The sequence below is a fragment of the Sceloporus occidentalis genome, unplaced genomic scaffold, assembly GCF_023333645.1.
Source record: "Sceloporus occidentalis isolate IW3139 unplaced genomic scaffold, rSceOcc1.0.p SCAF_1, whole genome shotgun sequence".
Lineage (NCBI taxonomy): Eukaryota > Metazoa > Chordata > Lepidosauria > Squamata > Phrynosomatidae > Sceloporus > Sceloporus occidentalis.
The window spans coordinates 136,159,235-136,218,854 of record NW_028316981.1 but is presented as its reverse complement, the minus strand read 5'-3'; the positions used below and the strand labels follow the sequence as shown (position 1 = coordinate 136,218,854).

The window sequence follows — 59,620 nt, the reverse complement described above, 5'->3', positions numbered from 1 at the left end:
TGCAGTTTGATACCACTTTAGTTCCATCCTGCAGAATCCTGGGATTTGTAGTTTAACAAGGTCTGTCTTTAGCCGTCTCTGCCAAAGAATGCTGGTGCCTCATCAAACTATAAATTCCAGGATACTATAAGATAGAGCAATGGCAGTCAAAGTGGTGCAAACTTTCTACAATGTAGATGTATCATTAATCTGCTAGAGCCAAGCAGTGTGAGATGCCAAGATGCTAGAGCCAAGCGGTGTGAGGTACAAGACCTCGATTTATTTATGTTTTGAACATATATATATAGACAGTACCTAAGATAATGTGTCAATTCTCTTCTGCCCAAGTATTCACTCCCTCCCATTGTTTCCATAGATTTCACTGCACTACACTTATAGTGTTGTTCCATTTTTACTGCTATTCTGGGGTTTGTAGTTCAGTGAGGCCTAAGAGCTCTCTGGCTGAGAATTCTAAATGCCCCTCCCTAAACTGCAAATCCCAGAATGCCACAAGAGGCAGCCAGAGAAGTAAAAGTGGAATAGCAGCACTAATAATAAAATAATAAATAAAACTTTTATTTCTATCCCGCTTCTCTGTGACAAATAATCGAGCGGCTTACATAAAATTCCAACAACAACATCTCAAGTAAATAAACCCATAGTTCCCTCCCGCCCCTTAAAATAACAATTAAACAAGAAGTGATTAAAATAATCTGTTAAACAGACCTTAATTAAAAATATCATAAAATCAGTACCAAAATTTTCCAACTGGGAGAGGGTGAGAGCGTGAATAACTCCATTTCTATGGCCAGGGTTTTCCTATTCAGGAAAGGCCTGCCGGAAGAGATCCGTCTTGACAGCTTTTTAAAAGCTATCTAAACTGGTAATATGGCCGTTCCATAATCTGGGAGCAGCGGAAGAAAATGTCCTCTGGGAAGCAGCAGTCAATCTGGTCTTCAAAGGCTGCAGTAGATTCTTCCCAGAGGACTTGAATGTGCAGGGCAGATTTTACGGAAGAAGGTGATCTCGTAAATAGGTTAGGCCCAACCAAGCCATGCAGGCTTTAAAAGTCAAAACCAACACCTTGTACTGCACCCGGAAATCAATAGGCAGCCAGTGAAGTGATTTCAAAATTGGTGTTATATGGTCACTCTGAGTTTTTCTGGTGACCAGCCTGGCTGCCATGTTCTGTACAAGTTGGAGTTTCCGGGTTAAGCCCAAGAGTATCCCCATGTAGAGTGCATTACAGAAATCGAGTCATGAGGTTACCCGTGCATGTACCACAGTTTCCAAGTCCCCCAATTCATACCTATAGCATTTAAAGATAATGGACGTTATCAGACAAGGGAAATTGGAGGTATCATCCAATGGTAATCCGAATACAATCATGGGGTTTAATGTTATTGCATGATAGACTACCATACGCAATTTCGAGCAATGGGAAGTCAGTCCGAAAGCAATCATGGTGTTTCACGTTATTGCGTGATAGACTACCACATGCAATTTCAGGCAAAGGCAAGCTATTTTCGGGCAATGGGAAGTCAGTTCGAACACAATTCAAATTCACATAAATTTGCTGAATTAGTGAATTCACATGAAAGCGTTCTGGCCCCACTTTCTTTTCATTCGAAATTAAGAGAAATTCCTCCCATGTGATAAACTCCAATGTAAAAATAGATTTGCGCTACAGTAGGCCCTCCATATCCGTGGACTATAGGAGTGTAATGTAGTAATCCCACCCTTACCTGTTGGAAGATAGTCCCAGGTCAGATGGCACTCGGTGATCCACTGGGGTATAACAGAGGACAACTGCAAGTGGTGCTGTGGCTCATGATGCAACTGGACTCAAGCCAAAAGGACGTTCTGCTGTTGATGTGTACAACATATCACAACACATATTGTAGGAACATGAAATGTTACAAGCATGAATCAGGGGAAGCTCAACATAGTAAAATAAGATTGCAATACTTGGGGTGAGCTAAAGTACGCATGAATGGGACATGTTAAGTCTTATAATCACACAGTGTTTCACTCAGGAAATAAAAATCTAAGCTAAAATGGGGTGGCATTAACAGTGAGGAGAAATGTAGCAAAAGGAGCCAAAGTATATAATGCAAAGTCTGACAGAATCAATAAGACTTCTAGGAAAATCTGCCAATGTAACCATGAACGAAGTTTATACTACAACTACAACTTGTGGCACAGACCATAAACTGTTAACACCAAAAATTAGAGTAAAGCTAAAGAACATTAAACCAACTATTGTACTGACATACAACGTGAAGAACATCCCCATACCATTTAAAGATAATGTAAAAATAGATTTACATTACAGTAGGCCCTCCATATCCGTGGACTTGCTATCCACGGATCTCAGCATCCGCAGACGGCAAGCCCACATGGGGGATCATGGGGGAGAAAGAAGAGATGGAGAAGAAAGAAGCGACAGTAGTGGGAAGAGATGGAGGAGGAGGGGGAGGAGGCAGTGCAGGGAAAAGGAGTGGAGGAAAAAGGAGGAGGAAGAGGAGATGGGAGGAATGGAAGAGGCAGTGGAGGGAAGAGGAGGAGGAGAAAGAAGAGAAGAAGAAAGGCACTGGAGGGAGCTGAGTAAGAGGAGGCATCTCCCTGTTGCCTGCCGCCATGAAAGTGGTGAGGCGGGCTTTGGGTGGCCAGAGCAGTGAAGTCTCATTGTCTCTCATGGTTGCGCAGCATTGAGGACAATGAGACTTGAGCATCCATGGATTTTGGTATCTGCGGGGAAATCCAGAACAGATCCCCCATGGATACCGAGGGCCGACTGTATGAAACCTAATTGACCAGGAACCAGAAGAGCTCTGGCATGATGATTGGCCCTGTCTACATTAGCAGGGAATAATAATAATAATAATAATAATAATAATAATAATAATAATTTGTTTTCTTTATATACCGCTATTCCAAAGATCATAGCGGTGAACAGCAAGTAAGCTAATTAGCAAGTAATCTAATTTGCCCCCAACAGTCTGGGTACTCATTTTAGCGACCTCGGAAGGATGCAAGCCTGAGTCGAGCTTGGGCCCTTTTGCTGGTCTTGAACTCGCAACCTTGTGGTTTTGAGTGAATGGCTGCAGTACAGGCATTTAACCACTGCGCCACCAGAATGCAAAAAGATACTATCTGTACACAAAAAGAAAGAGATGCCTCAATGGATGACAGATTAAACTCTTCAGGCAGTTAAGGACAGACAAGAAGCAAACGTAGAAAGCAACATAAATAGAGTGAGAACCATCAATGCAACTGTTCAGTGACAAGGAGAACTACTATAACAATTAATTCAGAGAAATAGAAGATGACAACAAAAAAAGAAAAAATAAGATGCCTCTTCCACAAGAGCTGAGAAATGAAAGGGAAATTTAAACTTAGATTGGAAGTGCTCCTTTAATCAGAATGGAAACTGCAGTCAAGAAATCAGAAGACTTGGAAGGACAGCTATAAAGGAATTGGACAAGACCCTGAAATGGGAAGATACAGTATATCACTGAATGCTAGGGTTAGGATGGTCCATGCAATTGTGTTTCCCATTGCTATGTATGGGTGTTAAAGCTGAACAATGAAGAAAGCTGATAGGAAGAAAATCAACTAATTTGAGATGTGGTACTGAAAAAGAGTTTTGCAGACGCTGTGGACTGCTAGAAAAACAAATAAATTGGCTAAACTGAGATTGTTGTAAATTGTGTAAATTTACAGCACTTTATAAATAAAGGTTAATAATAATAATAATAATAATAATTGTACTTTGGTCATATAAGAAGATATGACTCAGTAGAAAAAGAACAATAATGATTGGTAAGGTAAAAGGCAGTAGGAAAAGAGGAAGATTACATTCCAGATGGATAGACTCAATCAGACTGCAGAATTAATGCAGCTTGATACTGCTTTAACTGCCATGGCTCAATGCTATGGAATTCTGGGATTTGTAGTTTTGTGAGAAATTTAGCCTTCTCTGTCAAAGAGCTGTGGTGCTACAGCAAATTCCAAATTCCAAGATTCCATAGGATGGAGCCATGACAGTTAAAGTGGTGTCAAACTGCATTAATTCTGCAGTGTAGATGGAGCCTCAGGAAAGCCACAGCCATGAGTCTGTAAGACCTGAGCAGAGCAGGTGACAAGGTGACTTGAAGATTTCTCATTCATAGGATCACCATAACTCAGAGTTGACTAGAAGGCAGTAAATGACAAAAACGGAGCTAAGTTTTAAAAACATTTGTCTTCCTTATCCAAAAGAAAAAAAAACTGTGATAAGGTGGAGCTAAATATGCTTTTTTCTGAGAATTCTGATGCCATTTATACTCAGTGATCTGTCTACGTGAGGCTTTGAGCAGCAGCAAGAAAGGTTTAAAAGCCTCACCCTCTCCATCAGGGAATCCCAGTGACTGACTTGCCTGTCTGGACACCATTATGACTAATTTCCTGTACTGATCATTCAAATTAACATTAATTTCAGCATTTTTTTTAATGTTACATCTACAAAGGGGAAAATATAGGTACAGTGCTTTTTAATATTGAATTAAAACGTCTGTCTTGAAGCACCCTGACAACAATATAATCAATACAGATCATTATAATTTTACGATGTAGCTTCTTATGTCACTGATAACTTTGTTTCATTATGAAAACTGGGTGTGAGGATTACAGGAAATAGGGAGTGAGATGAAAACTGAATTTTGAGAGAGTATAGCTTGCTAAAATTGAGGAGTCAGTGTAGAGAAATTAGTTTGGCTGGTGTACTTCCCAAATTTATTTTTGAAGAGGGTTGGTCTGGCCACAATTCTTTATGCTTTAATAACATCCAGATTAGATCACTGTAGCACACTGTACATACAGTATAGCTACCTAGAATCATAGAATCATAGGCGTTTATCAGATGGGGTCCCTGCTGCATGGAACTGGGGCTCTTGCGCAGTGGGCGATTCGAATTCACGTGATAACGCGAATGTACTTTCATAACTGGGCAACCTTCCGCATTGGCGGGCTGCGGAGTCAGTTCGAATCACGCGATGCGAATTCACGCAAAGTGCATTGAGTGCAGAATGTACTACCAGATCGGACCTTAACATGCAGATTGGACGATTCGTATTGGTAGCTTCGCGCATGCCCAGTGATGCTCTGCACGGGTCGCGAGCTTATACTCTTCCGGGGTGAGAAAGGAGGTCACTTCCTTTTCCTGTTTCCCATGTCTCGCGTGAATTTCCGTTACCCAGTGGGAAACATAGCGATACAATGTGCGAGTTACTGCTGCCCCAACTTCCTGCTCGATTTTACTCTCTCAATTACCTTTCCTTTTTGTAAGAAAAGAGCGATGCCCGGGACTCCCGCCATGGAGGCTCTTCAGCTCATGCTGTCAGTAATATCCATGTTGCTTTCAAGGTACCATCAGTTGCAGGATAGAAGGAGGGCAAGGCGCAGGAAAATGTATAGATTCCTGCAAATGTGGATGCGAGCCAGGGGGGTCGGTGATTTCACTACTAGACAGGTTTTTAGACTCTTGATGAGACCACAAGGGCCATCCAGTCCAACCTCCCTGCCATGCAGGAGCTCCCAATCAAAGCATCCCTAACAGATGGCCATCCAGCCTCTGTTTAAAGACCTATAACAAAGGAGTCTCCTCCTTTTAAAAAGCCATTTGGAAAATACAAGTCAATTGTTAATCAGACTCCATTCCAATGTGCTGGCCTTGGCATACAAAACACTACCAGTAAATGGCCTGGGAGCTGGATTTGTAAAGCACAATCTCCTCCCATAACATCCAAACAATGATACCTTTATTGGACCAACCAAAATGCACAATTACATGTTGCAAGTTTTCGAAGTCACATTGGCTTCTTCTTCATCAGGCAAACAGGAGAAAGGAATTGAAGATGTTAGTCATAGGCCTGCATTTTCTGTTTCTGGCCTTAGTTCAGATGGTAGGGAGTGCTATCTGCAGGCTGGCACTCCTCCTTTGGTCATGCAGTCACTGGGAGATTTTCAAAGTCAAGGAAATTTAATGTCCATTTGCAATTCAAAGAAGGTGTTTCCTTGGAATCCAGCATGTCTCCTTCCTTTGTGAAACCACAGGCTCCTGTGTAGGTAAAGAACACTGAATTTCTCAAGATGTCTTCATATTTTGCATCAGGAAATCTTTAGGTGGTCTAGAGGCAAAACATGCCAATCAGTCCCGATATTAGACCTCCCCCGCAGGCATCCCTGCAGGCAAAGTCCAAGTTGGTGCTTCTTCCCATTCAGAAGCTGACTGCCATTTAAATACAGACCATGACATTAAATACAGGCCGTCCCCACACCTGAAGACAATAGGACAGTTTAGGAGAAAAGGACATGCCACAACGCTCACAAAGCTCTGTTGTCCAACCGAGAGGAAATGTCAAGGGGCTCTAATGGTACAGCCAGGAAGATGCTATTATTGTTCCCCAGTATGTACCATTTGAAGTGGTTGCCTCTCTTTGCATTACAGGAAGGACAGCCTGTAAACCTCCCGGCTCATGTAGATATTCCTCACAGTCTCTTCTTTAGGTTAGGCGAAAATTAGGTAGATGACTACAACATACACAGCCAGAGGCTTCACTGTGCTGGTGCTGAATTTATAGAGCCCTTCTCCCTAAACAGGTTTACTTGCCATCTTCTTTGCAATCCATTTGGTACCAAGCACAGCCTATGTCATTCACTCTTCCTTTATTTATTTTTTAAATGTGTGGATCCGGTGATATATGACCCTTTTAATAGTCCATCTACTGTTTTTCTCTGAGTTTCCATTTTTATTTGGTAGCCTCACTGTCCATTCTATCAACTCTTTTTATTCCACCTTATACTGTAGTTTTAGACTTATTAGCACTATCTCTTTTTAAATCTGTGATTTATTTGATTTATACACAGGGATTACAGTATGTGTAAATTGTATGTGTGTGTGTATGTGTGTGTAAATCTGTAATATTTAAAAGGAGACTTTACATATTAAATATTTTAAATAAGTGTGTGTGCCTATTAAACAAACTATCCTCGTAGTTTAAAAATTTCTCTACTCCCCCTCCTCCATTTGAATACTACAGTGACTCCAGCATAAAATATAGGTTAGTCCTATATTATACAATAATACATTTACTGCAAAGGTATATAGAGATCTATTTATACTAATTTTTCAGGAAGATGTTTGAGGATCTATGATGGAAGACATAAACCTAGTCATACTATATTATAATTCCAAATAAGAGTTCTTCCTACAGCTTTTCATTCAATTGCATGTGGGCAGATGACTGAATATAACATGCCAGAACCAGATTAAAGAGGCCAGTTTGAATCAGTGAATCAACATTAGTATCTTGCCATATTCCAGGGGCTGCTGCATCATGGGTAACATTATACTGCCATGAATACATGTGATCTTTCTATTCTTGTCTAACACAATAACATAACTTTTTAGTATGTAGTTTGGTAAGGAATTAGAGGTCTCTAGCTGACAATTCTAAATACCTTTTCAAACTGGAATTTGCCAAATTCCATAGGATGTTGCCATGGCAGGCAAAGTGGAATCATAGCACTATATCAGGGGTCGGCAACCCCCGGCCCGTGGGCTGTATGCGGCCCGCAGAGGTGGCAGGACCAGCCCCAGGCTGGTCCTGCCACTGCCGCCGCCACCACCAAGGCCTCCTCCTCCTCCTCTGGGCCTCCAGGCTGCCCCTGTGCCTTTAAGAGCAGCGGCGGTGAGGAGGAAGACGAGGCCTGGCTTCATCCTCCTCCTCGCCACCGCCCTTAAAGGGCCAAGGGCAGCTTGGAGGCCCAGAGGCCTCCAGGCTGCCCCCGGCCCTTCTTCCATGGCGGCGGGGCAAGCAGGACGAGGGCAAGCCTCGTCCTCCTCGCCGCCGCTGCTCTTAAAGGGCCAGGGGCAGCTTGCAAGCCAAGAGGCCTCCAGGCTGCCCCTGGCCCATTAAGAGCAGCGGCGGCGAGGAGGAGGATGAGGCCTGGCTTCATCCTCCTTCTCGCCACCACCCTTAAAGGGCCAAGGGCAGCTTGGAGGCCCAGAGGCCTCCAGGCTGCCCCTGGCCCTTCATCCGTGGCGGCGGGGGCAAGCAGGACAAGGGCAAGTCTCGTCCTCCTCGCCCCCGCTGCTCTTAAAGGGCCAGGGGCAGCTTGGAAGCCAAGAGGCCTCCAGGCTTCCCCTGTCCCTTTAAGAGCAGTGGGGGCGAGGAGGAGGACGAGGCCTGGCTTCATCCTCCTCCTCGCCGCCGCCCTTAAAGGGCCAAGGGCAGCTCTTGGCTTCCAAGCTGCCCCTGGCCCTTTAAGAGCAGTGGGGGTGAGGAGGACCAGCCTGGTCCTGCCGCCGTTGCCGCCGCCACCACCAAGGCCGCCTCCTCCTCCTGGGCAGCATGCGGGGCTAGGACAGAGGAGCTCATCCCCTTTGGCCAGCCAGCCATTGGCCAGCTGGCCAAAGGGGATGGGCTCCTCTTGAACGCGCTGCCCGGGAGGAGGAGGAGAAGGAGGACTTCCGCGGGCTCCATCTCGGCCCATGTGGCCCCAGGCCTCTCCCACCAGAGGGAGGACTGGAGCCGCAAGGGCCGAGAAGGGTCCTGCGGAAGCGGCCTGCCGCCTCCTTGGGCTCCCCCCAGGGCCCTTGTGGCCCCATGCCTCTCCCTCCGGAGGGAGGACTGGAGCCGCAAGGGCCAAGAAGGGGCCCGCCGAAGCAGCCTACTGCCTCCCTGGGCTCCCCCCAGGGCCCTTGTGGCCCCAGGCCTCTCCCTCCGGAGGGAGGCCTGGGGCCGCATGGGCCGAAATGGAGCCCGCGGAAGAGGCATGCCGCCTCTTGGGCTCCTCCACGGCCCTTGGAGCCTTTTCGGCTGAAGGGAAGAGCTGAAGGGAAGGGCCTGGGACGGGTACCCAAGCCCTTCCCTTCGGCTGAAAGGGCCCCTTGGAGCCCGTTCGGCTGAAGGAAGGGACCGAGGAGGAGAGGGCGGGCACACGCCTCCTCCTCCCCACGGGGCTTCGGTGGAAGCTCCGCCCCGGCGTGTGGCTCCACCCCCGGAGAGTGGAAGCTCCACCCCCCAGCTTCGGCACCCCAGTTGTCTGAGGGACAGCAACCCGGCCCCCGGCTCAAAAAGGTTGCCTACCCCTGCACTATATAGTAAGGTGAAAGGACCCCAGTGCAGAGTAAGAAGCAGAATTAATTGAATTATTAATTTATTATGCAAAGGATCACATAGAGTGCAGAGCTACATCTTTTTATTTGGAACCACTTGACTTCTGAATACACATGTATAAGTACTGTGACTAGTTAGGGATGTGGATGAACACTCAGAAGTATCAGTGTGCTTATTCTGTTGATGCAAAACTGGAATTAGGGTGCTTTTAGGTTCTTGTCATTAATGCAGTTGCCCTTCCTCATTTTGGAGGGGCCAAAATTTGAAATCCTCCTATCTTTGTTTTCCCACGACTTTGAGTTCTATTCCCCTATAAAAATGTTTTTAAATATGTTGAAGAAATGATGGAATACCTGCACAGGTTCTCTCGATTATTTAGTGAGCAGACCCTCTTGTCTTGAAGAACCCATAGTCTGTTGTTGGGCTCTGAGCTGGGGTACTAGTTCGATATGGATGAAGAATATAGTAATTGTCTCATCAGTTCTAATCTCATGAGGATTAGATACCTACACAAAGAAGGTTACTTAAATAGCAGTTGAATACGATTAACTTGCAGCAAATCTCTTTTAATCAATTAAGTTGTGGCCTTTTGTTTATCAAATAGCTTGAGTCTTGTCTATTAATTTCTTATGCAAAGGATCACATACCTGCCAGAAGCAAAAGGACATTGTGTCCAAGCTGTTGCCCTCCGTCCACCCACAAAACCCATCAGTCAACTCAAAATTCAAGACCACACTATGTCATAAGTGCAAAGCAAATTTTCTGCCAAAAAAGAAGGGAAAAAAGAAAGAAAAAGAAAATGATACTCACAGAACATATATGTCAGGATGATTCCTATACTTGAGCTACGGTAAGTTACTCTCTGAAAATTTGCATTTGTCTTTCATACTTCCAACAAGTAGCCAAAACTGGAAAGTGTGATGTTCCCTTTGTTTTCAATGATACAATTCTGTTATGACTGTGGGATGTACTATGAGAAAATTAAATGTGAAACGTGCACTTTAAGATTCCTTCCTTGTTTTTGTATTTTTTAAACTGTAAAGTAAAAGTGTATGGCTCTGATACAGAAGAGACTGGGAGTCATATGGCCCACCAGTCACATGTTAACCCAAAGTCTCCTTTTTTAAATGCAGACTCTGGACTTCTCCCTGCCACTCCATCAGATTTTCAGCAAAAAGGAAAACAATTCTTCTTATTCTTATTATTATGATTATAGTTATTTATATCTCGCCTTCCTCCCTGCATAGGGACTCAAGACGGCTAACAAATTTAAAATAGTCCAAGTTAAAACAATATAAAACATTTAAAATACAAAGTTTAAAAAACAAACAATTTCAAAAGGTTAAAACAATTTCAGAAGGTTAAAGCATTGCATTATTAAAATTTAAAATGTTAAGAACTCTTAAAAAAAACTCATATAATATACAACATGCATGTCAATGTGAGAAGGCCTGGTGGCATAAAAATGTTTTTATCTACCTCTGAAAAGAAAGCAGAGATGGAGCCAGTCTGGCCTCTCTAAGGAGGGAGTTCCAGAGCCTGGGATCAGCCACCAAGAAGGTCCTCTCTCTTGTTCCCACCAAACGTGCCTGAGAGGGTGGCAGGACAGAGAGAAGGGCCTGTCTGTACGATCTCAGTGTTCTAGTGGGTTCTTAAAGGGAGATACGGTCATTCAAATAGCCTGAACCCAAGCTGTATAGGGTTTTATAGGTCAAAAGCAGCACTTTGAATTCTGTCTGGAAATGGACTGGCAGCCAATGGATATGTTGCAACAACGGAGTCCTGTGCTTCCTGAAGCCAGCTCCAGTTATCAACCTGGCTGCAGCTCTTTGGGCCAACTGAAATTTCTGAGCACTTTTCAAAGGCAGTCCCATGTAGAACACATTACAGTAATCCAAATGGGATGTAACCAAGGCATGTACCACCATGGCCAGATTTGACTTCCAGATTGGGCCTCCAGGATAGGCTTGCCATATCCTGATGTTTTTAACCGTTTTGAAAGTCCCGTCCTGGGTTTGGAGCCAGTCCTGGCTCCCAGCACCTATCTCCTCCTCCTCTGCCTCCTCTTTTGCTGCCGCGTTTGATGCAAGGCCTAGCTGCCTTGCTAGGCCTTGCTGGGCTCAAGGAGGGCTCGGGGGGGGGGGGGGTGAGTCCTCCACTGCTGGAGGAGCTGTGCGGGGCCTACCCGGCTGGCTGGACCCCAACCAAAGAGACCGCTGCTGGGCCCCAACTGTATCAATTTCCCCCTTTATATTGTTGTGTTGTTGTTGTTTTTACTGGTGGGGATTCCATGCTTTGAAGAGACTGAGAGCCATGCTGTGCACATGAACTAGCCCTGTCCCCAGCGTATGTGCATACAATAAAAGAGGTACTATCTGATACCAGCTCCTGAGTCATGAGCAAGAGAAAAGGATCCCTCATTTTCACCAGTAGATTTTGAGATGTAGTATCAGAGGGAGAAGCCATAGAGCTGAATTATTACAAACTGGCCAGCAAAGCCCTGCATAGAATCCTAATGTCTGTTCCACCCATCAACAACACTTGAACACGTCTCTCAGTAAAGCATAGAGGACCTTTCCTCCATGGTCAACCTTCTATGGTGATGGTTGAGTATTGTCTTTGCCCCACTTCATTAGTCTTTTCAGCTAGTTTAAGGGCAAATCTGGGTTGCTAGGCTACTAACTCTAATTCTGTCCATCTGTTTAAACTATTGTTGCTGCTGTGTGCCTTCATGTCATTTTTTTTTACTTATGACAGCCCTAAGGTGTACCTGTCTTGTAGTTTTCTTGGCAAGATTTATTCAGAGGAAGTTTGCCTGTGCCTTTGTCTGAGATTCAGTTGTATACTTCCAGTATAGATCCAGTATGGTCCAGTGGCCTGAGTCTTGGACTAGGTCTCTGCGACACCATAGTTCAAATCTCTGCTCAGTCATGGAAACCCATTGAGTGATTTTGGGCAAGTCACACTCTCTCAGTCTTAGGGTGCATTTGCACAATGGAAATAATGCAGTTTGACATCACTTTAACTGTCATAGCTCCATCCTACTGAATCATGGGATCTGTAGTTTGTGAGGCACCAGCACTCTTTGGCAAAAAGGCTAAAGGCCTTGTTAAACTACAAATTCTAGGTTTCCATAGAATGGACCTACAGAACTTAAAGTGGATTCAAACTGCATTATTTCTACAGTGTAGATGCCCTCTTAAAGAAAAGTAATGGCAAACCTCCTCTGAATAAATCCTGCCAAGAAAAATCAATTATAGGGTTGCCATAAGTCAGAGCTGACTCAAGAGAAAATGTAAAACCTTGTATATCCACCAAACTTGTCTTATGCTACCTTTAAAATAGGTGTGTTTTAAATTGTTTTACTTCTATTTATAGTTTAATTATAATTATTTTAATTATTTTAACTTTTATATATTTTGTATGTTTTTAGTGATGTGATCTTTTACATCAATCTGTTTTAACTTTTGTAAGCTACATGGAATCCAATGGCTAGAGAAAAGGTGAGATATACATTAATGTATAAATCAATAAATAATATAAAAAAAACCACATAAAGGCATCGCCACCTATCACAGGAAATTTAATTTTGAAGCTCTTAATCCTGAGATATTTTCTGGGATCTCAGTAGGAAACAGAAAGGTGAATGGTATGAAAATTACATTATCAAAAGGCAGGCCCAACTCCATCGGGCCTAGCCTGAAGAAGAAGAAGAGCCCTCCCTCCATGCCATCTGTCATCATCCGGCTTGGGAGGGAGTGAAAAGGCAGGTCCAGCTCCATCGGGCCTGGCCTAGATTATGAAGCAGAGCCCTCCCTCCGGTCCATCTGCCTTGGTCCAGGCCTCAGAGGGAGAGAAGAAATGCAGGACCTGATCCTCTTTCCCACCACCATTTCCTTTTCCTTTTGTGTCGTGTCTTTTTAGATTGTAAGCCTGAGTAGGGTTGCCATAACCCGGCTGCAACCGGGTTTTTCCCGGATTTGGCGGCACCTGCCCACTCCCGGCACGGGTGCCATCCAAAAACCGGGTAAAGCCCGGTTGCAGCGGGGTTGCGGAGCAACCTGGGGGGCCTCGCTGCCCTCCTCCTCCTCCACCACACATGGCCGCACGGAGGAAGAGGAGGGCAGCGAGGCCTGGGGCGAAGGAGGCTGCAGGGAGGTGGTGCCTCCTGCGCGCAGCTGCGCCAACCTCCCCGCCTCCCTGCAGCCTCCTCCCTCCTTCCTGGCCTCCGCGGAGGCCAGGAAGGAGACAAGGCCCCGGCGATCACCGGCAGCCTCGTGCCTTCCTCCTCGGCCTCTGCAGAGGCCAGGGAAGGAAGGGAGGCCCTGGCGATCGCCCGCAGCCTGGCCCTTCCTCCTCGGCCTCCGATCGCGGTGAGGCCCGGGGCCCAGGCGGGGAGGGAAAGCCTCCTTAAGTGGAGGCTTTCCCTCGCCGCTTGGCCTCTGCTCTCCTCCGCGGGAAAATGTAGGACAAAATTTTCAAATGTTATGGCAACCTTAAGCCTGAGGGCAGGAAACTGTCTTATTAAAAATTGTATGTACAGCGCTATGTAAATTTAGCTTAATAATAATAATAATAATAATAATAATAATAATAAGCTTTATTATTATTATTATTATTATTATTATTATTATTATTAGGAAAGTAAAAAAGGAAAGCAAAAGAGTGGTTTTGGTGGGCTGAATGAATAATGCAAGTAAGAATCATATAGGCCATGGTGATTCTATGTATGGTTGTGAAAAGTGGGCAGTGAAGAAAGCTCTCATAAAGAAAATCAGTTTGCAAAGGAATCTTGTAGCACTTTTGAGATTAACTGAACAAATGAAGTTGGTAGCATAAGGTTTCATAGACTTGTTCTACTCTTCCTCAGATGCATAGGCTGAAGCATTGCCAAGGAAGGACCTTTATAATCAGATTGTATGAACAGGTATAGAAATACTAAATGTGTAGGTATGATGATGAGGTAACAAGTTTGGTTTTAACTATGGTCTGGTCATTGAGGGATAAAGGCAGGAGAGCACATGTTTCCTAAGGCCAGGGTGGGTGGATCACCATATGAATGGTGCAGGGAGTTATGGAGTGTGGTGTGTGCAGGCTGTGGACTAGAAAGAAGACATAATAAATGAAGACATAGAATATATGTCTGGCCAAGAGTCTACTTATGAGGCTGGAGGGTGTTAGCCAGTGTTGTAACATGCATAGTGTGCCAGGAAGCCATTGTCTCTGTTCGAACCACTGTTGATGGATTGGAGTTTGTGTCTGTATTCCAATTCAGCTGTTTGTCTTTCCAATCTTCCCTTGTAGTTTTTGTTTTGTTTTGTTCAAGAACCGCTGTCCTGAGGTCAGAGATGAAATGCTCAGCAAGTCTGAAATGTTCTGCATCAGGTTTCTTTGTATTCCCATTTGAAATATCTGATTTATGTCAGTTTATCCTCTGGGGCAGAGACTGACCTATTTGGCCCATATAAAGTGCTGAAAAACATTGTTGACAGAGGATTGCATATATCACAGGGGATGAGCAAGTGAAAGTGCCTCTAATATTGTGGGTTATGTGCCTAGGTCCTGTGATGGCATTTCCTGAGTAGATGTGTGGGCAGAGTTGGCATCCAGGTTTGTGGCAAGGTCTTGTACCTGTCTCCCCATCTATGCTTTGCGTCCTCCTGTAGGTAAGTAACTACTTGAGATTGGGAGGCTGGACAATAACTGCCCTCTCAAAGGCTCTGGGTGGCAGACTTTTACTTACCTACAGACAGACTCCCAATCTCAAATAGTTACTGAAATGACTTGAACTCACACAACAAAAATCCTCACATAGACCTCCAGCATAGAATACTATATGGATTTAGTTTGTTTCCAAATTACTGTAACATAAGTAAACATGGTGTTTTTTTTTGGTGTGGAGGGATAAGAAGGTACTTAGTAAGCATATAAGAAGATAAGATAAGGATCAGGCCAAAGGTCCATTGATCAGCATCCCATTTTCCATAATGACTGATCATTGGCCTGATCTCTGGGAAGATTTCTTGTAGCTACCATGAAGAGTAATAATCGACAGGTGTCCCATGTGGTGAGAGTAATTCTGGTGGCTAGATTATGGATGCAGGCCTATGTTACTGTCCATAAGTCTCCACTAAGCCATTAAATGCACTGTGTGTTTTGGGGCAAGACAGTCTTCAGTTGTAACCATGGGACTGTTGAAAGGATATAGTTGAGTAAATTTCTATATATCTAAGAACTTGGAGGAAGAATGAGATGTACAGTACAAGTAGACAGGCAGGCAGACATTAATGTACTATATCCAAACAATGGTACTATATGCAAAAATGCAACATATGAACACAGTTTTACCAACTAGCTTTTACTGGACTCAGAAAGCTGAAAGAAAACCTCTAGCAAGCTCCTGTTTGAGCTGCAAATTAACTCTACGCAAACGAATAACTAAATAAGAAACTTTTTCACTGTTTCTTTTTCTTTAGAAGCATATAATTTCTCATGGGCTTCAAAACATTAATGATGCAGTGTATCCAAAATAAACATATGTCTGACTGCTAGTAAATGAAAGCTATAAAACACTCTTTAAAACTGTGAGAATTGCATTGTTTTCTTCTGATTAAGGATTATAAAAAGTTAGTTATGTTTTGCTGGGAAAGTCTGCTGTGGAAGTCTCTGTGTACGTAAGAGGTGTTTTGAAAGCACCTATTTTGTTACTGTAGCATGTGTAAGGTTACTATGGTTGCCTAGGTCATTGCACAACTGCCAATGTACATATTCTGGCAGAATGTACTCATTCATCAATGACTGAACCTATGTTTTCTTTTCTTCCTTTAAAATGCCACAATTGAATGGAGGCAGTAAGAGTGGCTGGACAAGATCTCCCCTTACTCTCCCACTGGATCTTATACTTACCCACTGGATTGCAATTTGTTTGATGGTTTTTAGTACCGTATGCCCTTACTATTCATGGATTTTTTTTATCCATGGATTCAACCATTCACAGCTTGAAAATATTTTTAAAAATAAAAAAAATCCAAAAAGCAAAACTTGTTTTTACCATTTTATATAAATTACATCATTTCATTGAGCCATTGTATTTAATGGGCCTTGAGCATCTACAGATTTTGGTATCCATGGGTATCTTGAAACCAAACCCTAGTGGATACCAAGGGTCCACTTCATTAAGAGGTAATAGATTGCCCTTGGTGCATTGAATTGAACATTAGCCTTGCCATCTTTAGGGTTGAAAGCAAGCAGTCTCTTTTCTGGCTGATTACGGTTGTAAGTCAAAATAAATTAGTTTATATAGATTGTTTCTCTGGGTTTCTCCAAGATTATTTGTAATTTTCAATGCATTGCCTTTTGCTAATACTGTAAATCCATAAGTCCCCCATCTCACGTTGCTTAGTGCACAACAGGTGGGAGAAAATATTCTTATTGGGAGTAGTGAAATTACATTCACTTTGCCTACATTTAGGACTAAATCCAATTAGTAATCCCAACTAGAATAGATCTTTGAATTGGGTGTTGATGGGAAGTTAAAACCTAGGTAAATTCCATTTATTCAATTGGACTACTTTAGTTGGGGCTAGCAATTGAACATAGGTAGGCCTTAAACTGTAATTGTGTTACAGACTACATATTAGCATTTCATTGTCTTTTTAACTCTATCTTTTCATTCCACACCACATCACACCACAACCTCTGTATATATTCACATGTTTGCAAACTTACTGGTTGAGGAGAGCACTTCACACATAGAATGAAATGCCCCTGGCTCCTTACAGTGAATGCCAGTTTAAATATATTTGTAAGCCTCGTTCAAACGATTTTTAAAAGTCTAGGACTGCACATTATGATAACAGGAAATGGAGAACCCACAGCTGCTACAGGAAGTTGCAGGGGAAACCTCCATAGATAACAGTTTAGAGCATGCCCATGTTCACTATATTTGTAAAGAAAAATTAGCAATCAGCAAATAATTTTAAGATGTCATATAAAGCCCAGGTGTGTGAGGTGGGAGAGTAAGGCCGTAAATGTGAATGGGAGTAAGTCTGGGGCTGGGGGTAGAAATCATGTTGATCAACATGTGTGTCATAGGCAAATTAGCAGAAGGACATGATGCACAATCAGGACCCCATGACAGTTGCAATACTGAGGGAAGGAACTGACTGTGTCTGTAATGGAAAGTATTGCATTTGTTCATCTTCCGGGAGATCTGATGTTGGTGGGAAAATGAGATAGACATATTGGACATATGCCATGAAATCAGACCTAGAGAAGCTGAGTACATTTTTACCCGAGGGCAATCTAAAAGCATATATATAAAAGCTGAAGGAGTAGTGTATTTTTGGAGGGATAAAGGAGGCTTACAAAGGTAAAACATAGTCCTGTTATATTATATCCCCACACCATCACCCAGGGCCTACTCAAGACATTTTGCTGCCTGTGACAAATCAACAAAGTCAAACCCCATTCAAATCAAGACACACCTTAGTCAAAGCCAGACAAACTATTTTGCTACCTGAGTCAGAAAATCCCTCTCCCCCTCCCTGGTAATAAAATCACAAAAATGAATGAATTAAATAACTAAAAAATTGCTGCTCTTTCATGACATATGCAAAATCTGCTGCTTGAGGCAGTTTCTTTACTATGTCTAATGATCATGCTTCCCTATTACTCAGTGCTGAAACAGGTTCCTTTCAGGTTTGTGGTAGGGCATAGAGGCAGAAGGAAAGGTTAAGCAAATACAGGAGCTATATTCTTCTCTTAATAAAAGAAGATATTTCAGTTACAGTAAATAGCTTGTGGAGAGTGAGTGTGGTATAGTGGTTTGTGTGTTGGACTAGGACACTGGGAGACCAGGGTTCAACCCTCCACTTGGCCATAAAATTAACTGGGTGACCTTCGGCAAGTCACTCTCTCTGAGCTTCAGAAGAAGGCATAGGCAAATTCTGCCAAGAAACTCCCATGATAGGATGGCCTTACAGTGGACATAAGTCAGAAATGACTTGAAGATAAACAACAACAACCACAACAACCAACTTGTGAAGCAGCTACCTTCACAGGGTGAAAAATCAGATGTGAGTTTTCACTTCACCACTTTGTACCATCTGTACTGTATCATAATTAAATGATGCCTATCAGAAAGTTATGCATAGTCAGTTTCAGTTTTAAATTTAAAAAATCCAAAAAGCAAATCTTAATGTTGCCCTTTTATGTAAAAGGCACCATTTTGCTAGACCCTCGTATATGCAAGTGCTCTCTGTTTAGGCTTGCAGCCTGAGGGAGAGGAGCAGCTAAGATCATTCTCAGGACCACTGGTCAAACAAAATAAACAAACAAGCTTCATTTATATACCGCAAATTTGCCCCCCAGTCTGGGTACTAATGTTAGCGACCTTGGAAGGATGGCAACCTTATGGTTTTGAGTGAGTGGCTGTAGTTCAGGCATTTGACCACTGCACCACCGGGGCTCCTCCATTCTTGTAAGTCAGAGGTAGGCAACCTTTTTGAGCCGGGGGCCGGGTTGCTGTCCCTCAGACAACTGGGGGGGCAGAGGCAAAAAATAAATAATTAAATAAATTTTAAAAAAAATTAAATAAATAAATAAACTGGGACAAATGTAGGACAAAATTTTCAAATGGAGGACACTTTTTAAATGGAGGACATGTGAAAAAATTTGTTGATTTTTAAAAAAATGTTAATATATATGCATGTTTCTGACGCTTCTATAGACAATTGCTCCCCCTTGACCCCTTGCGCGAGAGGCCAAAGGCCCTGGCGGCAATCGGCGGCAGGACCAGGCTGGGGCCGGTCCCAAGGCCTCGCCGGGCCGGATTCGGCCCGTGGGCCATAGGTTGCCTACCCCTGTTGTAAGTGCCCTCACTCTCTTTGCTGACAGATTCACACAGAGTACTTTTAGAAGACTTGTAAAAGCAGTAATATATTCTCAAAATAGTTTATAAAAGCCTCTTTAAAGAAGGGGCAAAAGTGACTGTCCCTTCTTCTATCATTTCCTGTCATAGGGCAGTTGTTTTATGGCCCCAGGTCTAGACAGCTGAAGCAACAATAGCAGATTAATCTCACTGGTTTCTTCTTCATCTTCTGCTTCAGGGTCACTTGGTTCAAGACTGGTCCAACTCATGTTTCTGTCTGAGGTAGAACAGCAAATATCTTGTTCATAGTCATGGTGCATGGGGTTCCAGGCCAGGCATGTTATTTTGACCCTAAAGCATGAAATTTCACAATCACCTCTTACTCTTTGTGCTGGTAGAAATATAAAATTAAATAAGTAACCATTTGCTTCCCTTACATGACACTTCAAATCTGCTGCCTGAAGCAGTTGCCTCTCTCTGCATAACCAATGATAGGGGTGTCCCTGAGTAGCTTCTAATGGCATTAAGTGTACCAGTTGTTTGGATAGCTGGAAAGGCCTCTTCTTAATAAAATATAGTAATAGAAGATGTTTTGTGACATGATAATTAATCATTAGTGAATTTACAAAAGGATGTGTGATTACCATAGTTGATGTCAGAGACTTGGTAGTCAATATTACTCACATCCTTCTGGTGTAATTCATGGGACTATTCACAGATGTCACCCAAACTGATGTTTCTTCAGGAAAGGGGCCAATTTGTTCTTTGTTATATTTATGTTTTAAATAAGACTAGAAACAGTGCCAAAACTGCAAGAACAATTCCCATTTCCCCCACTTTAATGTCTAATTTCATGGTTTGGTATTGAATTCTGAAAGAGTTTATATCTTTTAAAAATGTGTAGAGGTAGTCCAGAGGCAGAGAAATATGGATGGAGACTGGGTGGGGGGAAAGTATGCCCCTCAAAAAGTCCCAAATCCCACTTTTGTGCTGTCTCAAATCCCCTCTGGAGACCTGCCCAAGGCCCCTAAAGCTGAATAAAATGTAAGCATCTTGGGCTAACTTTAGATGGATTGTTGTCCCCAAATGCCCATCCATATCTCCATAAATGCATACGTTTACCTCACCCTCCTCAGAACCACTCACATACTTAAAAACAAAGAGAAGAGGCGGAAAATGGTGTCTGGAAGTCCTGCAACATCACTTCCAGTATGCCTAGATGCATCAGTGGGGCCCATGGGAGGGTGCAGGGAATGCGGATTGGCTTCTCCTTCTCCACAGAGCTGCTTACTCTTCATGCAGACCAAGGGTGGGAACTGTGCAGCCTGCAGATGTTGCTGAACTGCAAATCCCACTATTCTTTACTGTTAGCTATACTGGCTATGACCACAGAAAGTTTTAATTTAACATTTGGAGGGAGAAATAATTCCATCCCTGACATAAACCCTTAGTATCTGCTGAATAGGGATATGATCCATCAAATCATTTAAACATGATTAGATGCTGTTTCTTGTTATATATGGTCATGTTATAGATCACAAGGTGAACATAAATCAATAATGTGATGCAGAAACTAAAAAGACCAATGCAATTCTAGGCTGCATCAATAGAAGTATAGTGTCTAGATTGAGGGAAGTAATATCTCTCCGCCTCTACTGCCAAGATCCTGGTCCATGCTCTAGTGATCTCACGACTCGATTACTGTAACGTCCTCCTGGCTGGGCTTCCTCTTTCTCACCTCCGTCCTTTAATTTCTGTCCAGCATTCAGCTGCACGCATTATCACATCTGCCCACCGCTCTGACCACATCTCTCCTGTGTTAGCATCCCTTCACTGGCTCCCCCTCCCTTTCCGCATTCAGTATAAGCTTCTGCTGTCAACATTTAAAGCCCTCCATGGACTGACCCCTCCTTACTTATCAGACCTTCTTTCTCCTCACCTTCCCACTAGGGCCCTCCGTTCTGGTAGTCAAGATCTGCTGTCTCAGCACAGGATTTCCTCTGCCCCATCTAGGAATCGCCCCTTTTCACTCGCTGCCCCTCATTCCTGGAACCTTCTTCCCCCGCGAACAAGAGCCATCACTTCTTTAACCAGCTTCAAAACGGACTTGAAGACCATTGTGTTCAGGGCAGCATTCCCAGGCATTGCATAATTGTCACTTGCTATTTGATGTTCTTTTCTTGCCTGTTTTATTGAATCATTTCCTGTATTGCTATGTATTTTATATGTATTACCCAACTAAAAAGGCCCCTTCCCCACCACCTCTCCTTTCCCCTTTTGTGTCATGTCTTTTTAGATTGTAAGCCTGAGGGCAGGGAACCGTCCAATTAAAAAGATTGTATGTACAGCGCTGTGTAAATTTACAGCGCTTTATAAATAAAGGTTAATAATAATAATAATAATAATAATAATAATAATAATAATAATAGTGCCACTGTATTCTGCTTTGGACAGGCCTCACCTGGAATACTATGTCTAGTTCTGGGCACCACAATTCAAAAAGGATGTTGAGAAGCTGGAGAGTGTCCAGAGAAAGTGACCAAAATGGTTAAAGGTCTGGAAACCATGCCCCATGAGGAGTGACTGAGGGAGCTGGGTATCTTTAGCCTGATGAAAAGAAGTTTAAGAAGTGATATGATAGCCATGTTTAAATATCTGAAAGGATCTCATATTGAGGATGGAGCCACCTTGTTCTCTGGCATCGCAGAGACTAAGACCTGGAGTGATGGATTCAAACTACAGGAAAAGATATTTAGTCTCAACATTAAGAAGAACTCCTGACATTCAGAGCTGTTTGACAGTGGAACATGTTGCCTCAGAGTGTAGTGAAGTCTTCTTCTTTGGAGGTTTTTAAACAGAAGCTGGATGGCCATCTGTTGGAGTGCTTGATTGTGAGTTCCTGCATGGCAAAGGGTCAGATTTGATGGCCCTTGAGGTCTTTTCCAACTCTATTATTCTGATTCCATGGCTATTGGCAATCCTGTGGCTGAGAAACTTCCAAGTGACTCTGTTATTAAAACCCTGGTCAGGTCTTGCAGGATCAAGGCTGTGGCCTTCTTGACTGAGTTAGTCTGCTTGCGTTAAATGTGATGTTTTGCTTAAGGTTCAAGATTTAAAGGTTATGTGTTTAATTCAGGTCTAAAAGTAGAAGGGTTCCCAGAAACCAGAAGCTCCCAGGGGCAATGCTAAATAGTTATCTTGCCCAAGAGAAGTGTTAGCAAAGGCCTGAGGGGAGAGAAAGGCATCAAAGACTGCTGTGCATGAGTGTTGTTAAAAGATGAGCAGTGGCAACAGATGAAAGACAGTGTGAGCATCCAAAATAGCTTTCAGTGACACAAAAGGGCAAAGGGACAGAGTGCTAGCACTCAGCGAAAGAAGCATCCTTAATGCTGGGACTTTGGGGGGCAAGAGAGTGAACTTTGGCTCTCCAGATGTGGACAAACATTACTTTCATTACACTTTGCCACTTTCCAGGCTGTTTAGGACTAATGGAAACTGGGAACATTTGGCAGGTCAGGGGTTTCCCATCACTCCTATAGAAGGATTGGCAGAGCTCTGGTCTATTCCAAGGGGAAGGAGGGAACTAGGCCTGATGTCAGAGTAGGCTTTAATCTGAATTTTATAAGAGCTATCCAAGGTGCTGAATGCTTTTCTCAAATTGTTTTGATCAAACTTGGAAAGAGCCTTCATTCTCTCCATCCCCAATCCTGACTGTTTTGACCCAGTCCTTTGGTCTTGCATGGCTTCCCTGGTTCTGATCTAGTTCCCAGATCTCTCCCTGGTCTAGTTGGTCCAGGGTGACTAGGTGTCCTCACTGCAGAGGAGGACAAGGCACTGCAAAATGTAGGGCATTCCCAAACAAAAGCTAAAAACACTCATAGAAAGATAAACTCATGCTTCTTGGTCCTATTCAAAATAGAAGACATAATGGAGTTCCTCTTGGACAGAAGATGGAAATGGAGGACATGTCCTGGAAAAGAAGGATGGCTGGTCCCCTTGTTGGTCTGATCCACCTCCTTAGATTCCCAGCATCTCAGCCCAGCCCAGCCCAGGACTCCCTGGGAATTGCATCTGCTCATCAGCTCTTGCCACCCAAGCTGGATTCCCTCCTTTAAAATATGAGTATGTGTGTGGCATGAAAGTTAGAATCCTACAAGCCATTGTATTCTCTCTTTCCATGTATGGATGTGAGAGCTGGACAGTTAAGGAGGAGGATAGGAAGAAAACCCATTCCTGTGAGCTGTGGTGCTGGAGAGGAGTGCTGAGGATCCCATGGAGAGCAGCCAAAAGGATAGACAAATGGGTCCTAGAGCCGATCAAGCTGGAAGCCCCCCTGGAAGCCAAGATGACTAGGCTGAGGAGGCTGTGTGTGTGTGTGTGGGGGGGGGGGTTTTGAGTGTTGGACTCTGGAGACTGGAGGACTGTTTTAAATGGTAGTGTTTAATACAAATGTTTTTACAAATGAAGCAATAATAATGATGATAATGTTTATTCATACCCCGCCTCTCCTATAAGGTTGAGGCGGCTTACAACAGTATTGAAAAGCATTAAAAGACTAGAAAACACGATACCCCACAACCCCCCCCCCCCATCATCACCAATAAACCAGACAATAGAGCACAACAACAGAAAGAGACAGCCAGGGTTAGGAGCCCCCTTCCCTCGGCCATGGAAGCCCCCCGGGCGGCCTTGGCAGGTAAGTCACACTCTCTCAGCCTCAGAGCAGAAACCTGGCCATGAAAAGCCATGATGGGGTCTCGGTCAGTCGGGGAGGCTGGGCCACAAGGGCGCCCATTGCCCAGCAGGAGCCCCCGCCCGGTGGGAGGCGCTAGGTAGGAAGACCGCCTGGCCCTCTCCCTCCCTGGCTCTGCTGGCTGCCCTGCTCTTCTTCTGCCTGCTCTGCTCCGGACGGACGGACGGACCGAAGGGCTGCCAGCGCCGCTGGGGAGCCACAGGGGCCTCGGAGGAGGAGGAGGAGGATCCCCTCTGCCTGCCTGCCAGGTGAGGGAGGGAGGGAGGGAGGGAGGGAGGAGTGCGTGGGCAGGCAGGGGGTGCTCGGGAGGGGCCCTCTGCCCGAAGTGGTGCCCCGAGCACGGCAGCCTCTCCTTCTCCTGCCGGGGAAGTCAGGAGCGGGGCCCAGAAGGCGGTCTCTTTCCAGGGGGCCTCCGGCTCTCCTTGGGCTCGCCCTCCATCTCCAGGGCCTCCTTCGGGAGCCTCGAGGTTTCGGGGAGGGCTTGGAGCTCCTCTTTGGCCGGCCCTCCCTTTTCCTCCCATGGCCTCCATCCTGGACTCCAGATGCAGGCCCCTTTCTCACAAGAGGGCTTGGAGCTCCTGGCCTCCATTCTCCGGGGGCGCCCTCCACTCCCAGCCTGGCTCTTGGCAAGAGTCCTATGGCCGTCTCCCCCTTTGCCCCCTCCTCCTCCTCCTCCTCGGGTCACGCTCTCTCAGCCTCGCCCTCCTGCCAGGGCTGGAGGGGCCCTCTGGGGCTGGCTGCCTTTGGACCTCCGGAGCCCCGGCTTCCCCTCAGTCTTGATCCGGAGACTCTCCTCCCTCAAAGAGCAGCTTCGGAAAAGGAGCTGCCAGCCTCGGCTTCATTCCTCCTGCCCCCCGCGTCCTCCTTTTCCCGGACGCGTCCTGGGTCTTTCCTCCTCTTTTCCCCGGAGATGCCCTCCATCTCAGCCTTCTCTGCAGGAGGAAGTCCCCAAATGTTTTCCCTTTTGAGCCTGACTAAGATTAGAAGCATGGATTGATAGTTAGATGTTAGTGTTTGCAGGTTTTCTTTGGGCAGGCCCTCCATTTTTCTCGAGCGTCCTCCATTTCTACGGTGGGGATGAAAGACAAAACAGCCACCCAACATTTCCCCGGAGAGACATAGGCCGGCCTTTGCCCTCCCCCCGCCCCGGTCTCCCTGCTCCCTTTCGCCCTCCCTCCCGAGCCAGTCTGCCAGTCTCCCGGGGGCTCTTGCGAGAGCAGCTGGCCCTGGGCCCCCTCCCTCCCTGCCTGCCTGCCTGCCTGCCTTCCCGGGGAGGCCTGTCAGTCCCCCGAGGCAGCTGTGGGCATCAGGGCCAGGCAGAGCTGGTCGGAACCGGACCTCCGTCCATGTTCACTTTTAGGCATCCTTGACCAACAAGGCTGCATCCACACCGCAGAAATAACCTGGTCTGGCACCACTTTGAGTGCCATGGCTCCATGCTCTGGGATTCTGGGGATTGTAGTTTGTTGTGGCACCAATCCCCAGAATCCCAGAGCATGGAGCCATGGCACTCAAAGTGGTGTCAAACCGGATTGTTTCTACAGTGTGGATGTGACTGGCAAAGAGGAGTTTGGGCTAAACAAAACTCTGTCCTAGTTCCCTGTATCTCTTTCCCATTTCCTCCATGGATTTGAATGCCAGCTCTCCGCTTTGTCTGCCTGGGCATCCTGAGGCTGAAAAGGCTCCTTCTGTCCCTTTAAACATGAAAACAAGGCCTTAGCGAGCGAGGCTCAGGGGCAGGGGCTTGGCAGACAGGGCCTGGGTCTTCCTCACACCAATCCCTGCTTTCAGGGCTTCAGGGGATAAAGAGACTGGCTCTCTAAGGAGATCGAGGGATCATCCAGCTCTCCCCTCCCCACCAGTTTCCCTGGGATATAAATTCTGGGGCGGCATTCCCCAGGGATGGAAGGAAAGAGGCTGGGACTCAGGCAGTCTTTCTTGGAGGTCTTGGCTGTAGAAGGGTCCAATGTGACATGGCTATTGGGTGTGTGTGTCCTTCAAGTTGTCTGTCTTTATGGCAACCCCATGCGTTTCCTAGGGTTTTCTTAGGCAAAGAATCCTCAGAGGTGGCTTTGTCAGTTCCTTCCTTTGAAATATAGAGTGCTATATGTCTCTCATCCAAGTACTAACTAGGCCTGACCCTGCTCAGTCCTTAGCCACACCATATGACTAAAACTGAATGTTCAAAGGCAAAGTATTGGAGTCTGCTTGCCATTACCTGGAAGTCACATCCAGGAGGTACAATCCAACCCCTAAACTCCAGATTGAGGTGGGTGGATTGCACTTACTCAGTGAGGAGGAGAAAGCAACTTTGCTCACAGACAGTCACCTTTACTATTACTTCTAGGGTGGACTATTGGCAGTTGAAAAGGTCCTCTGCCTCAGATTTCTTTTTGTGGCATCTACTCTTACCTCTCCACCACTTCCACTCATCATTGGTGCCTTGATCCAAAGTTATTAACTCAGGTTGTTGTTGTCGTTGCTTCACATACAATTGCAGCTATGGTCAGCTCTCAGAATTTGGCTTTTCTCTCTCGATCTGCTTCTGTACATAGTTTGGGCCTGGTTGCCCCCTCCAGCCAATGCTTAGATGCTGGTTGCTGACCTCATTTAATCCAATGTTTTTTGACACATCTAGGACATTTGCTTGGATCTGAAATACTGTTGCGGGCATAGGCTTTGTAAACAAATGGGCATAATTAATACTTTGGATTTCCTCCTTATTTAGCTGGTTCCTTGTTTTGGTATGTTAAAAAGAATGTCCCAAAATACTAATTTTAAAAAGCTTGTATTTGGGTCTGGTTATTTGTCTGTTGTTACTCTTTGGCTGTTTCCCCCATCTTGTCTGGAATTGTGAGATTTATGCCTCTCTGACATTTTAACTGTATATTAAAGCTAACAGTCAGTCTGAAGCTACATCCTCCTGTGTATAATTACTTAGAGACCCCACACACTTCTTCTTTCCAAACATGATTGGCCCATGTATTAAGGAGAGGCCAGCTCAAATTGGTGGGGTAAGCTCCCCATATGCACTTGGATCTTGAACTACCAGTATTTCCAAATGTGTGTGTATCAATTATTTGGGGGGCTGAAAAGGAGCACTATGAAGATCTGAGGTAAAGCATAATTTAGAGGCATGGATTAACACAAATTATGATGTTACGAAATGTATACAGATATTAAACATCAGTAATTTCTTATGATTGCCCATTCTCTATAATAAGAGCAAAGAGCAATAGCAATGACAGAGAATCAAAACTAAAACTAGACCACCATGTAATGTTACAGATTAATATGGAAGCAGGCTACTGCTTTGCTTTCATTTTGATTGCATCTGGAAGAGTCTAATGCCTGTTACTTGCTGAGTTTTGGATTCTAATGTAGCTCCTTGACATAGACATACCCTCTGTCTGAAGGGTAAATTCTCAGAATATATATCAGCATAGCGTATGACAGCCTAAAGTGCAGCTCTAGACAGAGCACTGACAGTTAAATGACACCCTCACTCAACAGATCTCCTCTCGGGGTATTCGGTTCTCCCCATGACTTGGTTTCTTCTGAGCATGCAAACATTTGTGCACGTGAGCAATTTGAGCCTCATAAGCTGCACAATGTGCCAGTAAATTCAGAGTGATCATCATGTCGGCCCTTACTCATCAGCGTGAATGTGTGTAGGACCAGAGCAGTGGTCTGAAACTATTACATTGCCTTCTTATTGTCTAATTACAGCTCCAGGGATTCCATTGTTAATCTCCAGAGTAAAAAAAAAAAGCATAAGATTTTAATATCATTAACTCTATAGCCATGATGATGTAGTAGCAGACTCTATTTTACTTTTCAGATCCAACAAAGCACAACTGGCTAAATAAGGAATGGCTTTTTAGCTAATCTGATGCATCTGCACACTCACTGCTAGCAGTCATTGACGGGAACTCTTGTAAATGTGCAGTAAATTGTGTGTGTGTGTGTGTGTGTGCGCGCGCGCGCGTTTGTGCAGGCAATTATTCATGAAACTAGAGAAGAGGATTCAGAGAGTATTTCAGATACAGGGTGGATTTGAAGTTCTTGTCTTGGCTGATGGGCATAATCACAAGGTTTCTGGTATAAAACACCCGCTCAGAAATAGTAGAGGATTGATCTTGCTGCTGCTGCTGCTACTGTTTTAACTGTGTATGTGTGTGTGTTGTTCTGGTTAGTTCTTTCCCACTTTTCTTTCAGCTCAGGGCATGTATCCCTGCACATGTTCTTGAACTACAGCTTCCATCAACTCGAGTCAGTATAATGAAGGATAATGGGAGCTGTCTTATGGAAACAGAAATGTTCATTAAAAAGGGCTGCTGGATGAAGTTTTAAATTACTAGAAAAATATGGAGGTCAGATTAGTACATGGATGGGAGACTGCCAATTAATACTGGGTGCTGTAGACTGTATTTCAGAGGAAGGAACAGGCAAAACCACCTGTGAGGATTCCTTCCCTAAGAAAACCCTATGAAATTCATGGGATCGCCATAAATTGACAGATGATTTGAAGGCAGAGAGAGAGAGGCTTTTAATTTCACACTTGCATCCTTTTACTTAAAGGCTGAAGAAGTATCATAGTAGTAGTATTAGTAGTAATAATAATAATAATATTTAATAATATTTATTTACTTATACCCCGCTCTTCAGCCAAGGCTAGCAGTAGTGGAGGTGATATCCAAAAATGGATTGGTTTTCCAGCTATCAGTCCTTTCCCCCCCTTATCTGCTAGGTGACTTAGAGTGCATCTATACTGCAGGATTAATGGAGTTTGACATCACTTTAAATTCAATGCTATAGAATTCTGGGAGTTGTAGTTTTGTGAGATATTTAGTCTTCTCTGTCAGAGAGCTCTGATGCCATAGCAAACTACAAATCCCAGGATTGCATAGGATGGAGCGATAACAGTTAAAGCAATATCAAACTGCATTAATTTTGCAGTGTGGCAGAAACTGGCAAGTCTTCAGTTGAAGGGATTTCCAGAGTGTGAGGAGAACAGCTGCTGATAATGCTTCTCTGACTTTGTGCTAAAGGTTTAAACCTTGGCTCTGATCTACCTACATACCACCTATGATCTAAATTCCCAAGTGTTGTATTTTCTGGGGGAGTGGAGGTTCTTCTAAGAACAACAACAACAAGTGATCTTTCTGAGGTGAGGTTTCCAAAGTCTGGGCACTGTTACTGAGCAGGCACCTCTATGCAGTTAACCACCCCATCGCACTGCAGAGGATGTGGGAACCAGATGACTTTCCAGTCCTTTCTTAGCATCTGTCTTTCTGTCTTCCACTGTAAAGGAGTTATTAAATCACATATACATATACTACCTTTTCCAAGCTTTGTACAAATGGAATCTGCATTAGCACTTTAAGAAACACATCCACTGTGCAGTAAAGCTAGGGAATATATTCTTGATGCTAATAAAGAGGAGATGGAAAAGATTTGCATAAGTTGAAGAAAAGTGCAATGAGACAGGTCCATAGCAGAGAAGATAATGGGAAACTGCATGCTTGTTTCATAAGGACAAGAGAGATGCTGAAAGAAGACAAAAATGACCAAAGGTGATTGTGCAGCCTTAGGGAGCATTAATGTACCTGAAGTTAAACAGCAAACATCACTAGTAGCAGAGGCAAAGATTTGCACAAAGAGGCATAATGACAGAGGAAGGCTAAGCCCTGGCCTGAGCACAGCTGTCTGTAAAAAGCTAGTATTATGTCTCTGTGGGAGAGGAATCAAATGTCTATGACCCTGTCTGCATGAGCCAAATAAAATGGCCTCCCCTGTCTGTCCTCTCAGCAGGGGAGACCAGCTGATGCAGGGCAAAATCCCTGAGTCTGGCATGAAGGGTCCAGACAACATCCAGGTCATCCAGTGCCAAACCTGGGTCCCCAGTTGCTCCAGTCTTCATGGCAGCTCTTTCCATTCTGAAAATGGGCAGCTGTTCGCATGGGTGTCCCACTCTGCCACCCGCTGCATCCGCCACCACTGTGGGTCTCTCACTCTGAAGTCAGAATGAAATGCTCAGCCATGTGATCAAGACTGGGCACCTAAACTCAGGAATGAGTGACTCACCCCCACTGCCATGGTCACCAGAGCAAGTTTGCCCTTGTGAAGAGCCACCTGGCATTAGAATGGAGGCCTAAGGTAATGGAGGGGGGGGGGGGGGAGAACAAGGCTACTCTGGGACCAGGATACTCTGGGCTGCTCCTGGAGTCTCCTGACCAGTGCAGACAGTGCCTTTATTCTTAATAGACTTCAGAACTATATTAGTGCAGTTCTGAAAAGTTGTAGTGGAAGGATGGCTTTGCTTATCAGCATGGGTAGTACATGAACGAGCAAATAATGTGCCTAAGTGAATGTCAGACAGAGTTTAGAATCACGCTAGAGGGGAGAGTCCAGAGTCATACAATGGACTTGAAGTGGTCAGATGTCAACTTTAAATACCATCTCAGCATGGGGCAAACCATATATTCTAGCACATATCACAGGCTTATTGTTTAAATATAAATTGTTACCATGTGCTTGTGCAATTATCTGAGTCTAATTCTAAGGAAACCAGAACACTCAGTAGTATAACCACGCCCTTTGGGGCTTCATTGTACTGAGAATCATACTGTTGAAGGCTTGCAAGAGGCTTTGATAATATATTATCAGTACAACTCTTTTATAGGAAAGTAAGACTCTGCCCAAATTAAGGCAACAATCTCAATTCACTAAATAATGCTGTACAAAACTGAGAATATACCTTCTGTTCCTGTACTCCCTCCTCAAGCTTTCTTTTCCTCCTTCCTCTTTCTACAATCAGTTTCTAGGAAAATACTGTAGTTGACTAAACTATAGTTTCCCATGATTCTTGAAACAGTGCTGCTTTTGGACTAGAAAATCTTTTCATGGGGTCTCATTAGGATTGACAAAATTTTTATGCAAAGTATGAACAACTGTGGAGAAAGTGGCAACCTTTCCTGGTTCCTTGCTACAAATGTATTGCTTCTGAATTATGATGGTTAACTGTTGTGATAGTTTAACTTTCCTGTTTAAATCTTCCAAATTCAAAGCACTATGGAACTCTAAACTAAAAACAAACAAGCAAACATTCTCTTTAATCTGAAGATTTTTCAGCATATTTATCAGTTATATTAAGTGCCCTTTTGAATCCTATTTGGAAATTTGTCAATCCAATTAAAGGAACAGAGGAACAGAGCTGCACCATATGCAGTGGTATTTTTTGGCCTCTTTTTAATAGAGGCTCATGCTATAAGCCTGGACACTTGGGGCTATTTCACACTATACAAAGATAGCACTATGATTCCACTTTAACTGGCATGGCTTCTTCCTATGGAATTCTGGGATTGGAAGTTTAGGAAGGAGTCTTTTAGAATTCCCAGTCAAAGATTTCCTCTGGCACCTCTGGCCTGGCAATCCCAGGATTGAACTGGAGACAGTCATGACCATTAAAGTGCAATTACAGTGCTATCCTTGTGCAGTGTGAAAGGACCCAAAGGGTCTATATGTGGGGCATACGTTCTATACATAATGCCAGGGAGCAGAGTTATGGGGTGCAGCCCATTCATCTCTCTTGTATTATTATACTCTGACCTATAGGCCCAAAAAGGGCCGGAGCAATCGATGCCAGTGCCAGGAAAAGAGATTCCACCTCAACATTAGGAGGAACTTCCTGACAGTAAGTCCTGTTTGAAAGTGGAACAAACTCCCTTGGAGTGTAGTGGAGTCTCCTTCCTTGGAGGTCTTTAAGCAGAGGCTGGATGGCCATCTGTCGGGGATGCTTTGATTTGGATTTCCTGCATGGCAGAGGGTTGGACTAGATGGCCCTTGTGGTCTCTTCCAACTCTATGATTCTATCATCTTTTAGGAGTGGTTTAGTTGTGTATTCCTATATGGTGTTGGACTTTGTAGCCCTGCCGACTTAAAGATTATCTGATTTTATGAACACATGTACCTAGTTACAAACTTGATTGTGATGTATTTGACTTTTTTAATTTGCTTAATCCATCAGAAAATAAGGTGGTAAAATCTTAATTTGCAAAGAAATTTCAGGTGATATAAGTTGGCTGGCTTCTTGCTGGCCTTATGAATTAGTGTAATTTAAAAATCCAAAAATTGGGAAGTATAATTGATTTCGAATCTACATTAAATATATAGAATTCTGTAAGAAAGCCATCTGGATCAGGCAATTTGTTCATTTCCAAGCTACACCTTTTTCTCAAACTGTCCTAATTAAATCTCTGAGATTTCCTTTGTGGAAGGCAAGAAAAATATCTAAACTAGTTGAAATGTTTTAAAGTGTAGGGTGGGACACTCAAGACAGTCCAATATTAAATTCAAAATTAAACTTACAAGGGATCCCAAATGTCACAAAAATTCATGAACATTGTAGTCGAAGAATAGAGATTACTCACATCCTGGCTAGGTGATTTCAGGAACTGTACTCCTAAGAAATAATGGCCTGTTACAGACGGCCAAAATAATGCTGCTTGGGGTCTCTTTGGAGGTATGCTATTTAAATGATGCATGGGTCCTAAGAGTCCGGAGGTCGCGCCAAAGCCACACTCCATTCCTAAGCACTGGAGGGCAGCTTTGGTGCAGCTTCCGGATTCTTAGGATGCATGCATCATTTAAATAGCATACCTCCAAAGAGTCCCAAAGAAGCTTTATTTTGGCAGTCTGTAACAGGCCAATGCTTCTTAATTCCAGAGAAGAATTAGCCTCTTTACTTTCATCCACAGTTTCCCCTCCTTCTCTTTCATTCAACATCAGTGGTGGGAATCATGTCGCTCTTTATGCAATCTGAAGGTGAACCTATGAAACGAATTGAACTATTTACAGATGAGTCCCTTTAGTTTTTATTGTGTCCTGTCCTCCCTACTTTTCTCAAATGGCCTCCACTCCTGCTGTGCCCAGTCCTCCTCCTTTGCCACAAGGTCACCCTGGCTTTGGCACATCCCCTTTGGCCAAGTAAGGTTAAGAGGTGATATGATAGCCCTGTTTAAATATTTGAAGTGATGCCATACTGAGGAGGGAGCAATCTTGTTTTCTGCTGCTCCAGAGAACAGGACCCGGAACAATGGATGCAAGCTAAAGGAAAAGAGATCCCACTTCAACATTAGGAGGAACTTCCTGACAGCAAGGGCTGTTCGACAGTGGAACAAACTTCCTTTGAGTGTAGTGGAGTCTCCTTCCTTAGAAGTCTTTAAACAGAGGCTGGATGGCCATCTGTCAGGGATGCTTTGATGGAGAGTTCCTGCATGGCAGGGGGTTGGACTAGATGGCCCTTGTGATCTCTTCCAACTCTACGATTCTATGATTCTAAGGCAGGCATAGTATTATCTTGCAATGAGGCTGAGGAGGGGTTTGCCTTTGCCATCCTTTGAGGCTGAGAGAGTGTGGTTTGTGTGGGTTTCCATGGCTGAGCCAGGATTCGAACCCTGGGTTGCAGCGTATTAGACAAAGACCTTGACTATGAAAGAGGCTTGCTCTAGCAGTAGCAACCATAACCAAGGGTGCACTCTTACAAAATAAATAGCCTCTGTTTCCTGATGGTGTGCTGCCAGGCCAGGAAGAGGAAACTGAAGGTTTGGTGTGTGCGTGCGGGTGTTTTCCCCCTTTCCCTTGTTCCCCCGGCTGCTTTGCATGCTCCCCCTCTTCTTCTTCTTCTTGCTCCCCTCCTTGGGGAGGGAGGGCAGAGAGAGCTGGCTTCCTTTTCTGGAGGCAGGAGGCCTGGGCCTGGGTCAGGTGGTGTCTTCTGGGTTCCATTGTCTGGGGAGAGATGGGGATGATGCCCAGCCTTGAGGAGTGAGTCAAGCTTCCCTCGGATGCCTCGTCCCTCCTTCCTTGTTCCTGGCTCAGTTTCTAAGGCAACACACTTCTGGAGGCTGCCTTTGGCAGAGGTAAGGCTGCTCCACGCGCTTCTCTGGGAAGAGGACATCTTTGGAGGGGATAATTGGGGAGGCCAGGGCATCTTTCTTTCTTTCTTTCTTTCTTTCTTTCTTTCTTTTTGCAGATGGCCGAGGTGTTCATTGCAACCACCAAGTTTGGGCCAACTCTGGGGAAGGCGCCAAACTAGAACCTCTGTGTGTGTGTGAGAGAGAGAGAGAGAGAGAGAGGATGCTACTGATGCTTTCTGCTTTTTAACTCTGAGGTGTGTGACTAGTCCATGAGGTTGGTGTGAGACAGTGCTTTAAAAGGTGATGTTTTGGCCACCTTTTCCCGGGAAGAAGGGAAGGAAAATGGAGGAAGTTGCTTTAAGTGATGGCTTGATTTCATTTGCATGCGCCGCCTTTCTCCCAGGAAGGGCCCAAGGCGGCTCACAATTTTTTAAAAATTGCAATAAGAATTGAAAACAGTTGAAAATCATCTCTTGGAAAGACTAGATGGGGGAAAGAACTCTGCCTTCAAGTCTTTCCCATCACCACCATTTTCAGGAGTGTTTCAAAGTCTGCTTTTCATCCAGGCTGGGGGGGGGGGGGTCCTTGGTGTTTTCTAGTCACGGTTGTTGTTGTTGTTGTTGTTGTTGTTGTTGTTGTGTGCCTTCAAGTCGCTTCCGACTTAGGGAGTCCATAAAGCTGTTCTATCAACAACAGGATCAATGTATCCTTCTCGGGATGCATCCACCCTGGAGACATAACCCGGTTTGGTACCACAACAAACTCCCAGAGTTCCATAGCCTTGAGCCAGACAGAGAGTTACAGCGGAAGCCAAGCGGGTCATGTCTCCAGTGCGGATGCCGCTGAGCCTCCAAGTCCCCCCTTCACCGCCTGAGGCTCCGCGGTTCGAAAGCAGCCGGCGCCGGGCGGCAGTTTGGGTCCGGTTTCTCGCCGGGTTCCATGGAACGGCGTCCCTTTGGGCGAAGCGCGGGCCGGGCCAAGGCGCCCTCCTTTCCCCGGCCTCTCCCCGGGAGGATCCCCAAAGCCCTGGGCGCCGCCGAGAAGCGTGAGTGGTTGATGTCTGTGCCTTTTGAGCTAGCTGCCCAGGCTCCTCCATCCCAGCCCCCGCTTGAGCACGGCCCTCTTCGACATTGGGAGGAGTGCGGTGGGTTTAGGTGCCTGGCTTGGGAGGGACCCTGCTGGTTCTGGGTGGGAAGGGAAGGAAGGCAGGCCAGGCTGAGCAGGCCTCCTCCATTCCCAGCCTTCTGCCCGGGGGAGGGGGGGGAGCACCCCCAAGAAGCCCCCCTTTAGGTTGGGAGGGTCGTGCTTTCTTCAGAGCCAGAGAAGGGTCTGTTCATGACGGAGGAATGGAAGGAAAGGAGGGCTTCTTTCTCTCCCTTCAGCCGGTGGGCGAGAAGGGGCCAGAGGAGGCCCTAGCTTGCCTAGGGACCCCCAGGGCCCCGAGTCCTGGACTGGGGCTCTGGAGTCCCCCTCTCGGCCTCCGAGGAGGAGGAGGAGGAGGAGGAGGGCAAGGGCCAAGCCCTTCCGGGAGGCCCTCAGCCTGGATGATGGAGGAAGGGCCTGGGAGACTGACTGCAAGGAAGAAGGGGCTCCAGGCTCCTTCCTCAGGTGCATTTGCTGGCATCGAAGCCAGCCCAGGAAAGTTCCTGCTGCCAACCTCTTTCTTTCAGTCAGACTCAGAGGGGGATGCTAGCTCTCTCTCTCTGCATAGGGATCCCAGAGACTGACACGGCCATGCCTTTGAGTTCTACCAGCCTGAAGGCTCCTCAGAAATGAAGGCGGCGGGGATGGTCTTTGAAAGGGTTTAAAACCCCCCAAATCTGCCCAAACTCTTGCCCGCGGCCCCCTGCAAAGCTAAAGAGGGCAAGGCCACTTCCCAGAATACCCCATAGCCTTGAGCCATGGCAGCTAAAAGGGGGCTGCAACGGGATGATTCCCCCAGTGAGGATGCTGCTGCCCCAGAGAGCCCGCCAGGTGAGGCCACGTGTCTTCCTTTCCCCTTCCTCCCTGCCTGTCCGGTGCCCTTCGCAGGAGGAGGAGGAGGAGGAGGGCTGGGTGGGGAAAGCCCTCCTCCTCCTCTGGTCACGTCCTCCACGTCTGCCTGCGAGAGGCGTCCCCGCGTGCTCCGGCTTCTAGGGATGGCGCTTGCCCAGGGAGGGAGCGAGGGAGGAAGTGAGGAAGGAAGCCTGCCTTCTTGGAAGACCCCCCCACACACACACACACGATCCCCACCTGCCCGAGGTCCCTGGGAAGCAGGCGCCGGATCCTCCTCCTCCTCCTCCTCCTCCGCCTTGGTGCAAGAGAGCAGCAGAGAGCCTGCCGCCTTGCTTGGCCCAAGGGCACTACCTGCCCCAGCCAGGCTGACCTCCTGGGGCAAAGGGGGCAAGAGTGGGGGGCCTTCCAGAAAAGGAGGGAGGACGCCACACCATCCAAGCTAAAAACACTCATCCGTGAATAGTTCCATTCCTGCTCAGAAAGGAGGGCCTTTTGGGATCCCTCCTGATCGAAATGGAGGACATGCCCTGGAAAAGGAGGCTGGCCGGCCACCCCACAACTCCCCCACTTCTGGATCTTTTTCGTTTTGCTACTTTCCCTCCAGCCGGCACCTTTTCTCAGGATGGATGAGAGGCTTCCGAGGCACCCCTCTGCTCAGGTCTTCTTGCAAAGGCTTCTTTGATCGACTCTAGAGCAAGAGCAAATACATTTCTATGCCACTTATCAGTGCACCTAAGCACCCCCTCAACACTTTACAAAGCGTACGCTAATTGCCCCCAACAAGCTGGGTACTCCTTTTAGCCACCTCCTTGGAAGGATGCAAGCCTGAGTCAAGCTTTCGCTGGTATTGACCTCACAACCTTATGGTTTGTGAGTGTATTCACCTGTAATGTGCCTTCTTCCTCTTTTTCAACTGCCTTCCCATTTAGCAAGTGTTGATGTTGCCAGTGAAAACTGGAGAGGGCTCCTGTACTCTTCAGGGTTGTGTAGAAGAGGAAATGTAAATAGGCTTCTTTCCAAGCAACCAGGTAACAAGCAACACCTGTTGAAATTCCCCCCTGTGCTCTAAATCACACTGGACAGGAGCCGTCTCCAGTTTTCACCCTAGCAACCCTGCACTACCATGTTTTCCAATGGGTTGTGCTGGCTCCTGATGTCAATATGTTGTGTGCCTTCAAGTCTTCCCAACTTATGGCACCTCTAAGGCAAAACTTTCACTGGGTTTTCTTGGGAAGCTTTGTTCAGAGGAGATGTGCCATTGCCTTCTCCTGAAGCTGAGAACATGTGGTTTGTCCAAGGTCACCCACTGGGTTTCCATGGCTGAGCAGGAATCAAACCCTGGTCTTCGGAGTTGTCATGCAGTACTAAAGCACTATACCATGCTGGCTTTCCTGATCCAGCCCCAGTTTAATCATGTGGGTATTTTGTATACCCTGGTCTGGCAGATGTATAGTGCTTGCTCCACTCCTCATTCATGTCACCTTTCATGACTTCTAACACTCTTCTATCCAGCAGAACCAGAAGTAGAGTAATAACATTTTAAAATGGCTCCTGCCTATTGTTCCTGTTATTGGACTTTTCTTTCGTGCCAGTAGCATACTGGTCACTAGAGAACACAGGGCTTACATAACCTTTCTTGCTTTTAAATGATCGCTGTCACTGCCTCATTGCATAATGATACCACAGCTCCACAAAATAAAAAGGAGAGATCAGTGTGGGATAGTTGATTGAATGCCGGACTTGTTGAGGGATGTGGGTTTAAATTTCTGCTGGATGGTAATGCTCTTTTGGTGACCTTGGGCAGTAGACTGTACAGTGGAGGGAGAGAAAAAGTGCTGCTGTCCAAATTCTATGGCAGACAAGGTAGAATAGGGGAAAATAAATGATGCCTCTCACACTCCATTCCCAGCATTTTACAGTGGGTCTGTACTCTCTGTATGTTTGCCTCAAGGAAGTTCCATGGATCTCAGTGGGATTTAGAAACCCCTATGGAATTTCAGATATACAACCGAGCACTAAAGCTAGAATCATCCAAGACATTATATTTCCTATCACCATGTGTGGATGTGAGAAATGGACAATGAAGAAAGCCAACAAAGAAAATGAACTCATTTGAGATGTGGTGCTGGAGAAGAGTGCTGAGGATAACGTTGACAGCCAAAAAGACAAAAAAATGGGTCCTTTAACAGGTCAAGCCTGAACTCTCCCTGGAAGCCAAGATGATCAAACTGAAGCTGTCCTATTTTGGCCACATCATGAGAAGGCATGACTCACTAGAAAAGACAAGAATGTGAGTAAAGGTCAAAGGCAGTAGAAAGAGAGGAAGACCACATGCCAGATGGGTAGACTCAAGCAGGGAGGTCACAGGCCTGAATTTACAGAACAGTGGAGGATAGGGAGTCTTGGAGATGTCTCATCCACAGTGTTGCCATGAGTCAGGGCCAGTTTGAGGGCAGTTAACAACAGCAACAATGGAATTTCTAGTTCTACTTTATTTTTTAAATTGTACTGTGTAATAGACATTCCAACAGTAAAGGTATTGAACTTAGTCATGTCTTGGAATCATTGTTTTTTCTAGATTACAGTAAGATCTCCTTAAACATGAAGGATACATTCCAAGACACACAGACATCTTTTGGATGACTGAAAAATGGATAGTACTGAACCCTATATTTTTATTACATTTTGGACTATGGTTGGAAACAACACTTCCTGTGGCTGGGAGGAGTACCCCATCCTCATCGGCTGCCCCACGAAGTGATCTGCTCCAACTTTCCTCTTGTCACTTCCTCACAACATCTGCCCCAGGCATACCATAGTATTGCACTGGAGGACCAAGAGATGCCCACAAACACTTCTGTTTTCTTGCTAGTGAATCCTGTATTTTGCCTATATTTTTGGATTGCGAAAGCCAACCCACAGATAAGGGGGTCTTACTCTACAGCTTCCAGAATCCTCCAGCTGGGAATTTTATCCACAAAAATAATTTTTGCAAGCTCTAGACTTGGTGAGGAATTATGGAAATCATTTCTTTATATTATTGTTGTGTGCTGCCAAGTCATTTCTGATTTATGGTGACCACTATTATAGGGTTTTCTTGGCAAGTTTCTTCAGAGGTGGTTTGCCATTTCCGTCCTCTGAGGCTAAGAGAGTGTGACTTGCCCAAGGTCACCCAGTGGGGATTTTTATGCTCAAGTGGGGAATCAAACTTGATCTCCAGATCATTGTCCAGTGCTCAAACCACTATACTATTCTGGCTCTCATATACGTCTTTGTGTAAAAGTGGCTGTGCTCTTCCACATGGTTTGGAAAAATCTCTCTTTGGTTCTTCCTAAATGTACAATCCTTCATTCTGATGGCAGAAGCTGTTTCTTCCATGGAAGGCACTGGGGAGAACTGTGAACATCACCCTCTGGTTCCAAATCCCAGTGGGGGTTTAGATTATCTTTGCTCAGTAAGAACTGGAGCCACATACCATACAGTTGTGCTCTCATCCAAAGTTTGCCTCTTATGTTTGCTGTTAAGTACTTAGTATGACAGACTCTGAATGGGGAGCAACAAGGGACATCAGAAAAAACATAGTTTTAGTTTTGGGCAAAATCAAGGGCCACATGTTGATACTTAAAAAAATTTTTTTCCTTCAATTAAATTCTCTTAGCAGCAGAGTTAGCCTTCATTGCAAAATGGCGTCAGTGTTCTTCCCCAAATGCCCACAAGGGAATTTACATTTCATTTAATGATGAAGTTTTAATATGTTTAATTAGATCCTATATTACTCAGATTAACTCACTTGCTCATATAGTGAGTGGCTTTAGGTAAGAAAGTATGTAGCAGAGAGAGAGCAAACAAGTTGATTTGAGGTGAAAGTTTTTTTTTATTTAAATGGGGAGGAGGTATGGAAAGAGAGATTGCTGCCAGATTGCAGGAATTTGGGAAATAATTCCTGCTTTTATCAAGCACAGAGGGTACTCATTGGAAAGAGGTGAATAGAGAGGGGAATAGAAGAGAAAGAGGGGAAAAGTTTGAAGGTAAATGAGTTAAAGGAAGAATGAGCTGACTATGAAAGTGGTGTTGAGGAAATAAGGAATGTTTTACATTTTAAAATGTCAACTTTGAAAGGAAGCAAAGTAGACTGAATACAGAAGGGACGTTTAATGGGAGTCTTTATAAAAAAAAAAGGATAAGGATGAGAGCAGAAAAAGAGCAGTGATCCAGAGGATGTATTTGATGCCAGTGGAACATTTCTCTATGTGCCACTCTGCCTCCATCTTTCCACCCCCTTTCAAATTTATATTTCACACCTCTGGCTGATACAAGAACCTTCATCAAGGTGGCCCATAACACCTCTAACTGCTATGCTACAACATATATTAGCTCTAAAAACAAAACAGTCATAACTATCAATAAGAGTAGCTTGAGTTATCTGGATACAACTAGCATAGAGCACCTCAGTGTTCCCTAACATAAAAGGCCTTTAATATTTTCCCTAAAAGTGCTGAAAACAAGTCAGGCAAAACTAAATAGGGAGCAAGGTTAGGACTGAGGAGGCTCTGCACCCAGTACTCCCCAGCCTCACATCTGAATGTCTGGGCACTAAAAGCAGTGTCTCCGCTCATGACTTCTCTTATGTATCTATCCCCTGAGGTATCCTGGATTCAGCCTGTTTAACTCTCTAAAGGTTATAAACATGGTTGGGAATTGTGAGGCATTCCAGATGGTTTTTTGTTTTGTTTTTGTACCATGTTCTGAAAAAGGACAGTTGCCATGTACCCTGCCAACCGCACCATAACTGAAGATGTGATGAATGTTAAAGGTACAGCATCTGCTATGTACATAGTGAACACTCTAGTAGTGGGGTTTCTAACTGAATTACAGTGAGGCAGAATGGCTGCAGGATAGGAATGGACAGCTGGCTGAGATAGGTGTATGCATGGATGGTTACAAGTTTCCATGGGAACTGAATGGCTTATCTCTTCCAATAAAATGGCCCTGTTTGAGAAGAAGGAATTTTTATAAAGGTCTCCTGGTAGAAGGTTGCCATGCTGTGTGAGAACCAACAGTCTTTGTTTGTCTTTAATAAAGCTGTCTAGAGGTCGTATCTATTTAGATACAGATATAGATACAGATCTGCTTTCCATGGAGAATATCAGTCCATATCAGATGATAAGTTTATTCCCTCTTGCAGCTCATGCAAACTAGTCTTGTTAAGATCACGGTGGGGAGTGCTTTGGACTAGATTCCATGAGCAACATACTGTAGCAATGAATTGCCCAACAGTTTAACTGCCAGGCAGACTGTGGCCTCATTCCCACTACATAATAAACCAGTTTGCAAGCAGATCTGAACTGGTTTAAATGGCCCTTGTTCACACTTGTGCCGATTCCCTGATGTGGTTTGTGAAGGGGGCCTCAGCGCTAACCCCATTAAAGTGCTTTTTCTGGATCTGCTGAATTACCTGTGTCTTTTGCAATGAGTCAATTCAGCGCTAGTGTGAATGAGCTGCAGATCTGAATCGGTTCCCTGTGGCACAGTCAGCCCTGTGATGCAACTCCATGTTGAACTGATTCATTGATGAATGTGAACGCGAAGTGGATTAAATTGAAACGGGTAAGGTTCGATTGCTGCTCGAATAGTGTGAATGTCTATTCGGCATTAAATCACTTCATTGATTTGACTCAAAAACCTGTTTATTCTGTAGTGGGAATGAGGCCTATGTGTGAGAAAACCACTGGTTTGTTTCTAGGAAAAGTGTGCTCCTATTTCAAACGGCTTCTCATAACAAAAGCAAGAGCTCAAGACAGTGGATTTAGAAATTTGTTAGTTAATACTTGCATTGTTCAGCTTCATGTGACTGCAAATGATGATGCAAAACTAATTTTCTTTTATAAGAGTAAATACATATTTCTGATTAGCGTTAAGCATTGATTTAACAATATGTCTGCCTGCTTGGTCATTTTGCAGATCAAAGTTGCATGAGTATAATGTTTTGGGTTGTAGAGGGATGGACCTCAGATAACCTTAATGTAAATTCACTAGCAAGAACTCCAAGGACAGGTTTTATAAGCATAGTATATAGGAAATGACACATCATTCAGTGAGAGCTGGAAGATGTTTTTCTTTGTAAATTGGGTAAGAATCTGAAGGATGTGGAAAAAGATAAGTTATGTTCTTGTTGCAACTGGAAATGTAAGCAAGCAAGCCCTTACATGTAACGACAATACAACTCCCAGTACAGTCAGCCCTCCTTATCCATTGATTTTTTATCCACAGATTCAATCATCCACAGCTTGAAAATATTCCAAAAAGTTTAAATTCCAGATAGCAAACTTTGATTTTACATTTAATATAAGGGATACCATTTTACTATGCCATTGTATTTAATGGGACTTGAGCATCCACAGATTTTATTATCCATGGGGGCCCCTGAAACCCCAGCAGATAACAACGGCCTACTGTATTTATAAAAATGTAGAGGTCAATCCCTCCATTGTTTTAGGAATCCAAGAGGCATTTTAGGGGTTCCAAAGCAGGTCTGGAAGGATTTTTTTTAAACAACCCATGCCCTTTTAAATCTACTTTCCAAAGGCCTCTGAATTTCAAAAGTGGTTTTTGCTTTGCAGTATGTGTATGTTGTTGTTGTTCTTTTGTTAAAGAGATAAATGTCCAATGTTTCCTTGGGAATGTGGAATTAGTGGTACCGTCCTTTGGATTTTCTATACAAACTGTTGCTTTTATGTTTATTTCATGGTCTGTGTGTAGTTCAGGCAGCTTTTTACTGCAACTGAAACTCCTCTAGCAGGCATCAAGAGATGATGAAAGAAAAGCCTTTGAATGCTTTCCTCTGAAAGAGCAGCTTCATGCAATAGATCTGCTGTGGTAGGTTCTGCCAGGTTTATTTCTGGACTTTGAAGGTGAAATTCTTTCTTCTAAGCTGTGCAGTGCTGGGTCTAAATGTCACAGAAAGTGCTCTAAATTGCCATGTATTCAGACCTCAGCCACCTAGACACAATGTTGGCTCCATGTCTGAATTCATATTCAGATCATTCAGAAGACATATGACAGAAGTGAAGCAAGAAATTAAAATTGCACATTGTAATATCCACAGTGTTTGTTACCATTTCATGAGAAACAGTTACCACTTGGCAATAGACGTATTATCACAATAGCAAGGGGGAAAGGGAGCCAGGGCTTGCAGGGTCCAAGTGCAGTATTTTTATTTATTTTATTAGCAAGGAGTATTATGTGCTCTGGCACGAAGACCTAGCTTCCCTTTTCACTCTGAGTTTAGCTATAACCCTCACAGTAGCTGGATAATTGGGTGAGATGGTTGTGGACTTTCCCAACAACAATATGGTTGGGAACTATTCCAGTTGTAGTGGAAACTTGGTATGCAATGGGCGAGTAAGATCTGTTAGGTATGCAAAAACAAAAACAAAAAAAAACTGCTTGCAATGATGAAACATATCAGAATTGGTTGATTTATGTGGCTTGACAAAACTGTTTGAACTTTCAGATACCATTTGGGAGTTTATGTAGCTTGTCATGATGAGCATCTGTCACAGCCCTATAAATAAGTGTTTTTAGTGCTTTTGTTTCTTGATGGGATACATGCAGGGACATGAACGTGCAGAAACCTGTCTTATGCCACATCAGCCTCTGTCCATCTAGTCCAGTATTGTGCAAACTGACCGGGACCAGATTTTCAGGGTTTCTAGCAAAAAAAGGGGTAGAACCTGGTCCTTTAAAGAGGAATGCCAGGACTGAAACAACAGACCGTCTGCAGGCAAAACAACTGTGTTGTCATTGAGCACAATCTGGGGACTGTCAGTGATTTTGCCATTAGTGATGAAGATTTGAGTGCATTCTCCAGGGTTACAAGCAAGATTTTTTCTTCTTTGGTCTCTCATGCAAGTATTTGCTAGATCTGATAGTACTTGGCTTCCTAAATCAGGTAAGATTTAGGGTATTCAGGGTGATATGATCATTCAAAAGAGAGGGTTAACATTTTACAGCAGAGAACAGGAACAATGGGTACAGAGGGCCTTTGAGCAGGTTCTTTATCAGAAGTACTCTTATTTAACAGGGTGTGTGTGTGTGTGTGTGTGTGTGTGTGTAAAATTATTATTATTTAATTTGGAGAAGATATCAACAAAACTACTAACCATCTCTAGTTACAGTATATCCACACACATTTTGCATATTTGCACATTTGTTTATCTGTAGATCAGAAGATAACTCTGACACATAGACCACATGAAAATAAATTGGATGTACAAGTATCCACTTGTATTATTTATCACTGAGAAGATAGTCTTTAAAAAAGCTGTGCCCTAACATATCTTGCATCACTGTCTCTTTCCTTATTCTGTAATCTTTGTTACAATTTATGCAAATCTTGCTCAACAGGGATTGTTCTTTCTGTTCTTTTCTACTCTGAAAGAATCACAGCTATATAATTAATTAAAATTATGGTAGAAATCCAGCTCTGCCTCCTCAAACAGACAACAGGTACCCTTCCCTTGCATGCATTTCCATTATTTGCTGTCAAGTCACCTTTGGATTATGGTAAACCTATGACTGAGAGACCTTCAAGAGCCCAGTCATCAACTGCCCTGCTTAGGTCTTGCAGCTTCCTTAATTGAATCAATCTATCCACAGTTCAGTCTTTCTCTTTTCCTACTTTAGCAAGCAATATTGTCATTTTCAGAGAGTCAGGTCATGTCTTGATATGTGCACAGAACAACAGCCTCAGTTTAGTCATGTTAGCTTCTAGTGAGAATTCAAGCCTGATTTGCTCTTTGACCCATTCATTTGTCTTTTTATTGGTTGAAGGTATTTGTGAAACAATGAGTACATGTTTTTTTCTTGTCAGCTTTCTTCATTGTCCAGCTTCCACAACTATACATAAAAATTGGAAATACTATGACATGGATGATTACCTCATGTGATAAAGCATGTTATTTAGAGTCTACTGTACTAGTACAATTTTTCACTGTGTAATAAAGTCTTGAATCAATTATTTGTTCTATTATCTATGGATTAAATAACCACTCTTTATTGTTGTTATCATGTCTTAGGAACCCTGTAAAGTTTCGTCATGGGAGCTGTGGTGGTTGATGATGGTCCAGCTGGAGTTAAAGCCCCAGATGGTGGCTGGGGCTGGGCTGTTCTCTTTGGGTGCTTTGTCATCACTGGATTCTCCTATGCCTTCCCAAAGGCCATGAGCGTCTTTTTCAAGGAGCTTATCCGGGAATTCAATGTTGGCTATAGCGACACAGCATGGATATCCTCCATTCTATTGGCCATGCTTTATGGAACAGGTAAGCCATTTTTCTTTGGTACATAAGTTGACTGTTTGAAGAAATGAGAAGGGGACATAGGAACACAGAAAGCTGCCTTATGCTGATTAAGCCCACTTGTCTATCTAGCCAAGTATTATAAACTCTAGCTGGTTTCAGCACTATTGAGTTTTCAGGTAGGATTTTTTTTTCTTAGCCCCACCTGATGATCTCTGGTATTTCCTGATGGCCTCTGATGCAAATATTAACCTGGCCTGATATTACTTTTCTCCTAAAATAATGCAAGATAGATATTTCCAGGGTGGTATGATGGTTCAAAGCAGAACAATGAAGCTGTAGTGTAGATAATAAGAACAATAGGCATACAGTACATTAAGACTTGGAAGCATACTGTTGGCAAAAGTACCAACATTTGTTTTTTTACCAATTTTATCAAGTCATAGAAAATATGGAATCTAGTGATAATGAATAAGAGTATATCCACCACTCGCTTACCTTCTGGCTTCTCCCTTCCTCTCCCTTCTTCTTTCCTTCTATCTCCTCCCTTCCCCTACTTTCGTCTTGTCGTCATCTCTTCTCCTCCTTCTTCAAACACCCACTCACCTTTTTCTCTAAAAGTGAATGATATTGATAGTCAGTGACATTCTGGCATAACTGTGGTCTAGAGCAAGGGTGGGGAACCTATGGCCCTTCAGGTTGTGATGAACTACCATTCCCATCATGCCTCACCACCAGCCAAGCTGAAGGAAGTTTTAGCCAGGCTCATGAGGACTTGGTTGTAGCTCCCCCATCTATCGTTAGCATCACCATAAAGGGGGGGGGGGAGCTACAACCAAGCTTTCATGAGCCCCCCCCCCCTTTATGGTGATGCCAACCATAAGTGGGGGAGCTACAACCAAGCCCTCATGAGCCTGGCTAAAACTTCCTATAGCTTGGCTGGTGGTGAGGCATGATGGGAATGGTAGGCCATAGGTTTCCCACCTCTGGTCTAGAGGGAGGGAGTTCCACAAGTATGGGGTGGATCAGCCACCAAAAAATCTTCTCTATACGTTTTGGCTTTGCTTTTGTAGGCCATGATGGACAAAGACAGAGATGATGTTTGGTGAGGTATGTAATGCCCGAGGTGTCCAAACCATTAAAAGATTTACAGTTCATAATCAGTAACTTCCACTTGTGCACAGAAAGTAATGGGAAGCCAGTGCAAATACTAGTTAATGTGCTCTTGACAACTCATCCATCATGGGCTGAACTGTTGCAGCTGGCATCAGCTGAGACTTCTGGATAGTCATTAAGGGCAGCCTTTGTAGACTGTGTTACAGGCCTCTAGATCTAACATGACTAAAGCATCTATGCTACTTGTTAGATTTCGTAAAGGTCCTGTTCAGTGAGAATGATTCCATTAAAAGCACCTTTGGCCACTGTTCTGATCTGATTTTCCAGATGAAACTGTTGTAAACCCAGAGGCGAGTTCCAACCAGAAGAGAATATGCTGAAAACCACTTAAAGGGACAAGTTTGTGGAACTGTGGCCCTCCAGATGGCAATGGACTCTTAATTCCCATTAGCCGTAGCCAGCCTAATCAATTATGAAGATTGATGGAAGTAATCTGGAAGGTCTTAGGTTCCTCAACCCTGTTTTAGGATGTTACGACCCATATCTCCATATCAAAAGATCAGAAAACATTTCTACTCCAGGGTTTTCTAGATTCAGTCAGCTCAACTTTAGTGAATCTGATAAAAATACAGAGAAGTTCTATACAGACTCAACTGCAGTGAGTTTCATTGACACAGTCAGATAATGGGTAAACACTAGCTTGTGTAAGATGAAAACAAATGTTTTAAATAGAGTCTTTATAGCATACCATTGACTTGAAACTTCCAGTTTTAACAAAGACCAATTGAAGAAGTACAAAATTGAAATGATAGATATTAATTCTTGTTTAAGGCAGTTACAGAAACAAATCTCTAAATTATTGTGTCTTTTTGCTCAGGTCCCCTGTGCAGTATGTGTGTCAATCGGTTTGGATGTCGTCCTGTTATGCTAGTTGGAGGCCTCTTTGCATCAGCTGGAATGATCTTGGCTTCCTTCTCTACTAATATGATTCAGGTCTATCTTACTGCCGGTGTCATTACTGGTAAGTCTTAGTGAACGTGTTTGGAAAGAATCAGTCAGAAAGGATACTAGCTCTTAAATTCAGTAATGCTTCATGTTGCAATGGCATATAAGCAGGGGTAAGTCAAGCTATATTTTCAGAGGGAAAATACTCCATGTGTTATAGCCTTATAGGCTTTCTCTTGATGTACCAATTTTATATGTACATGGACATTTCTGTGCAGAAAATAACTGATCCTCTCATGGAATTCTGATATTGCCTAAATAGCCTAAAGGCACCAGATCCCATCTGATCTTGGAAGCTAAGCAGGATCAGAGGAAGGAGCTGGCAAAACTTTCCTTGCTTAAGAAAACCCTATAAAATTCATGGGGTTGCCATAAGCTGACAGATGATTTGAAAGAACATACACACATACATATTTTACAAGGCATATAAAACATACTTGTGTCAAGTAGTGACATTCACAATACTTTCTACTTTCCCTAATTTTTGAAAGCAAGCCTTTCATGTTCATTCTCCTTGCAGGAGAGGCAAGAAACTCTACAGCATCTCTTTCTATTTCTGATAGTAAAAACACAATAATAACAAATCAGATAATTAACTTGTCCCTACCCTTTCATAACAGCTTCAGTCTGCTGCCTTACTCCGCTCTATCAGCACAGCTGCCCTGTCACTTCCTTTTCCCTGCAGTCAAGTAATAGTAACTGTGCCTTGTTCCTTTGTCAGTTTAGTGAGGCGTACTGCTACTCCTTGCAACTATCTTCAGGTAGCAGTAAATGACTTCTTCAGTAAAGGAAGTCTTAGCTTTGAGTATGTGAGACCTGAGATGGGTGGTAAAGATCGTTCAGAAATCACTGATTTATAGGGTTGCTAGGAGTCAAAATTGACTTGTTGGCACATAACACACAGCAGCCAGTATAATGTCACTCCTAGTTTTAGTTCCTGTAACCACTGCTATGGCTGCTAAATGAGTGATATGCCACATAGTATTGTTTGGAAATACCTTAAATAAAAGAACGTGGAAGTTAAAAATGAAATCAAATTAGTCTTTCAGGTATGACTGTAATTACTGTGGTATTTTTTTTTCTGGGAAGCAGAAGGTTTCTCTGACTTAGGACCTTTTTGTTATCTTTTTCCAACTTGGTGGGGTTTAAAAGAGTAACCTTTTAACTGCAGATTCCAGTTTCTCCCCAGAATGCAGATGTAACTTGAACTCAGTTGCTCCATGAACTCTCTTTGCATAGGTATGGACCAGAGATGCTTCCCACAGTGAACTGCTGATGTAACAGGGCCATAGATAGCAATGTTGAATGCCATCAAGGGCAATTTTTGTGTCTTGCATTATTGAGCAAGTGGCTTGTTTTGTATTGTCTCCTGTGGTTTAAACTGTAACACTTGTTATTTTTCAGGACTGGGCCTGGCACTCAATTTCCAGCCATCACTCATCATGCTCAACCGCTACTTCAGTGTGAAACGGCCTTTGGCTAATGGTTTGGCTGCAGCTGGAAGCCCCGTGTTTCTTTGTGCTCTCTCACCCTTGGGGCAGGTGCTGCAGCCTGTGTATGGATGGCGAGGAGGATTCCTCATCTTGGGAGGATTGCTCTTGAACTGCTGTGTTTGTGGAGCTCTGATGAGACCTTTGGATGCGCCTAAAAAACCCGAAGCTTCCAAAGGGGTAGCTGAAAAACAACCTAAGAAAAAGCTACTGGACTTCAGTGTTTTTAGGGATCGTGGTTTCCTCATCTATACAGTGGCTGCATCCATCATGGTGCTGGGTTTGTTTGTGCCCCCTGTGTTTGTGGTGAGCTATGCTAAGGATCTGAAGTATGAGGACACCAAATCAGCTTTCCTTTTGACCATTCTTGGATTCATAGATATATTTGCTCGGCCAATTTGTGGCATAGTGGCTGGCTTGCAGTGGGTTAGGCCCCGCTGTGTCTACCTCTTCAGTTTTGCCATGTTCTTTAATGGCTTTACTGATCTTATGGGATCCATGTCCTACAACTATGGCGGTCTGGTCGTCTTCTGCATTTTCTTTGGCATTTCCTACGGAATGGTTGGTGCTCTTCAGTTTGAAGTTCTCATGGCGATTGTTGGTACACAGAAGTTTTCCAGTGCCATTGGCTTGGTTCTCCTGTGTGAAGCATTGGCTGTTCTAGTTGGACCACCTACAGCAGGTATATGTTTCATCTAATTTTATAACTGTTTGGCAATGACGGCATTTTATGAACGGTAGAAAGGTGATGCGAATTACCATCAGAGGCAATCTATGATATTTTGAGGAGATGGAGGATAGCTTCTGTTTTGAGGCTACCTATGCACTCATTCATTGTCTTTATAGCCTGCCTAGCCCACAATATAAATAAAATCAAAATATTGCTTTAAAAAAATGGGCCAGAATTCTCCTGGGGTCTTATGTTTTTATAAGTGGACTTCTGTCTATCGGAATTAGAACTAGGCAGCTCTGTAACTTCTGTATCCAATAAAGGTGCTATTATAATAATAATAATTTTTAATATTAATTTTTATTTATACCCCGCCTTTCCATAAATATGATCAAGGTGGCTTACAAAAGATTAAAACATCACAGTACAAAGTTAAAAACATCACTACAAGGGAACAGGAATCAATACAATTACATATATCAGGGGCAGGAGATGCGAAGATCAAATTACAATAGTCCGAGGTCATAAATAAACAAGTTATGCTACTACAAAGGGCAGGCAACAAAGTGACATGCACAGTGGAACCAATGCACAACTGGACTGATGCACATTGGTCCCGATGTGCATTAGGACATTGGTTAGGGAGTGCCTGTGTACATCAGGATACTCTTGCTGGTGTTCCATTATACACATTTTCCATTTTCTAACAGAGTTTCTTGGTGGCTCTGCTACATAGCTAAATGTATGTAAAGTTACATAATATACACCGCAATAGAGGATTCTGGCCACAAATGATTACATTAAAAAGTTTTAACAACAAATAGAGTATTGTTTAAATACTGTAACTTTCATGTTCTGCCCCTATTTCTCCATTTCTGCATGTGCTATTTTAATTTAAATTAACTTAAATTTATATCCTGCTTTTCTCCTTCTTGAGGATCCAAGGCACATTAAGCATTTAAAAAACAGGGTACACTTAAAATAAATTATTCATGCAAAAGTTAAAAATAAAATAAAATGATAGTTCAATTAAAAAACAGAAAACAATATACAGTATGACTCTGGTATCCACAGGACCAATATCCACAGTTTCACATATCCACATCCAGAAACAAATATTCTCTTTAGGCATTTTCAAGGTCCTAAAGTGCAATTATATGGTATGTTTCAGGAGGAAGTTGCCCATAGAGATGCACTGAAGGACCTAGAAATACCAAGAGAGGTGTTCTCTCTAGGAATCTCTAGATCCTTCAGTGTGACTCTATGGTCAACCTCCTCTGGAAATAATTAATTTCAATAGGATTTGCTATTATCTGCAGTTTGACTTTTCCATAGTAAGTCCGGGAACGTATCCCTCCACAGATACGGGGGTTGTACTGTAATAAACAATTAAAACATAGTAAAATTTTAAAAATTATAAACCCATTAAAAGCTCTTTCTGTCAAACAAATTATAAACCAAAGGATTCCCTGAATAAAAGGGTATTTGCCTTCCAGGAAAATGAAAGGAGATAGGGTGTCAAGTTAATTTCCTAAAGGAGGGAATTCAAAAAATAGGAAACAGTCACTGAGAAGGTTCTCTCCCCTGTCTTCATCAAATGTGCCTGTGATGTTGGTGAGATAGAGGGAAAGGATCTTAAAACTCATGCAGGTTTCAGAAAGGGAGATAAACTCTTTCAGATAGTGTGTTTTTGTGTTTATTTTTGGTACCGGAATCCTTGAAAATGGTGGTGAAGGTTGAATGGTTCTTGACCACAAGCTGAGATAATTAATTAAAGACATCATAAGGCAGGTACATTTACCTGAGGCAAGCGATAACAAGTCACAATTATGTCCACTTAAATCTAAAGCCTGATGTGCACAATGAGAAATAAGAATAACCCTCCACACTGCAGCATAAGTGGCTCTGAGATATGTTTTCCTTCCTCTCTTGTAAGGGGAACTGTTTAACAGGAGATGTGGGACAGAGAAAAATAAGTATTTCTTTAAGCAGTGCTAGCTCTAGTGATGGCTGCCAACTTGGAGTGTTTTAAAAGGATAGTAGATAAAGTGGATGAGATTAAAGCTGTTGGTGGCTACTATTTCTAACGGCTATATTCTACTTCCAGGATTGAATACCATTTTCTGGGGAACCCCAAATGGGAGAGTGTTGCTGCTGGGCTTAGGTCCTGCCTGTCAGCTTTCCAGAGGCACCTAACCAGCCACAGACAGAGTGCTGCACTTAAGTAGAGCTGTGGTCTGATCCCACAGGGCTCACCTAATGTTCTGAACAACCTGTGTGAAGAAGAGGAAAGAAAAAAAGCAACAAGAAACAAAAAATTAACCCTTCCCCTCAAGTCTGCAAGGGCAAAAACAGGTTCAGAAAGAGAATAAGGAGCAGAAGCCAAAGAATGTAAACAGGGTGTGGGCAGTGAAGAAATAGTATTTCACACAATGTGCTGCAAGTTAAAAAGTCCCTTATTATGGAATTCATAGAGATACCTGAATTTTCCCAAAATTGCCAGACCTTTCAGTTTAGAACTTTTGTTATATGTGTGATTCTGGAACATTCTGCCTTGTGTTTCTGAGAGATTTTAATTCTCAAATTGATGTTAATTATTTAAATGATTAGCACCTTCGTTCTCTCAGCTGAGAGGAAGAGAATAAGGTAACCAAATATAAAAGACCAGCAATCAATTAAAAATCTGACAATGTGTATCTCTTTCTCTCTAACAAAAAGCATTATTTTTCATCCTCACAAAATCTATTTTTATAAGGATAAAACCTTTCACTAGGAGCTTATAATGTGGATATCTGGCAGGCTTCTTCTGAAAGTTAATTCACCTCATTTCTCCTCCTAAATGTGCTGAGAATGAATCTTCAGACTAGTAGTATTTCTTTAAAATATGTTTATGTCAACCCTAATGCAGAAATTAGTTTGATTGAATATGGTCTTGAAGATGTTTATTTTCTCTTCCAGGCAAACTCTTGGATGCAACCCACAAATATATGTTCGTTTTTATTCTTGCTGGCATTGAAGTTGTTACTTCATCTGTGGTGCTGGCTGTAGGAAATGCCTGCTGTATCAAAAGACCAGCTGAAACACAAGTAAAAGAAGACGCAGCAGAAAGAGAGGAGCTAAACAAACAACCTGGAGACAGAAAAGTGGACTCTATTGAAGTAGAACGCTTTCTAAAAGATGAAAAAAATGGGCAAGTTGTAACTAACCCAGAAACGTGTGTGTGAGTGTGACAAGAATGAATGTCAAAATATTTAGGAAGAAATTCAGATGATTTCAACACTGTTATTTATTTTAGAAATAGGACTAGTTTAGGGCTGGGCCATCTTGTTTGGGAACTGGAGGCCAACCAGCTCATGAAATCACTCTTTGGAAGCTGGCCTATTAGAAAACCTTTTCTCCCTGCTTTAAAATGGATTGATCTTCAAATTAAACTGCTTGGGTGTAACTACTACTGCAAGCTAAACAAATGGCCTTCTAAACACATGTAGAGGTCCCGCTATGCATCACCAGAAAATGCTCACTTGGATGAAAATATTTTAACTTGAAAGGAATTATATATAAACTTTTCCTGTCACACAGATGAAATAATTGTCTGGTTTTGTGTGTGTGCATATGTGGTACACTTCAATGTATCTTCCATGTCTGTGTCTGCTTTAGGAGGAATGGCTTAGCAAGGAGAAATCTCAGGGACTTGGTCATCTCCAGAAAGGTTTTAAAACTTATCTTTTCCAAATGTCTTTAGATCATTTGGCTCAGCCCTAATCTAATTTTGATAACATGTACAATTTTCAAAAACTTCTGGTTTTTCAATGTATTTTTATGCTATTTTTGTTTTCTGTTTTCATTGTCATTTTTACTGGAAATATACAAATACCAAGAAAGGCACTGTGATGCTTCCTGGGACATCTTACAATGGTTGTTCTCAAATTATGTAAAAACAAACTGAAAGTCATGTGTAGTTCTAAGAGGCCAACAGAGCAAGCTTAATGATTACTTTACCCTCATTACTGACCCTCTGCTTTAAATATATTCCCTTCAGAATGTGTCTTGCTTTCATGGCTTTCACAGCTTTATTTCCACAGAGGAAACCAGTCCAAAAGAAATGGAAAGAGTCATTTTAGTAATGTGCCTCTAACATCTGTGAGTTCTATATTAAACTGGAGGCGAGTGAGTGAGCAGATAAAGACCTTTGGAGTCAGAATTAAAAATGCTTCATTAAAAAGGTGCTATTACATTTTTACATAATAGTGCACTGCCCCCATTATTTCACCATGGTGAAACATTAATGGAGTTGTCATCTCCATCATGAAATGAGACAGGCGTAATAGAAGATGCATAGGGTGAAGAAGGTAGTTTTTGCTTTCTGCTATCCTTATTCTTCTTCAGAAAGAAACTGGGGATGGGGGTGGGATGCAGGTGTCCTCTTATTTTCTGTGATACTCTGTAGGTGAAATGATGTTGAGCTCATCAAATGGCAAAAGCCAACATTTGGGAGCACGCTGTATTTAGTGGCCTGACAAAGAATAAGGGAGCCTAGAGAGTTTATATGCACGTTTATCTTGAACATTTTCTGGTTTTAGACTACAACTAACAGAATTTCCCAGACAGTATGGCCATGACCAATATGGGGATTACTGGAAGTTGCAGTCAAGAAAACTAACTTTTCTAAGCTCTGAGTCATGAACCTGACCCCATTATTTTCAGAGGATAACACGTTTAAATTCCTTAATACAAGTAGATAAAGGTGTGTGTGACCAAGTAACCACCAGAGTGGAACACCTAGCCTACAACATGATGTGCTTGACAACACATTGCTATACAGTACCCATGTTGTACAGATTCAAAACATAGGCAAGGACACCTGAGTAGGGCTTATCTTCTATCTTGCTCTTGTTACCATCCTTCTCAGAAGCGATGGATGGGCTTGAACCTTCCAGATGTTGTGGGACTCCCAACTACGGTCAGTTTCAGCCTCATGGCCAATGGCTGGGGATGACTTATGGGCTTCAGTAACATTTATTAAACATGGGGGGGGGGGCTTTAGATTGTTCACTCCTGCCCTGTATCCCTGCAGAAGCAAGAGCTGCAGGGATGATATAAGGTAGACTGATGAAAATGAACATCGCTCAAATAGGTCCCAAGAGGAAGATAAGGCCCTTCTGTCCCCATGTCAATTTTGCTCTGCATGTCTGAGGCCAGTAGTAATGATAAATTAATAGAAAGAGATGACAGAAGCAGATTGGTGGGCCCATGTGTGCATGTGTATCCAACCCTAACAACTAGAAAGTTAATTGTCACTAGTTTGCAAGTCGGCCTCTGAATTTCTCTCATAATACCTTGAGCTAATCTTATTTTCTCTTTAGCGGATTCCATATGCAAAATTCTTGTTCCCTGGGCAGCTGTAAAACAGCCTTCAGTTAGATGTTAAGAGAGAAAGTAGAAACACAAAGGAAGTTGTGATGGTTTTTTATCATAATGTTTAACCAAAGAGGGACTATGTTTATTTGATATTATCTTTGGCAGGAACTTCCATTGTCCCACATTTTAGTAGTAGGGGTATATGACCAAAGCAAGGAAGAAGACTACATGACAGACACTGAGTCAAGCTTGGCTTGGAATACAAAGCTTTTCAGACATTAGGATACAGAGCTAAACTTGAGTTAACCTGTCTTACAAGTAGGGATTTATTGTTCTGAGTAGCAAAATTAGATACCCATCTGGTGGCCTGGAGCACTGATTAAAAATGGTACCTAGGTCAAGTCGAGCTGCTTTAGGAAAGCTGGTAAGGGCATTTGTGCCTGTGGCTTCTCTGAAACAGCTAAGGCGGGTTATAGACCGCCCATTTGGGGCAGGCTGCACCCGCCCCTTTCCCCGGTGTATCGGGGCCTCAGCTGCCAGAACGGCAGCCACTGAGGCCCCGATCCGCCACTTTTCAGGCTGCGGGGAAGCAGCAAAACGCCACTTCCCCGCAGCCTGAAAAGGGGTGTCCCTGGGGCTTCAAGCCCCAAGGACACCCTGCGGCGGCGGGGAGGAGAAAGGGGCCACTTGGCCCCTTTCTCCATTGCTTCGCTGGGCGCAGCCGTCTGAAGGCTGCGCCCAGCGAATCAAAGCGCCACCGCAAACCAGGAAGGAGCTCCGAAACGGAGCTCCTTCCTGGTCCGCGGAAAGGGCGCCCTAGGTGCCCTGGCGCGGACCGACGACGTCATGTCCACACCACCCCATGTAGAGGCGGCGTGGTCGTGACGTTGTCATGGCGGCCCCCTTGTGGAAGGGGAGCCGCCATTTTGAACGGACTCAGTCCGTACTAGGGTTAGGGGGGTGCAGAAGCACCGCACCTTCCTAACCCTAGTACGGACTGAGTCCGTACTTTAATGGCGGTCTGTAACCCGCCTATGTATTCCAAAGAGTGGGGTCAAGTGACAGATTTTTTCAACTGGCTCTTCCACAAAGTCATTTCATTAATGCATTCCTTAACAACATGTTCAGTATTCACTGGTCGAGTAACAACTGAATGTTGGGTAGCCATGCTCACGTTATTCAAATTAAAGTATATTTAAAGATGAGGGTCAGAACTGGCAATATATATAGGCTTGGTATTTTCCTGGATGCATCAAAGGTAATTTATTTGCAAACTGAGTGCACTGTTAGCACAGAAAAGGCTGCTTTTCTCTCAGATCATTTGCATAATTCAGGCAATGTCTGTTGTTTGTCTTGTTATAAGATGGTTAGACAGTGGCGTTGCATTATGCTGACTCCTGTGGGTTACCATAGAGTTTAGCAAGGCTGTATTCTGAATTAGGCAGGAGCAGGAGATGACATGCTTCTAGCTAGTGTTATACTCTGGATTATTTTATCTCAGAATGAAATTGACTTCCAGTCCTGCAGAACAATATACTGATTTGGCTAATACAGTATATAGGAGGAAGCACATTAACAACTTTCCTACTGTTTCAAAAGCTATTTTTCAGATGGTGAGTAGGTTACTGTATATAAAAATAATGTAAAATGAGGTTCTTTTGCTCTGTACATGCCTAGAAAAGAAGAGAAAGGGGCAGAGAGAAGGGAGACAAGGAATGGGAAGCTGGATGCAGTGGTGTGTGGTTTCTGAGACTTTATGGGAGTATTCTTAGAGCAGTTGCAAATGCTAGAGAAATACTGTTCCCTTTCTCTCCAGCATTCCAAAGCTTCTACCAATTAAAATTTAGTGGGAGCATACATTAAACTAGGTGATAAATTACACTATTGCAAAAATTATAGACATGAAAGGAGGAAGGAGTTACTTTCTTCCTGGGAAAATTTCTTCAAGTGAAATAGGACATGGATTGCATTTCAGCTTCACTAATTTCTTTTCAAGGCAGAAGACTGTTCAATTTTTTCTAAAACCCCCCCCCCCCACACACACACACACTTTTTTTTTAATAAAGGCATCATCATATTGAATACATCTTTGAGTTCCTTCACTTGGGCCAAAATCTCTGTATGAGAAATTGCTATTTGAAAAATCTATGCATTAAAGGACAATTGTCAATGTTTTCACAGTTCCTTTGATAACTGTGAAGGATGAAAGAATCTTACCTCTTGCTGTGGTTGAGTACTTGCAAGTTTGAGCACTGGCTTTGATTAGGTATCTGCTACAACTTGCATACTGCCAAATAATGGTTGACTATTCTATTTGATGATCTTCTCTCTTGTTCCCTCCTGCTTTTATATAAGATATGTGTGTAAATATATATGTGTGTGCACATGTGTCATTGCAGTACAAGGCATATGTGTTCACAAAAGAAAATGAGCTGCACCAGCTGACAGATACACAAACCTTGATCTAAAGACCTGTATGTACTCAAGTGTACATCTCTATTTTTTTAATAGACCAAGGTTTTCAGTCATTTCAAATGATGCAACAAAGCCATGTGTATAAAGGAATGCCGAGCAGACCAGCATTCCCTCCTAAAATTAAGTGGGGAGACAATCTGTTCAGGGAAAACTCTGTTGTTTGTTGATATTCCCACACAATTGCTGGAATCAGGCATCTGGATTTTCCATAACGGGCAAGCAACTAACATGAATTACCTGTTACAGAAAGTAAAATTGCAGCATTATTTTTATGATTTTGAAATATTATATTTAAATGTATAGTTTTAATCTACTCAGAGCATGAATGAAAGCAGTTGAACCAAATATATTGAAATAATGCAACATATTTTAAGCAGTGACCAAGAGCGTTGTTTCTTTCCCTTCAATACATACTTGCTATTCAGCAATTTAACTTGCCTGCTAGGATATGACAGGGTGGGGGTGAGCAACATCATTCAGACTGATATGTTCCATTGGGTCCCATTTATATAATTGCCATCTATGCTGTTCTACCCAGTCTATGCAACTCTTTTTGTTGTTAACAAAACTAGCCCCCTTCAACTGTCATTACCATGTGACAAAATCACAAAATGTTTGCCTTCTTTCTTCTCAGAGTGCAAGTAACTGCAGTGCACAACTGCAAGGCAGTTGTGATAGAGTTTCCAGGAGAACAAAGCTCTTGTGTGCTACAATTATTAGGTGCAGAATTTGTCAGTACCAGTTGTCATTGTGTGGGTGAGTCTGTATGTGTGTCAACATATTGCTGCATATGAGTGCGTGCTTGTTAACAGGTTGAAGGCAAGCGAAGTCACTTTTGTCCCTGCTTTCATGTAAATGCACTTTAATGTAATAATATGTGGGTGTCAATGTAATTTGGATTTATGCTTTTCTAGTGAACTGTTGCAACCATAGTGAATAAAGTTATTTATTCTCTTGTCAGTATTGTTGCCTCAAGAGATACATCATAGAAATGATGTTCTTCTGGTCTGTTCAGTGAGTCAGCAACTAACTTTTATCAGGCCTATACTGTATTTCATACAAGGTTTAAAGCAATGGATCAAAAATAGATAGTGCCTCTGAGAAGGTACAGAAAGCAACTGTGATAACCTAATTTTTTTTGCAGGGCAACTCACAGCTTTTGTGGAAGAATTTAAAACTGGGGGAAAGGCAAGGTGGGAAAGAGTTAATCCTATCATAGATTTCCTGTGCATTTTCTGATCTCTTCATAAAATGATAGAAAAGGCAATAGAGCCTGATTCTGGCCAAGCCTTTTATTCTGTCTGTTCTCAATAATTCTATTTTATCAGAAAGGAGAATTGTTCCTGTGTCATCAAGAGTATGATCATAATGGAAAAGACTATTTAGCTTAGAGAAGACAGCATGTTCTTTTTGATTTATCGGCACCATTTTGTTTTGTTTTGTTTTGGGGGGGGGGGTCTGGTAATGAAACTCCATTATGTATTTCAATGCAAACATACGTTACAGTGAGTGGCAACTGAAAAAAAATAATTTCTTTAAAAATGTTTCTCATGCAAGATCACTCATAACCTAAGCAGCACAAAACAGCAAATATGCTGTGTAGCATCATATGCTACCAGAACAGATGTTGGCATTCCTGAAAGGCTGCATGTTTTGGTAATTCAAAATCTTTTAATGTTTTTAATTTTCAAAAAATGATTTTTACTCTGCTATGTTTTTAACTGTTATGTTTTAATACTCATATTATTTGATTATTTTTAACTTTTGTAATTAATGTTTTAGTTGAATCCTTTTAAAATTATTGTAAGCCACCTTGAATCTTATTTTGGGAGAAAGGCAAAATATAAATCCAATGAATGAAATAATGAATTTTTGTTGATCAGCACACCAAATGGTGGGCTGTAGGCCATCTGGATTTTACAGTAAGACACTGCAACACAAACACCTTTGCAGGAGCATGTAGAGAAGGGGTAGGGAATATGTCCTCCCTCCTGATGTTGCTAGACTGTAAATCACCTTCCCCTTCCTTGATGACCATGCTGGCAAGAGGGATAGGGGCTGTAGTCATTAACATCTGCAGGGTCACAATGTTTCCCACCCTTGTTGTAAAGGCATTAAGGTAAGTCACATTACATACAAAAGGAACAACTGAACTTTAAGAAAAACACAGTGGACAATTCTTGTAAAAAATTTGAGAATAAAGTCCATGTTTTTAAACTGTCAAGCATATGTGGTGGAAAATTAATCTATTCTTAAATATATATGCACTACATTAAAGTCCAGAAACTAGTTTTTTGTTGCAGAATTAAGAACTTTAGGATTACCCAGAACTAGGTTAAAGCTAGATTTTTGCTTTTGTTTATTTTGAGCATCTGACCATATGGTAGAGTACTATTAGGATAAAATAACAGGCAAGCTTTGCTGTATGATGGCTGAATAATGAATGAGTGTGAATTAAATGGAGGGCAGATGGTGATAGCTTCTGTGCAATGCAAATTAACAAAGAATCCATGCAATAAACCTCAAGCAAA

General features: G+C 43.3%; 1 protein-coding gene across 3 annotated transcripts; it reads left to right on the top strand.

Annotated features, from left to right (window-relative positions):
• Positions 1 to 23,994: 23,994 nt before the first annotated feature.
• Positions 23,995 to 58,049, top strand: LOC149322248 (monocarboxylate transporter 4). Of its 3 annotated transcripts, none has more exons than XM_089537791.1 (5): positions 23,995 to 24,015; positions 44,757 to 44,999; positions 46,969 to 47,112; positions 48,501 to 49,268; positions 52,215 to 58,049. In XM_089537791.1, the coding sequence occupies exons 2-5, from the start codon at positions 44,777 to 44,779 to the stop codon at positions 52,478 to 52,480; spliced, it is 1,401 nt and encodes a 466-aa protein (XP_089393917.1). In that variant the 5' UTR covers positions 23,995 to 24,015; positions 44,757 to 44,776; the 3' UTR covers positions 52,481 to 58,049. The 3 variants fall into 3 exon arrangements, with proteins under 3 accessions (XP_089393917.1, XP_089393908.1, XP_089393928.1); XM_089537782.1 differs by lacking the exon at positions 23,995 to 24,015 and adding an exon at positions 33,554 to 33,687; XM_089537802.1 differs by lacking the exon at positions 23,995 to 24,015 and adding an exon at positions 42,536 to 42,555.
• Positions 58,050 to 59,620: the final 1,571 nt, after the last annotated feature.

What these genes read in the sequence shown, in the direction of transcription:
- LOC149322248 (XM_089537791.1), top strand. Translation starts at nt 44,777, where the DNA reads ATGGGAGCTGTGGTGGTTGATGATGGTCCAGCTGGAGTTAAAGCCCCA. An exon ending in GGCCATGCTTTATGGAACAG is followed by an intron (nt 45,000 to 46,968) that starts GTAAGCCATTTT and finishes CTTTTTGCTCAG; the next exon opens with GTCCCCTGTGCAGTATGTGT. An exon ending in TACTGCCGGTGTCATTACTG is followed by an intron (nt 47,113 to 48,500) that starts GTAAGTCTTAGT and finishes GTTATTTTTCAG; the next exon opens with GACTGGGCCTGGCACTCAAT.